At 39.1% G+C, this 60,948-nt stretch overlaps 13 protein-coding genes and 1 long non-coding RNA gene across 14 annotated transcripts; all 14 read right to left on the reverse strand.

The window, feature by feature from the left end:
• Positions 1 to 15,859: 15,859 nt before the first annotated feature.
• Positions 15,860 to 16,405, reverse strand: LOC130635379 (uncharacterized). The gene is made up of 2 exons (XR_008982155.1): positions 16,275 to 16,405; positions 15,860 to 16,201 (listed from the first exon to the last, which is right to left on the reverse strand). It is a non-coding gene; the product is annotated as an uncharacterized LOC130635379 (long non-coding RNA).
• A 5,314-nt stretch (positions 16,406 to 21,719) lies between these two features.
• LOC130635380 (putative gastrointestinal growth factor xP4) lies at positions 21,720 to 22,852 on the reverse strand. Its single transcript, XM_057444710.1, has 5 exons — positions 22,735 to 22,852; positions 22,316 to 22,658; positions 22,109 to 22,246; positions 21,881 to 22,012; positions 21,720 to 21,807 (listed from the first exon to the last, which is right to left on the reverse strand). Exons 2-4 carry the CDS (start codon positions 22,437 to 22,439, stop codon positions 21,882 to 21,884), a joined length of 393 nt encoding a protein of 130 aa, XP_057300693.1. The 5' UTR covers positions 22,440 to 22,658; positions 22,735 to 22,852; the 3' UTR covers positions 21,720 to 21,807; position 21,881.
• Positions 22,853 to 24,833: 1,981 nt separating this feature from the next.
• LOC130635381 (putative gastrointestinal growth factor xP4) lies at positions 24,834 to 25,777 on the reverse strand. Its single transcript, XM_057444711.1, has 5 exons — positions 25,654 to 25,777; positions 25,446 to 25,580; positions 25,239 to 25,376; positions 25,011 to 25,142; positions 24,834 to 24,937 (listed from the first exon to the last, which is right to left on the reverse strand). Exons 1-4 carry the CDS (start codon positions 25,760 to 25,762, stop codon positions 25,012 to 25,014), a joined length of 513 nt encoding a protein of 170 aa, XP_057300694.1. The 5' UTR covers positions 25,763 to 25,777; the 3' UTR covers positions 24,834 to 24,937; position 25,011.
• Positions 25,778 to 28,312: 2,535 nt separating this feature from the next.
• On the reverse strand, positions 28,313 to 29,272 carry LOC130635382 (integumentary mucin C.1-like). Its single transcript, XM_057444712.1, has 5 exons — positions 29,189 to 29,272; positions 28,995 to 29,105; positions 28,784 to 28,918; positions 28,576 to 28,710; positions 28,313 to 28,506 (listed from the first exon to the last, which is right to left on the reverse strand). The coding sequence occupies exons 1-5, from the start codon at positions 29,247 to 29,249 to the stop codon at positions 28,328 to 28,330; spliced, it is 621 nt and encodes a 206-aa protein (XP_057300695.1). The 5' UTR covers positions 29,250 to 29,272; the 3' UTR covers positions 28,313 to 28,327.
• A 1,830-nt stretch (positions 29,273 to 31,102) lies between these two features.
• LOC130635383 (putative gastrointestinal growth factor xP4) lies at positions 31,103 to 32,402 on the reverse strand. The gene is made up of 7 exons (XM_057444713.1): positions 32,319 to 32,402; positions 32,125 to 32,235; positions 31,914 to 32,048; positions 31,706 to 31,840; positions 31,499 to 31,636; positions 31,271 to 31,402; positions 31,103 to 31,197 (listed from the first exon to the last, which is right to left on the reverse strand). The coding sequence occupies exons 1-6, from the start codon at positions 32,377 to 32,379 to the stop codon at positions 31,272 to 31,274; spliced, it is 711 nt and encodes a 236-aa protein (XP_057300696.1). The 5' UTR covers positions 32,380 to 32,402; the 3' UTR covers positions 31,103 to 31,197; position 31,271.
• A 1,830-nt stretch (positions 32,403 to 34,232) lies between these two features.
• Positions 34,233 to 35,540, reverse strand: LOC130635384 (putative gastrointestinal growth factor xP4). The gene is made up of 7 exons (XM_057444714.1): positions 35,449 to 35,540; positions 35,255 to 35,365; positions 35,044 to 35,178; positions 34,836 to 34,970; positions 34,629 to 34,766; positions 34,401 to 34,532; positions 34,233 to 34,327 (listed from the first exon to the last, which is right to left on the reverse strand). Exons 1-6 carry the CDS (start codon positions 35,507 to 35,509, stop codon positions 34,402 to 34,404), a joined length of 711 nt encoding a protein of 236 aa, XP_057300697.1. The 5' UTR covers positions 35,510 to 35,540; the 3' UTR covers positions 34,233 to 34,327; position 34,401.
• A 1,821-nt stretch (positions 35,541 to 37,361) lies between these two features.
• Positions 37,362 to 38,303, reverse strand: LOC130635385 (putative gastrointestinal growth factor xP4). The gene is made up of 5 exons (XM_057444715.1): positions 38,173 to 38,303; positions 37,965 to 38,099; positions 37,758 to 37,895; positions 37,530 to 37,661; positions 37,362 to 37,456 (listed from the first exon to the last, which is right to left on the reverse strand). Exons 1-4 carry the CDS (start codon positions 38,279 to 38,281, stop codon positions 37,531 to 37,533), a joined length of 513 nt encoding a protein of 170 aa, XP_057300698.1. The 5' UTR covers positions 38,282 to 38,303; the 3' UTR covers positions 37,362 to 37,456; position 37,530.
• Positions 38,304 to 40,491: 2,188 nt separating this feature from the next.
• On the reverse strand, positions 40,492 to 41,447 carry LOC130635386 (putative gastrointestinal growth factor xP4). The gene is made up of 5 exons (XM_057444716.1): positions 41,303 to 41,447; positions 41,095 to 41,229; positions 40,888 to 41,025; positions 40,660 to 40,791; positions 40,492 to 40,586 (listed from the first exon to the last, which is right to left on the reverse strand). The coding sequence occupies exons 1-4, from the start codon at positions 41,409 to 41,411 to the stop codon at positions 40,661 to 40,663; spliced, it is 513 nt and encodes a 170-aa protein (XP_057300699.1). The 5' UTR covers positions 41,412 to 41,447; the 3' UTR covers positions 40,492 to 40,586; position 40,660.
• A 2,173-nt stretch (positions 41,448 to 43,620) lies between these two features.
• LOC130635387 (putative gastrointestinal growth factor xP4) lies at positions 43,621 to 44,937 on the reverse strand. The gene is made up of 7 exons (XM_057444718.1): positions 44,837 to 44,937; positions 44,643 to 44,753; positions 44,432 to 44,566; positions 44,224 to 44,358; positions 44,017 to 44,154; positions 43,789 to 43,920; positions 43,621 to 43,715 (listed from the first exon to the last, which is right to left on the reverse strand). The coding sequence occupies exons 1-6, from the start codon at positions 44,895 to 44,897 to the stop codon at positions 43,790 to 43,792; spliced, it is 711 nt and encodes a 236-aa protein (XP_057300701.1). The 5' UTR covers positions 44,898 to 44,937; the 3' UTR covers positions 43,621 to 43,715; position 43,789.
• A 1,813-nt stretch (positions 44,938 to 46,750) lies between these two features.
• On the reverse strand, positions 46,751 to 48,050 carry LOC130635388 (putative gastrointestinal growth factor xP4). The gene is made up of 7 exons (XM_057444719.1): positions 47,967 to 48,050; positions 47,773 to 47,883; positions 47,562 to 47,696; positions 47,354 to 47,488; positions 47,147 to 47,284; positions 46,919 to 47,050; positions 46,751 to 46,845 (listed from the first exon to the last, which is right to left on the reverse strand). The coding sequence occupies exons 1-6, from the start codon at positions 48,025 to 48,027 to the stop codon at positions 46,920 to 46,922; spliced, it is 711 nt and encodes a 236-aa protein (XP_057300702.1). The 5' UTR covers positions 48,028 to 48,050; the 3' UTR covers positions 46,751 to 46,845; position 46,919.
• Positions 48,051 to 49,880: 1,830 nt separating this feature from the next.
• LOC130635389 (putative gastrointestinal growth factor xP4) lies at positions 49,881 to 51,185 on the reverse strand. Its single transcript, XM_057444720.1, has 7 exons — positions 51,097 to 51,185; positions 50,903 to 51,013; positions 50,692 to 50,826; positions 50,484 to 50,618; positions 50,277 to 50,414; positions 50,049 to 50,180; positions 49,881 to 49,975 (listed from the first exon to the last, which is right to left on the reverse strand). Exons 1-6 carry the CDS (start codon positions 51,155 to 51,157, stop codon positions 50,050 to 50,052), a joined length of 711 nt encoding a protein of 236 aa, XP_057300703.1. The 5' UTR covers positions 51,158 to 51,185; the 3' UTR covers positions 49,881 to 49,975; position 50,049.
• A 1,490-nt stretch (positions 51,186 to 52,675) lies between these two features.
• On the reverse strand, positions 52,676 to 54,331 carry LOC130635390 (putative gastrointestinal growth factor xP4). The gene is made up of 7 exons (XM_057444721.1): positions 54,227 to 54,331; positions 54,033 to 54,143; positions 53,822 to 53,956; positions 53,614 to 53,748; positions 53,407 to 53,544; positions 53,179 to 53,310; positions 52,676 to 53,105 (listed from the first exon to the last, which is right to left on the reverse strand). Exons 1-6 carry the CDS (start codon positions 54,285 to 54,287, stop codon positions 53,180 to 53,182), a joined length of 711 nt encoding a protein of 236 aa, XP_057300704.1. The 5' UTR covers positions 54,288 to 54,331; the 3' UTR covers positions 52,676 to 53,105; position 53,179.
• Positions 54,332 to 56,130: 1,799 nt separating this feature from the next.
• LOC130635391 (putative gastrointestinal growth factor xP4) lies at positions 56,131 to 57,461 on the reverse strand. Its single transcript, XM_057444722.1, has 7 exons — positions 57,357 to 57,461; positions 57,163 to 57,273; positions 56,952 to 57,086; positions 56,744 to 56,878; positions 56,537 to 56,674; positions 56,309 to 56,440; positions 56,131 to 56,235 (listed from the first exon to the last, which is right to left on the reverse strand). The coding sequence occupies exons 1-6, from the start codon at positions 57,415 to 57,417 to the stop codon at positions 56,310 to 56,312; spliced, it is 711 nt and encodes a 236-aa protein (XP_057300705.1). The 5' UTR covers positions 57,418 to 57,461; the 3' UTR covers positions 56,131 to 56,235; position 56,309.
• Positions 57,462 to 59,260: 1,799 nt separating this feature from the next.
• LOC130635392 (putative gastrointestinal growth factor xP4) lies at positions 59,261 to 60,591 on the reverse strand. The gene is made up of 7 exons (XM_057444723.1): positions 60,487 to 60,591; positions 60,293 to 60,403; positions 60,082 to 60,216; positions 59,874 to 60,008; positions 59,667 to 59,804; positions 59,439 to 59,570; positions 59,261 to 59,365 (listed from the first exon to the last, which is right to left on the reverse strand). Exons 1-6 carry the CDS (start codon positions 60,545 to 60,547, stop codon positions 59,440 to 59,442), a joined length of 711 nt encoding a protein of 236 aa, XP_057300706.1. The 5' UTR covers positions 60,548 to 60,591; the 3' UTR covers positions 59,261 to 59,365; position 59,439.
• Positions 60,592 to 60,948: the final 357 nt, after the last annotated feature.

Genomic DNA, 60,948 nt, shown 5'->3' on the forward strand with positions numbered 1-60,948 from the left:
GGCCCACGACCGGGCAATGAATTATAGCAGCAACCTCTTTTCATGCATTCGAATTCTGTTATACCAGGATAGCCGCAGTCGTCACGTTCTGTTGCTTTGCGCAGACATTTTTCTAACGAAAATTCAACACAAACCAGCAGTAAAAACTTTAAGGATCGCGCATTATGTTATTTTGCGACGAATGTGGAGAGCGTACTTCTATGCTTACCTAGGCGGTGGTAGCACCACGGTCCACTTTGGTTTAGCAATTCACTATAACAACAGCCTTTCTTCTCGCATGCCCGCTTCGTTATGCCTGGATAACCACAATCATGACGTCTTGTTGCTGCTATTTTCCGGCATTTTTCTAAAATTACGGATGGAAGAGTACACAATGCTTTCAAAATACCTAATCAGTAAGAGCGGAACAACTTACCTTACCTGTAATAACACCACGGTCCCTTTTCCTTGATCGCGTTGTAACAGCATCCTTTTTTGACGCAATCTGATTTGCTTATCCCAGGGTAACCACAATCTTCACGTTTGTTTGCTTCAATCATGGGACAGTTTGCTAGAGTATTTTGAGAAATAATTAGTGGCCCAAATTGTCAGTGTTAATGCCGAAAACATAGTCGAAAATTTACCTTTTCGATGATAACACCACGGGCCAGCCACCTTTAATTCGCCATAACAACATCCCTTTCTCAAGCAATCCAACGGACTAATTCCATGGTAGCCACAATCAACGCGCATTGACGCCTTTATGTTTCGACATTTTGCTATTACGAAACAAATTAGGTAGATTCACAACTAAAATGCAATGACAACCCCCTCAAGTGTAAGAAGCCGTATTACCTCCACATGTGTTGCAAAGCCTTGGGCAATGACTGGAAACGATTTTCTTTGAACAACTAGTTGATCTAACCACAGAGCACAAGATATTTCTGTTGCTGCAAACTCTTGTAGCTGAAAAATTAAGAACAAATGCAATTTTTTTATTATTGCGACGAAACATTGACGGCAATTGCAATGAAGAAGCATTAAAATACCTGTGGCAGCGGCAAAAGCCAAAACAACAAAACAAATCACGTAAATCTGATATTTCCTCATGATTCCGGCTCTTATTTCGTCGGTGCGCGAATCGTATTAGTCCAATTCATGTCAAAGCCTTCTTTATACGCTCTTTTCTCTCTAATTACTGTAATTAATGAGTGCTTATAATCAAGATGGCCGTTTACAAATTACAACGTAAATTCGCCTCCGGGGAAGATATTGTGCATGTAGCATTCACCGTTTAAACTCTTGTGGGTTTCGCTTTGAAATATGTTGACACGGTCTATGAAGATCATTGTTGATTGTTGAATAAACGGAAGGTTTTTATCGGAGTGGTGTAGGACTAGGGTGCACACGAATCACACACGAGTTATTCTTGTCTTCGGTGACCAAACCAACAATTCCCAATCATACATGCGTGTTATACTTTCAAGAGATCGTTCTTTCGCGGTGAAGGTGATATTCCCTTCAATTTCAATGAATATGAAACAAAAGAGCTAAATTCCATCAGAAGGATGCGTTGCCAATCCTAGATCATTGGATTGTTCATTATACGACGTTCTGACAATGTCTTGTTGTTTTAGATAACTCACATGTCGAAACTATTTTTGTTGCGTACTACATCACATCTAGAAGGTGTCCATTCACACAAGACACGGTCGATTTTGCGGATTTAAGTACCAATACGCGCTGCATCGTGCGCCTTTTTTGTCAGGGATGAAGAGATAAAAAAAAAAGAATTTTCTAATATGCTTCAAAATTTACGTCAACGTAACCCTGTTTTGACAACTAGGGATACGTTTCCCTGTTTAACATACTATTAACATTTCTTATTAAGAACAATGCTGGAGATGAGTAGTCGAAATGAAATACGTGCGTTTAACGTCACTGCTTCAATTGGACGTTAAGTATTTTTATCCCATGACTTTTCATTAATGCCCCTGCGCTGTCATTTATATACCCTCGATAACGGCTTGGTTATAAACGGCACTAGCGGGCCTTATACAGTATTATTTACTGATAGCTATTTTAAATCAGTATATACGGGAAATCCACAGCACTGATTGGGTAAAAGCCTCAACGACGAGCTTCATACAGCCCGGTGCAACTTTTGACCTTGTAACATACATATTAATAACTATAAATGCATACAAATAACATTGGAAAAAATAGCCAAACACATCCACACTGAAAAATGAAGTTGCAGTAAATCCTAAATCACGATTCACTCCGTCAGAATCAGAAAAACATGTTCCACGTTCGGTGTCGCAGATAAAAGAAAATGCTTTTAAAAACATTAACAGCACAATGAAAAACAAGCAAAACAACGTCGAATTTATGTGATAAACATGTATTTGAAAAATTGAAACAATAAAACTCAAATGGAAAGTTCTCTATTTTTTTTACAACCTTGTCATCTTACGAGAAATATTACTCTCGGTCAGCGTAGCGACCTCGCATGTTCGGTCTATGCTTTTGACCTCGCATAAACTTTCTCGGTACAGATAGACAAGTTATTTTATGTTGTATTAATAACGCCCGCAAAAGTAGCCTTTTTGTATTTAGATTTATGCTTTCCGTATCCGCCCTGACATTTTTGACTATCAAAATTGTGGCTCCGAATGAGACAGAATTGCCAAGTTGACAAAGTAGCAAAAAACGGCTTTATCCGGTTAAAAACGCCTTGGATAGAAATGCTCACGCCACGCTTGCACGGTTGCATTGCGATTCTGGGTATGGCGGCGCCAGAAGATTTCAGGCTTTACTAAATAACGCTTACTACTCCTTTCATCAAATACGGACACTCAAGGCACCCTATGCAATAATTCAAATGTGTTTGGCTGCAACGACATGACAAAAAGAAAATTGGCAGTCAAATCATTCATCTCCTACTGGATCTTATTGGGAAGGAAAAGTTCATATATTAGAGGTATTTATTTGACAACATATTTTTACAACAATGAGTACACTAAAGTTCGCATATAATCTTCCGAAGGTCCTCGTATCTAAACGAAAGGAAGTACATATTAAGCTCGTGGCCCGAAATGACTTGCTTACAAAAGTGTTCGCGACTTTTACCTCATCGGTAATAACACCATGGCCCACGACCGGGCAATGAATTATAGCAGCAACCTCTTTTCATGCATTCGAATTCTGTTATACCAGGATAGCCGCAGTCGTCACGTTCTGTTGCTTTGCGCAGACATTTTTCTAACGAAAATTCAACACAAACCAGCAGTAAAAACTTTAAGGATCGCGCATTATGTTATTTTGCGACGAATGTGGAGAGCGTACTTCTATGCTTACCTAGGCGGTGGTAGCACCACGGTCCACTTTGGTTTAGCAATTCACTATAACAACAGCCTTTCTTCTCGCATGCCCGCTTCGTTATGCCTGGATAACCACAATCATGACGTCTTGTTGCTGCTATTTTCCGGCATTTTTCTAAAATTACGGATGGAAGAGTACACAATGCTTTCAAAATACCTAATCAGTAAGAGCGGAACAACTTACCTTGCCTGTAATAACACCACGGTCCCTTTTCCTTGATCGCGTTGTAACAGCATCCTTTTTTGACGCAATCTGATTTGCTTATCCCAGGGTAACCACAATCTTCACGTTTGTTTGCTTCAATCATGGGACAGTTTGCTAGAGTATTTTGAGAAATAATTAGTGGCCCAAATTGTCAGTGTTAATGCCGAAAACATAGTCGAAAATTTACCTTTTCGATGATAACACCACGGGCCAGCCACCTTTAATTCGCCATAACAACATCCCTTTCTCAAGCAATCCAACGGACTAATTCCATGGTAGCCACAATCAACGCGCATTGACGCCTTTATGTTTCGACATTTTGCTATTACGAAACAAATTAGGTAGATTCACAACTAAAATGCAATGACAACCCCCTCAAGTGTAAGAAGCCGTATTACCTCCACATGTGTTGCAAAGCCTTGGGCAATGACTGGAAACGATTTTCTTTGAACAACTAGTTGATCTAACCACAGAGCACAAGATATTTCTGTTGCTGCAAACTCTTGTAGCTGAAAAATTAAGAACAAATGCAATTTTTTTATTATTGCGACGAAACATTGACGGCAATTGCAATGAAGAAGCATTAAAATACCTGTGGCAGCGGCAAAAGCCAAAACAACAAAACAAATCACGTAAATCTGATATTTCCTCATGATTCCGGCTCTTATTTCGTCGGTGCGCGAATCGTATTAGTCCAATTCATGTCAAAGCCTTCTTTATACGCTCTTTTCTCTCTAATTACTGTAATTAATGAGTGCTTATAATCAAGATGGCCGTTTACAAATTACAACGTAAATTCGCCTCCGGGGAAGATATTGTGCATGTAGCATTCACCGTTTAAACTCTTGTGGGTTTCGCTTTGAAATATGTTGACACGGTCTATGAAGATCATTGTTGATTGTTGAATAAACGGAAGGTTTTTATCGGAGTGGTGTAGGACTAGGGTGCACACGAATCACACACGAGTTATTCTTGTCTTCGGTGACCAAACCAACAATTCCCAATCATACATGCGTGTTATACTTTCAAGAGATCGTTCTTTCGCGGTGAAGGTGATATTCCCTTCAATTTCAATGAATATGAAACAAAAGAGCTAAATTCCATCAGAAGGATGCGTTGCCAATCCTAGATCATTGGATTGTTCATTATACGACGTTCTGACAATGTCTTGTTGTTTTAGATAACTCACATGTCGAAACTATTTTTGTTGCGTACTACATCACATCTAGAAGGTGTCCATTCACACAAGACACGGTCGATTTTGCGGATTTAAGTACCAATACGCGCTGCATCGTGCGCCTTTTTTGTCAGGGATGAAGAGATAAAAAAAAAGAATTTTCTAATATGCTTCAAAATTTACGTCAACGTAACCCTGTTTTGACAACTAGGGATACGTTTCCCTGTTTAACATGCTATTAACATTTCTTATTAAGAACAATGCTGGAGATGAGTAGTCGAAATGAAATACGTGCGTTTAACGTCACTGCTTCAATTGGACGTTAAGTATTTTTATCCCATGACTTTTCATTAATGCCCCTGCGCTGTCATTTATATACCCTCGATAACGGCTTGGTTATAAACGGCACTAGCGGGCCTTATACAGTATTATTTACTGATAGCTATTTTAAATCAGTATATACGGGAAATCCACAGCACTGATTGGGTAAATGCCTCAACGACGAGCTTCATACAGCCCGGTGCAACTTTTGACCTTGTAACATACATATTAATAACTATAAATGCATACAAATAACATTGGAAAAAATAGCCAAACACATCCACACTGAAAAATGAAGTTGCAGTAAATCCTAAATCACGATTCACTCCGTCAGAATCAGAAAAACATGTTCCACGTTCGGTGTCGCAGATAAAAGAAAATGCTTTTAAAAACATTAACAGCACAATGAAAAACAAGCAAAACAACGTCGAATTTATGTGATAAACATGTATTTGAAAAATTGAAACAATAAAACTCAAATGGAAAGTTCTCTATTTTTTTTACAACCTTGTCATCTTACGAGAAATATTACTCTCGGTCAGCGTAGCGACCTCGCATGTTCGGTCTATGCTTTTGACCTCGCATAAACTTTCTCGGTACAGATAGACAAGTTATTTTATGTTGTATTAATAACGCCCGCAAAAGTAGCCTTTTTGTATTTAGATTTATGCTTTCCGTATCCGCCCTGACATTTTTGACTATCAAAATTGTGGCTCCGAATGAGACAGAATTGCCAAGTTGACAAAGTAGCAAAAAACGGCTTTATCCGGTTAAAAACGCCTTGGATAGAAATGCTCACGCCACGCTTGCACGGTTGCATTGCGATTCTGGGTATGGCGGCGCCAGAAGATTTCAGGCTTTACTAAATAACGCTTACTACTCCTTTCATCAAATACGGACACTCAAGGCACCCTATGCAATAATTCAAATGTGTTTGGCTGCAGCGACATGACAAAAAGAAAATTGGCAGTCAAATCATTCATCTCCTACTGGATCTTATTGGGAAGGAAAAGTTCATATATTAGAGGTATTTATTTGACAACATATTTTTACAACAATGAGTACACTAAAGTTCGCATATAATCTTCCGAAGGTCCTCGTATCTAAACGAAAGGAAGTACATATTAAGCTCGTGGCCCGAAATGACTTGCTTACAAAAGTGTTCGCGACTTTTACCTCATCGGTAATAACACCATGGCCCACGACCGGGCAATGAATTATAGCAGCAACCTCTTTTCATGCATTCGAATTCTGTTATACCAGGATAGCCGCAGTCGTCACGTTCTGTTGCTTTGCGCAGACATTTTTCTAACGAAAATTCAACACAAACCAGCAGTAAAAACTTTAAGGATCGCGCATTATGTTATTTTGCGACGAATGTGGAGAGCGTACTTCTATGCTTACCTAGGCGGTGGTAGCACCACGGTCCACTTTGGTTTAGCAATTCACTATAACAACAGCCTTTCTTCTCGCATGCCCGCTTCGTTATGCTTGGATAACCACAATCATGACGTCTTGTTGCTGCTATTTTCCGGCATTTTTCTAAAATTACGGATGGAAGAGTACACAATGCTTTCAAAATACCTAATCAGTAAGAGCGGAACAACTTACCTTGCCTGTAATAACACCACGGTCCCTTTTCCTTGATCGCGTTGTAACAGCATCCTTTTTTGACGCAATCTGATTTGCTTATCCCAGGGTAACCACAATCTTCACGTTTGTTTGCTTCAATCATGGGACAGTTTGCTAGAGTATTTTGAGAAATAATTAGTGGCCCAAATTGTCAGTGTTAATGCCGAAAACATAGTCGAAAATTTACCTTTTCGATGATAACACCACGGGCCAGCCACCTTTAATTCGCCATAACAACATCCCTTTCTCAAGCAATCCAACGGACTAATTCCATGGTAGCCACAATCAACGCGCATTGACGCCTTTATGTTTCGACATTTTGCTATTACGAAACAAATTAGGTAGATTCACAACTAAAATGCAATGACAACCCCCTCAAGTGTAAGAAGCCGTATTACCTCCACATGTGTTGCAAAGCCTTGGGCAATGACTGGAAACGATTTTCTTTGAACAACTAGTTGATCTAACCACAGAGCACAAGATATTTCTGTTGCTGCAAACTCTTGTAGCTGAAAAATTAAGAACAAATGCAATTTTTTTATTATTGCGACGAAACATTGACGGCAATTGCAATGAAGAAGCATTAAAATACCTGTGGCAGCGGCAAAAGCCAAAACAACAAAACAAATCACGTAAATCTGATATTTCCTCATGATTCCGGCTCTTATTTCGTCGGTGCGCGAATCGTATTAGTCCAATTCATGTCAAAGCCTTCTTTATACGCTCTTTTCTCTCTAATTACTGTAATTAATGAGTGCTTATAATCAAGATGGCCGTTTACAAATTACAACGTAAATTCGCCTCCGGGGAAGATATTGTGCATGTAGCATTCACCGTTTAAACTCTTGTGGGTTTCGCTTTGAAATATGTTGACACGGTCTATGAAGATCATTGTTGATTGTTGAATAAACGGAAGGTTTTTATCGGAGTGGTGTAGGACTAGGGTGCACACGAATCACACACGAGTTATTCTTGTCTTCGGTGACCAAACCAACAATTCCCAATCATACATGCGTGTTATACTTTCAAGAGATCGTTCTTTCGCGGTGAAGGTGATATTCCCTTCAATTTCAATGAATATGAAACAAAAGAGCTAAATTCCATCAGAAGGATGCGTTGCCAATCCTAGATCATTGGATTGTTCATTATACGACGTTCTGACAATGTCTTGTTGTTTTAGATAACTCACATGTCGAAACTATTTTTGTTGCGTACTACATCACATCTAGAAGGTGTCCATTCACACAAGACACGGTCGATTTTGCGGATTTAAGTACCAATACGCGCTGCATCGTGCGCCTTTTTTGTCAGGGATGAAGAGATAAAAAAAAAGAATTTTCTAATATGCTTCAAAATTTACGTCAACGTAACCCTGTTTTGACAACTAGGGATACGTTTCCCTGTTTAACATGCTATTAACATTTCTTATTAAGAACAATGCTGGAGATGAGTAGTCGAAATGAAATACGTGCGTTTAACGTCACTGCTTCAATTGGACGTTAAGTATTTTTATCCCATGACTTTTCATTAATGCCCCTGCGCTGTCATTTATATACCCTCGATAACGGCTTGGTTATAAACGGCACTAGCGGGCCTTATACAGTATTATTTACTGATAGCTATTTTAAATCAGTATATACGGGAAATCCACAGCACTGATTGGGTAAAAGCCTCAACGACGAGCTTCATACAGCCCGGTGCAACTTTTGACCTTGTAACATACATATTAATAACTATAAATGCATACAAATAACATTGGAAAAAATAGCCAAACACATCCACACTGAAAAATGAAGTTGCAGTAAATCCTAAATCACGATTCACTCCGTCAGAATCAGAAAAACATGTTCCACGTTCGGTGTCGCAGATAAAAGAAAATGCTTTTAAAAACATTAACAGCACAATGAAAAACAAGCAAAACAACGTCGAATTTATGTGATAAACATGTATTTGAAAAATTGAAACAATAAAACTCAAATGGAAAGTTCTCTATTTTTTTTACAACCTTGTCATCTTACGAGAAATATTACTCTCGGTCAGCGTAGCGACCTCGCATGTTCGGTCTATGCTTTTGACCTCGCATAAACTTTCTCGGTACAGATAGACAAGTTATTTTATGTTGTATTAATAACGCCTGCAAAAGTAGCCTTTTTGTATTTAGATTTATGCTTTCCGTATCCGCCCTGACATTTTTGACTATCAAAATTGTGGCTCCGAATGAGACAGAATTGCCAAGTTGACAAAGTAGCAAAAAACGGCATTATCCGGTTAATAACGCCTTGGATAGAAATGCTCACGCCACGCTTGCACGGTTGCATTGCGATTCTGGGTATGGCGGCGCCAGAAGATTTCAGGCTTTACTAAATAACGCTTACTACTCCTTTCATCAAATACGGACACTCAAGGCACCCTATGCAATAATTCAAATGTGTTTGGCTGCAGCGACATGACAAAAAGAAAATTGGCAGTCAAATCATTCATCTCCTACTGGATCTTATTGGGAAGGAAAAGTTCATATATTAGAGGTATTTATTTGACAACATATTTTTACAACAATGAGTACACTAAAGTTCGCATATAATCTTCCGAAGGTCCTCGTATCTAAACGAAAGGAAGTACATATTAAGCTCGTGGCCCGAAATGACTTGCTTACAAAAGTGTTCGCGACTTTTACCTCATCGGTAATAACACCATGGCCCACGACCGGGCAATGAATTATAGCAGCAACCTCTTTTCATGCATTCGAATTCTGTTATACCAGGATAGCCGCAGTCGTCACGTTCTGTTGCTTTGCGCAGACATTTTTCTAACGAAAATTCAACACAAACCAGCAGTAAAAACTTTAAGGATCGCGCATTATGTTATTTTGCGACGAATGTGGAGAGCGTACTTCTATGCTTACCTAGGCGGTGGTAGCACCACGGTCCACTTTGGTTTAGCAATTCACTATAACAACAGCCTTTCTTCTCGCATGCCCGCTTCGTTATGCCTGGATAACCACAATCATGACGTCTTGTTGCTGCTATTTTCCGGCATTTTTCTAAAATTACGGATGGAAGAGTACACAATGCTTTCAAAATACCTAATCAGTAAGAGCGGAACAACTTACCTTGCCTGTAATAACACCACGGTCCCTTTTCCTTGATCGCGTTGTAACAGCATCCTTTTTTGACGCAATCTGATTTGCTTATCCCAGGGTAACCACAATCTTAACGTTTGTTTGCTTCAATCATGGGACAGTTTGCTAGAGTATTTTGAGAAATAATTAGTGGCCCAAATTGTCAGTGTTAATGCCGAAAACATAGTCGAAAATTTACCTTTTCGATGATAACACCACGGGCCAGCCACCTTTAATTCGCCATAACAACATCCCTTTCTCAAGCAATCCAACGGACTAATTCCATGGTAGCCACAATCAACGCGCATTGACGCCTTTATGTTTCGACATTTTGCTATTACGAAACAAATTAGGTAGATTCACAACTAAAATGCAATGACAACCCCCTCAAGTGTAAGAAGCCGTATTACCTCCACATGTGTTGCAAAGCCTTGGGCAATGACTGGAAACGATTTTCTTTGAACAACTAGTTGATCTAACCACAGAGCACAAGATATTTCTGTTGCTGCAAACTCTTGTAGCTGAAAAGTTAAGAACAAATGCAATTTTTTTATTATTGCGACGAAACATTGACGGCAATTGCAATGAAGAAGCATTAAAATACCTGTGGCAGCGGCAAAAGCCAAAACAACAAAACAAATCACGTAAATCTGATATTTCCTCATGATTCCGGCTCTTATTTCGTCGGTGCGCGAATCGTATTAGTCCAATTCATGTCAAAGCCTTCTTTATACGCTCTTTTCTCTCTAATTACTGTAATTAATGAGTGCTTATAATCAAGATGGCCGTTTACAAATTACAACGTAAATTCGCCTCCGGGGAAGATATTGTGCATGTAGCATTCACCGTTTAAACTCTTGTGGGTTTCGCTTTGAAATATGTTGACACGGTCTATGAAGATCATTGTTGATTGTTGAATAAACGGAAGGTTTTTATCGGAGTGGTGTAGGACTAGGGTGCACACGAATCACACACGAGTTATTCTTGTCTTCGGTGACCAAACCAACAATTCCCAATCATACATGCGTGTTATACTTTCAAGAGATCGTTCTTTCGCGGTGAAGGTGATATTCCCTTCAATTTCAATGAATATGAAACAAAAGAGCTAAATTCCATCAGAAGGATGCGTTGCCAATCCTAGATCATTGGATTGTTCATTATACGACGTTCTGACAATGTCTTGTTGTTTTAGATAACTCACATGTCGAAACTATTTTTGTTGCGTACTACATCACATCTAGAAGGTGTCCATTCACACAAGACACGGTCGATTTTGCGGATTTAAGTACCAATACGCGCTGCATCGTGCGCCTTTTTTGTCAGAGATGAAGAGATAAAAAAAAAGAATTTTCTAATATGCTTCAAAATTTACGTCAACGTAACCCTGTTTTGACAACTAGGGATACGTTTCCCTGTTTAACATGCTATTAACATTTCTTATTAAGAACAATGCTGGAGATGAGTAGTCGAAATGAAATACGTGCGTTTAACGTCACTGCTTCAATTGGACGTTAAGTATTTTTATCCCATGACTTTTCATTAATGCCCCTGCGCTGTCATTTATATACCCTCGATAACGGCTTGGTTATAAACGGCACTAGCGGGCCTTATACAGTATTATTTACTGATAGCTATTTTAAATCAGTATATACGGGAAATCCACAGCACTGATTGGGTAAAAGCCTCAACGACGAGCTTCATACAGCCCGGTGCAACTTTTGACCTTGTAACATACATATTAATAACTATAAATGCATACAAATAACATTGGAAAAAATAGCCAAACACATCCACACTGAAAAATGAAGTTGCAGTAAATCCTAAATCACGATTCACTCCGTCAGAATCAGAAAAACATGTTCCACGTTCGGTGTCGCAGATAAAAGAAAATGCTTTTAAAAACATTAACAGCACAATGAAAAACAAGCAAAACAACGTCGAATTTATGTGATAAACATGTATTTGAAAAATTGAAACAATAAAACTCAAATGGAAAGTTCTCTATTTTTTTTACAACCTTGTCATCTTACGAGAAATATTACTCTCGGTCAGCGTAGCGACCTCGCATGTTCGGTCTATGCTTTTGACCTCGCATAAACTTTCTCGGTACAGATAGACAAGTTATTTTATGTTGTATTAATAACGCCCGCAAAAGTAGCCTTTTTGTATTTAGATTTATGCTTTCCGTATCCGCCCTGACATTTTTGACTATCAAAATTGTGGCTCCGAATGAGACAGAATTGCCAAGTTGACAAAGTAGCAAAAAACGGCATTATCCGGTTAATAACGCCTTGGATAGAAATGCTCACGCCACGCTTGCACGGTTGCATTGCGATTCTGGGTATGGCGGCGCCAGAAGATTTCAGGCTTTACTAAATAACGCTTACTACTCCTTTCATCAAATACGGACACTCAAGGCACCCTATGCAATAATTCAAATGTGTTTGGCTGCAGCGACATGACAAAAAGAAAATTGGCAGTCAAATCATTCATCTCCTACTGGATCTTATTGGGAAGGAAAAGTTCATATATTAGAGGTATTTATTTGACAACATATTTTTACAACAATGAGTACACTAAAGTTCGCATATAATCTTCCGAAGGTCCTCGTATCTAAACGAAAGGAAGTACATATTAAGCTCGTGGCCCGAAATGACTTGCTTACAAAAGTGTTCGCGACTTTTACCTCATCGGTAATAACACCATGGCCCACGACCGGGCAATGAATTATAGCAGCAACCTCTTTTCATGCATTCGAATTCTGTTATACCAGGATAGCCGCAGTCGTCACGTTCTGTTGCTTTGCGCAGACATTTTTCTAACGAAAATTCAACACAAACCAGCAGTAAAAACTTTAAGGATCGCGCATTATGTTATTTTGCGACGAATGTGGAGAGCGTACTTCTATGCTTACCTAGGCGGTGGTAGCACCACGGTCCACTTTGGTTTAGCAATTCACTATAACAACAGCCTTTCTTCTCGCATGCCCGCTTCGTTATGCCTGGATAACCACAATCATGACGTCTTGTTGCTGCTATTTTCCGGCATTTTTCTAAAATTACGGATGAAAGAGTACACAATGCTTTCAAAATACCTAATCAGTAAGAGCGGAACAACTTACCTTGCCTGTAATAACACCACGGTCCCTTTTCCTTGATCGCGTTGTAACAGCATCCTTTTTTGACGCAATCTGATTTGCTTATCCCAGGGTAACCACAATCTTCACGTTTGTTTGCTTCAATCATGGGACAGTTTGCTAGAGTATTTTGAGAAATAATTAGTGGCCCAAATTGTCAGTGTTAATGCCGAAAACATAGTCGAAAATTTACCTTTTCGATGATAACACCACGGGCCAGCCACCTTTAATTCGCCATAACAACATCCCTTTCTCAAGCAATCCAACGGACTAATTCCATGGTAGCCACAATCAACGCGCATTGACGCCTTTATGTTTCGACATTTTGCTATTACGAAACAAATTAGGTAGATTCACAACTAAAATGCAATGACAACCCCCTCAAGTGTAAGAAGCCGTATTACCTCCACATGTGTTGCAAAGCCTTGGGCAATGACTGGAAACGATTTTCTTTGAACAACTAGTTGATCTAACCACAGAGCACAAGATATTTCTGTTGCTGCAAACTCTTGTAGCTGAAAAATTAAGAACAAATGCAATTTTTTTATTATTGCGACGAAACATTGACGGCAATTGCAATGAAGAAGCATTAAAATACCTGTGGCAGCGGCAAAAGCCAAAACAACAAAACAAATCACGTAAATCTGATATTTCCTCATGATTCCGGCTCTTATTTCGTCGGTGCGCGAATCGTATTAGTCCAATTCATGTCAAAGCCTTCTTTATACGCTCTTTTCTCTCTAATTACTGTAATTAATGAGTGCTTATAATCAAGATGGCCGTTTACAAATTACAACGTAAATTCGCCTCCGGGGAAGATATTGTGCATGTAGCATTCACCGTTTAAACTCTTGTGGGTTTCGCTTTGAAATATGTTGACACGGTCTATGAAGATCATTGTTGATTGTTGAATAAACGGAAGGTTTTTATCGGAGTGGTGTAGGACTAGGGTGCACACGAATCACACACGAGTTATTCTTGTCTTCGGTGACCAAACCAACAATTCCCAATCATACATGCGTGTTATACTTTCAAGAGATCGTTCTTTCGCGGTGAAGGTGATATTCCCTTCAATTTCAATGAATATGAAACAAAAGAGCTAAATTCCATCAGAAGGATGCGTTGCCAATCCTAGATCATTGGATTGTTCATTATACGACGTTCTGACAATGTCTTGTTGTTTTAGATAACTCACATGTCGAAACTATTTTTGTTGCGTACTACATCACATCTAGAAGGTGTCCATTCACACAAGACACGGTCGATTTTGCGGATTTAAGTACCAATACGCGCTGCATCGTGCGCCTTTTTTGTCAGGGATGAAGAGATAAAAAAAAAGAATTTTCTAATATGCTTCAAAATTTACGTCAACGTAACCCTGTTTTGACAACTAGGGATACGTTTCCCTGTTTAACATGCTATTAACATTTCTTATTAAGAACAATGCTGGAGATGAGTAGTCGAAATGAAATACGTGCGTTTAACGTCACTGCTTCAATTGGACGTTAAGTATTTTTATCCCATGACTTTTCATTAATGCCCCTGCGCTGTCATTTATATACCCTCGATAACGGCTTGGTTATAAACGGCACTAGCGGGCCTTATACAGTATTATTTACTGATAGCTATTTTAAATCAGTATATACGGGAAATCCACAGCACTGATTGGGTAAAAGCCTCAACGACGAGCTTCATACAGCCCGGTGCAACTTTTGACCTTGTACCATACATATTAATAACTATAAATGCATACAAATAACATTGGAAAAAATAGCCAAACACATCCACACTGAAAAATGAAGTTGCAGTAAATCCTAAATCACGATTCACTCCGTCAGAATCAGAAAAACATGTTCCACGTTCGGTGTCGCAGATAAAAGAAAATGCTTTTAAAAACATTAACAGCACAATGAAAAACAAGCAAAACAACGTCGAATTTATGTGATAAACATGTATTTGAAAAATTGAAACAATAAAACTCAAATGGAAAGTTCTCTATTTTTTTTACAACCTTGTCATCTTACGAGAAATATTACTCTCGGTCAGCGTAGCGACCTCGCATGTTCGGTCTATGCTTTTGACCTCGCATAAACTTTCTCGGTACAGATAGACAAGTTATTTTATGTTGTATTAATAACGCCCGCAAAAGTAGCCTTTTTGTATTTAGATTTATGCTTTCCGTATCCGCCCTGACATTTTTGACTATCAAAATTGTGGCTCCGAATGAGACAGAATTGCCAAGTTGACGAAGTAGCAAAAAACGGCATTATCCGGTTAATAACGCCTTGGATAGAAATGCTCACGCCACGCTTGCACGGTTGCATTGCGATTCTGGGTATGGCGGCGCCAGAAGATTTCAGGCTTTACTAAATAACGCTTACTACTCCTTTCATCAAATACGGACACTCAAGGCACCCTATGCAATAATTCAAATGTGTTTGGCTGCAGCGACATGACAAAAAGAAAATTGGCAGTCAAATCATTCATCTCCTACTGGATCTTATTGGGAAGGAAAAGTTCATATATTAGAGGTATTTATTTGACAACATATTTTTACAACAATGAGTACACTAAAGTTCGCATATAATCTTCCGAAGGTCCTCGTATCTAAACGAAAGGAAGTACATATTAAGCTCGTGGCCCGAAATGACTTGCTTACAAAAGTGTTCGCGACTTTTACCTCATCGGTAATAACACCATGGCCCACGACCGGGCAATGAATTATAGCAGCAACCTCTTTTCATGCATTCGAATTCTGTTATACCAGGATAGCCGCAGTCGTCACGTTCTGTTGCTTTGCGCAGACATTTTTCTAACGAAAATTCAACACAAACCAGCAGTAAAAACTTTAAGGATCGCGCATTATGTTATTTTGCGACGAATGTGGAGAGCGTACTTCTATGCTTACCTAGGCGGTGGTAGCACCACGGTCCACTTTGGTTTAGCAATTCACTATAACAACAGCCTTTCTTCTCGCATGCCCGCTTCGTTATGCCTGGATAACCACAATCATGACGTCTTGTTGCTGCTATTTTCCGGCATTTTTCTAAAATTACGGATGGAAGAGTACACAATGCTTTCAAAATACCTAATCAGTAAGAGCGGAACAACTTACCTTGCCTGTAATAACACCACGGTCCCTTTTCCTTGATTGCGTTGTAACAGCATCCTTTTTTGACGCAATCTGATTTGCTTATCCCAGGGTAACCACAATCTTCACGTTTGTTTGCTTCAATCATGGGACAGTTTGCTAGAGTATTTTGAGAAATAATTAGTGGCCCAAATTGTCAGTGTTAATGCCGAAAACATAGTCGAAAATTTACCTTTTTGATGATAACACCACGGGCCAGCCACCTTTAATTCGCCATAACAACATCCCTTTCTCAAGCAATCCAACGGACTAATTCCATGGTAGCCACAATCAACGCGCATTGACGCCTTTATGTTTCGACATTTTGCTATTACGAAACAAATTAGGTAGATTCACAACTAAAATGCAATGACAACCCCCTCAAGTGTAAGAAGCCGTATTACCTCCACATGTGTTGCAAAGCCTTGGGCAATGACTGGAAACGATTTTCTTTGAACAACTAGTTGATCTAACCACAGAGCACAAGATATTTCTGTTGCTGCAAACTCTTGTAGCTGAAAAATTAAGAACAAATGCAATTTTTTTATTATTGCGACGAAACATTGACGGCAATTGCAATGAAGAAGCATTAAAATACCTGTGGCAGCGGCAAAAGCCAAAACAACAAAACAAATCACGTAAATCTGATATTTCCTCATGATTCCGGCTCTTATTTCGTCGGTGCGCGAATCGTATTAGTCCAATTCATGTCAAAGCCTTCTTTATACGCTCTTTTCTCTCTAATTACTGTAATTAATGAGTGCTTATAATCAAGATGGCCGTTTACAAATTACAACGTAAATTCGCCTCCGGGGAAGATATTGTGCATGTAGCATTCACCGTTTAAACTCTTGTGGGTTTCGCTTTGAAATATGTTGACACGGTCTATGAAGATCATTGTTGATTGTTGAATAAACGGAAGGTTTTTATCGGAGTGGTGTAGGACTAGGGTGCACACGAATCACACACGAGTTATTCTTGTCTTCGGTGACCAAACCAACAATTCCCAATCATACATGCGTGTTATACTTTCAAGAGATCGTTCTTTCGCGGTGAAGGTGATATTCCCTTCAATTTCAATGAATATGAAACAAAAGAGCTAAATTCCATCAGAAGGATGCGTTGCCAATCCTAGATCATTGGATTGTTCATTATACGACGTTCTGACAATGTCTTGTTGTTTTAGATAACTCACATGTCGAAACTATTTTTGTTGCGTACTACATCACATCTAGAAGGTGTCCATTCACACAAGACACGGTATTTAAGTACCAATACGCGCTGCATCGTGCGCCTTTTTTGTCAGGGATGAAGAGATAAAAAAAAAGAATTTTCTAATATGCTTCAAAATTTACGTCAACGTAACCCTGTTTTGACAACTAGGGATACGTTTCCCTGTTTAACATGCTATTAACATTTCTTATTAAGAACAATGCTGGAGATGAGTAGTCGAAATGAAATACGTGCGTTTAACGTCACTGCTTCAATTGGACGTTAAGTATTTTTATCCCATGACTTTTCATTAATGCCCCTGCGCTGTCATTTATATACCCTCGATAACGGCTTGGTTATAAACGGCACTAGCGGGCCTTATACAGTATTATTTACTGATAGCTATTTTAAATCAGTATATACGGGAAATCCACAGCACTGATTGGGTAAAAGCCTCAACGACGAGCTTCATACAGCCCGGTGCAACTTTTGACCTTGTAACATACATATTAATAACTATAAATGCATACAAATAACATTGGAAAAAATAGCCAAACACATCCACACTGAAAAATGAAGTTGCAGTAAATCCTAAATCACGATTCACTCCGTCAGAATCAGAAAAACATGTTCCACGTTCGGTGTCGCAGATAAAAGAAAATGCTTTTAAAAACATTAACAGCACAATGAAAAACAAGCAAAACAACGTCGAATTTATGTGATAAACATGTATTTGAAAAATTGAAACAATAAAACTCAAATGGAAAGTTCTCTATTTTTTTTACAACCTTGTCATCTTACGAGAAATATTACTCTCGGTCAGCGTAGCGACCTCGCATGTTCGGTCTATGCTTTTGACCTCGCATAAACTTTCTCGGTACAGATAGACAAGTTATTTTATGTTGTATTAATAACGCCCGCAAAAGTAGCCTTTTTGTATTTAGATTTATGCTTTCCGTATCCGCCCTGACATTTTTGACTATCAAAATTGTGGCTCCGAATGAGACAGAATTGCCAAGTTGACAAAGTAGCAAAAAACGGCATTATCCGGTTAATAACGCCTTGGATAGAAATGCTCACGCCACGCTTGCACGGTTGCATTGCGATTCTGGGTATGGCGGCGCCAGAAGATTTCAGGCTTTACTAAATAACGCTTACTACTCCTTTCATCAAATACGGACACTCAAGGCACCCTATGCAATAATTCAAATGTGTTTGGCTGCAGCGACATGACAAAAAGAAAATTGGCAGTCAAATCATTCATCTCCTACTGGATCTTATTGGGAAGGAAAAGTTCATATATTAGAGGTATTTATTTGACAACATATTTTTACAACAATGAGTACACTAAAGTTCGCATATAATCTTCCGAAGGTCCTCGTATCTAAACGAAAGGAAGTACATATTAAGCTCGTGGCCCGAAATGACTTGCTTACAAAAGTGTTCGCGACTTTTACCTCATCGGTAATAACACCATGGCCCACGACCGGGCAATGAATTATAGCAGCAACCTCTTTTCATGCATTCGAATTCTGTTATACCAGGATAGCCGCAGTCGTCACGTTCTGTTGCTTTGCGCAGACATTTTTCTAACGAAAATTCAACACAAACCAGCAGTAAAAACTTTAAGGATCGCGCATTATGTTATTTTGCGACGAATGTGGAGAGCGTACTTCTATGCTTACCTAGGCGGTGGTAGCACCACGGTCCACTTTGGTTTAGCAATTCACTATAACAACAGCCTTTCTTCTCGCATGCCCGCTTCGTTATGCCTGGATAACCACAATCATGACGTCTTGTTGCTGCTATTTTCCGGCATTTTTCTAAAATTACGGATGGAAGAGTACACAATGCTTTCAAAATACCTAATCAGTAAGAGCGGAACAACTTACCTTGCCTGTAATAACACCACGGTCCCTTTTCCTTGATCGCGTTGTAACAGCATCCTTTTTTGACGCAATCTGATTTGCTTATCCCAGGGTAACCACAATCTTCACGTTTGTTTGCTTCAATCATGGGACAGTTTGCTAGAGTATTTTGAGAAATAATTAGTGGCCCAAATTGTCAGTGTTAATGCCGAAAACATAGTCGAAAATTTACCTTTTCGATGATAACACCACGGGCCAGCCACCTTTAATTCGCCATAACAACATCCCTTTCTCAAGCAATCCAACGGACTAATTCCATGGTAGCCACAATCAACGCGCATTGACGCCTTTATGTTTCGACATTTTGCTATTACGAAACAAATTAGGTAGATTCACAACTAAAATGCAATGACAACCCCCTCAAGTGTAAGAAGCCGTATTACCTCCACATGTTTTGCAAAGCCTTGGGCAATGACTGAAAACGATTTTCTTTGAACAACTAGTTGATCTAACCACAGAGCACAAGATATTTCTGTTGCTGCAAACTCTTGTAGCTGAAAAATTAAGAACAAATGCAATTTTTTTATTATTGCGACGAAACATTGACGGCAATTGCAATGAAGAAGCATTAAAATACCTGTGGCAGCGGCAAAAGCCAAAACAACAAAACAAATCACGTAAATCTGATATTTCCTCATGATTCCGGCTCTTATTTCGTCGGTGCGCGAATCGTATTAGTCCAATTCATGTCAAAGCCTTCTTTATACGCTCTTTTCTCTCTAATTACTGTAATTAATGAGTGCTTATAATCAAGATGGCCGTTTACAAATTACAACGTAAATTCGCCTCCGGGGAAGATATTGTGCATGTAGCATTCACCGTTTAAACTCTTGTGGGTTTCGCTTTGAAATATGTTGACACGGTCTATGAAGATCATTGTTGATTGTTGAATAAACGGAAGGTTTTTATCAGAGTGGTGTAGGACTAGGGTGCACACGAATCACACACGAGTTATTCTTGTCTTCGGTGACCAAACCAACAATTCCCAATCATTCATGCGTGTTATACTTTCAAGAGATCGTTCTTTCGCGGTGAAGGTGATATTCCCTTCAATTTCAATGAATATGAAACAAAAGAGCTAAATTCCATCAGAAGGATGCGTTGCCAATCCTAGATCATTGGATTGTTCATTATACGACGTTCTGACAATGTCTTGTTGTTTTAGATAACTCACATGTCGAAACTATTTTTGTTGCGTACTACATCACATCTAGAAGGTGTCCATTCACACAAGACACGGTCGATTTTGCGGATTTAAGTACCAATACGCGCTGCATCGTGCGCCTTTTTTGTCAGGGATGAAGAGATAAAAAAAAAGAATTTTCTAATATGCTTCAAAATTTACGTCAACGTAACCCTGTTTTGACAACTAGGGATACGTTTCCCTGTTTAACATGCTATTAACATTTCTTATTAAGAACAATGCTGGAGATGAGTAGTCGAAATGAAATACGTGCGTTTAACGTCACTGCTTCAATTGGACGTTAAGTATTTTTATCCCATGACTTTTCATTAATGCCCCTGCGCTGTCATTTATATACCCTCGATAACGGCTTGGTTATAAACGGCACTAGCGGGCCTTATACAGTATTATTTACTGATAGCTATTTTAAATCAGTATATACGGGAAATCCACAGCACTGATTGGGTAAAAGCCTCAACGACGAGCTTCATACAGCCCGGTGCAACTTTTGACCTTGTAACATACATATTAATAACTATAAATGCATACAAATAACATTGGAAAAAATAGCCAAACACATCCACACTGAAAAATGAAGTTGCAGTAAATCCTAAATCACGATTCACTCCGTCAGAATCAGAAAAACATGTTCCACGTTCGGTGTCGCAGATAAAAGAAAATGCTTTTAAAAACATTAACAGCACAATGAAAAACAAGCAAAACAACGTCGAATTTATGTGATAAACATGTATTTGAAAAATTGAAACAATAAAACTCAAATGGAAAGTTCTCTATTTTTTTTACAACCTTGTCATCTTACGAGAAATATTACTCTCGGTCAGCGTAGCGACCTCGCATGTTCGGTCTATGCTTTTGACCTCGCATAAACTTTCTCGGTACAGATAGACAAGTTATTTTATGTTGTATTAATAACGCCCGCAAAAGTAGCCTTTTTGTATTTAGATTTATGCTTTCCGTATCCGCCCTGACATTTTTGACTATCAAAATTGTGGCTCCGAATGAGACAGAATTGCCAAGTTGACAAAGTAGCAAAAAACGGCATTATCCGGTTAATAACGCCTTGGATAGAAATGCTCACGCCACGCTTGCACGGTTGCATTGCGATTCTGGGTATGGCGGCGCCAGAAGATTTCAGGCTTTACTAAATAACGCTTACTACTCCTTTCATCAAATACGGACACTCAAGGCACCCTATGCAATAATTCAAATGTGTTTGGCTGCAGCGACATGACAAAAAGAAAATTGGCAGTCAAATCATTCATCTCCTACTGGATCTTATTGGGAAGGAAAAGTTCATATATTAGAGGTATTTATTTGACAACATATTTTTACAACAATGAGTACACTAAAGTTCGCATATAATCTTCCGAAGGTCCTCGTATCTAAACGAAAGGAAGTACATATTAAGCTCGTGGCCCGAAATGACTTGCTTACAAAAGTGTTCGCGACTTTTACCTCATCGGTAATAACACCATGGCCCACGACCGGGCAATGAATTATAGCAGCAACCTCTTTTCATGCATTCGAATTCTGTTATACCAGGATAGCCGCAGTCGTCACGTTCTGTTGCTTTGCGCAGACATTTTTCTAACGAAAATTCAACACAAACCAGCAGTAAAAACTTTAAGGATCGCGCATTATGTTATTTTGCGACGAATGTGGAGAGCGTACTTCTATGCTTACCTAGGCGGTGGTAGCACCACGGTCCACTTTGGTTTAGCAATTCACTATAACAACAGCCTTTCTTCTCGCATGCCCGCTTCGTTATGCCTGGATAACCACAATCATGACGTCTTGTTGCTGCTATTTTCCGGCATTTTTCTAAAATTACGGATGGAAGAGTACACAATGCTTTCAAAATACCTAATCAGTAAGAGCGGAACAACTTACCTTGCCTGTAATAACACCACGGTCCCTTTTCCTTGATCGCGTTGTAACAGCATCCTTTTTTGACGCAATCTGATTTGCTTATCCCAGGGTAACCACAATCTTCACGTTTGTTTGCTTCAATCATGGGACAGTTTGCTAGAGTATTTTGAGAAATAATTAGTGGCCCAAATTGTCAGTGTTAATGCCGAAAACATAGTCGAAAATTTACCTTTTTGATGATAACACCACGGGCCAGCCACCTTTAATTCGCCATAACAACATCCCTTTCTCAAGCAATCCAACGGACTAATTCCATGGTAGCCACAATCAACGCGCATTGACGCCTTTATGTTTCGACATTTTGCTATTACGAAACAAATTAGGTAGATTCACAACTAAAATGCAATGACAACCCCCTCAAGTGTAAGAAGCCGTATTACCTCCACATGTGTTGCAAAGCCTTGGGCAATGACTGGAAACGATTTTCTTTGAACAACTAGTTGATCTAACCACAGAGCACAAGATATTTCTGTTGCTGCAAACTCTTGTAGCTGAAAAATTAAGAACAAATGCAATTTTTTTATTATTGCGACGAAACATTGACGGCAATTGCAATGAAGAAGCATTAAAATACCTGTGGCAGCGGCAAAAGCCAAAACAATAAAACAAATCACGTAAATCTGATATTTCCTCATGATTCCGGCTCTTATTTCGTCGGTGCGCGAATCGTATTAGTCCAATTCATGTCAAAGCCTTCTTTATACGCTCTTTTCTCTCTAATTACTGTAATTAATGAGTGCTTATAATCAAGATGGCCGTTTACAAATTACAACGTAAATTCGCCTCCGGGGAAGATATTGTGCATGTAGCATTCACCGTTTAAACTCTTGTGGGTTTCGCTTTGAAATATGTTGACACGGTCTATGAAGATCATTGTTGATTGTTGAATAAACGGAAGGTTTTTATCGGAGTGGTGTAGGACTAGGGTGCACACGAATCACACACGAGTTATTCTTGTCTTCGGTGACCAAACCAACAATTCCCAATCATACATGCGTGTTATACTTTCAAGAGATCGTTCTTTCGCGGTGAAGGTGATATTCCCTTCAATTTCAATGAATATGAAACAAAAGAGCTAAATTCCATCAGAAGGATGCGTTGCCAATCCTAGATCATTGGATTGTTCATTATACGACGTTCTGACAATGTCTTGTTGTTTTAGATAACTCACATGTCGAAACTATTTTTGTTGCGTACTACATCACATCTAGAAGGTGTCCATTCACACAAGACACGGTCGATTTTGCGGATTTAAATACCAATACGCGCTGCATCGTGCGCCTTTTTTGTCAGGGATGAAGAGATAAAAAAAAAGAATTTTCTAATATGCTTCAAAATTTACGTCAACGTAACCCTGTTTTGACAACTAGGGATACGTTTCCCTGTTTAACATGCTATTAACATTTCTTATTAAGAACAATGCTGGAGATGAGTAGTCGAAATGAAATACGTGCGTTTAACGTCACTGCTTCAATTGGACGTTAAGTATTTTTATCCCATGACTTTTCATTAATGCCCCTGCGCTGTCATTTATATACCCTCGATAACGGCTTGGTTATAAACGGCACTAGCGGGCCTTATACAGTATTATTTACTGATAGCTATTTTAAATCAGTATATACGGGAAATCCACAGCACTGATTGGGTAAAAGCCTCAACGACGAGCTTCATACAGCCCGGTGCAACTTTTGACCTTGTAACATACATATTAATAACTATAAATGCATACAAATAACATTGGAAAAAATAGCCAAACACATCCACACTGAAAAATGAAGTTGCAGTAAATCCTAAATCACGATTCACTCCGTCAGAATCAGAAAAACATGTTCCACGTTCGGTGTCGCAGATAAAAGAAAATGCTTTTAAAAACATTAACAGCACAATGAAAAACAAGCAAAACAACGTCGAATTTATGTGATAAACATGTATTTGAAAAATTGAAACAATAAAACTCAAATGGAAAGTTCTCTATTTTTTTTACAACCTTGTCATCTTACGAGAAATATTACTCTCGGTCAGCGTAGCGACCTCGCATGTTCGGTCTATGCTTTTGACCTCGCATAAACTTTCTCGGTACAGATAGACAAGTTATTTTATGTTGTATTAATAACGCCCGCAAAAGTAGCCTTTTTGTATTTAGATTTATGCTTTCCGTATCCGCCCTGACATTTTTGACTATCAAAATTGTGGCTCCGAATGAGACAGAATTGCCAAGTTGACAAAGTAGCAAAAAACGGCATTATCTGGTTAATAACGCCTTGGATAGAAATGCTCACGCCACGCTTGCACGGTTGCATTGCGATTCTGGGTATGGCGGCGCCAGAAGATTTCAGGCTTTACTAAATAACGCTTACTACTCCTTTCATCAAATAGGGACACTCAAGGCACCCTATGCAATAATTCAAATGTGTTTGGCTGCAGCGACATGACAAAAAGAAAATTGGCAGTCAAATCATTCATCTCCTACTGGATCTTATTGGGAAGGAAAAGTTCATATATTAGAGGTATTTATTTGACAACATATTTTTACAACAATGAGTACACTAAAGTTCGCATATAATCTTCCGAAGGTCCTCGTATCTAAACGAAAGGAAGTACATATTAAGCTCGTGGCCCGAAATGACTTGCTTACAAAAGTGTTCGCGTCTTTTACCTCATCGGTAATAACACCATGGCCCACGACCGGGCAATGAATTATAGCAGCAACCTCTTTTCATGCATTCGAATTCTGTTATACCAGGATAGCCGCAGTCGTCACGTTCTGTTGCTTTGCGCAGACATTTTTCTAACGAAAATTCAACACAAACCAGCAGTAAAAACTTTAAGGATCGCGCATTATGTTATTTTGCGACGAATGTGGAGAGCGTACTTCTATGCTTACCTAGGCGGTGGTAGCACCACGGTCCACTTTGGTTTAGCAATTCACTATAACAACAGCCTTTCTTCTCGCATGCCCGCTTCGTTATGCCTGGATAACCACAATCATGACGTCTTGTTGCTGCTATTTTCCGGCATTTTTCTAAAATTACGGATGGAAGAGTACACAATGCTTTCAAAATACCTAATCAGTAAGAGCGGAACAACTTACCTTGCCTGTAATAACACCACGGTCCCTTTTCCTTGATCGCGTTGTAACAGCATCCTTTTTTGACGCAATCTGATTTGCTTATCCCAGGGTAACCACAATCTTCACGTTTGTTTGCTTCAATCATGGGACAGTTTGCTAGAGTATTTTGAGAAATAATTAGTGGCCCAAATTGTCAGTGTTAATGCCGAAAACATAGTCGAAAATTTACCTTTTCGATGATAACACCACGGGCCAGCCACCTTTAATTCGCCATAACAACATCCCTTTCTCAAGCAATCCAACGGACTAATTCCATGGTAGCCACAATCAACGCGCATTGACGCCTTTTTGTTTCGACATTTTGCTATTACGAAACAAATTAGGTAGATTCACAACTAAAATGCAATGACAACCCCCTCAAGTGTAAGAAGCCGTATTACCTCCACATGTGTTGCAAAGCCTTGGGCAATGACTGGAAACGATTTTCTTTGAACAACTAGTTGATCTAACCACAGAGCACAAGATATTTCTGTTGCTGCAAACTCTTGTAGCTGAAAAATTAAGAACAAATGCAATTTTTTTATTATTGCGACGAAACATTGACGGCAATTGCAATGAAGAAGCATTAAAATACCTGTGGCAGCGGCAAAAGCCAAAACAACAAAACAAATCACGTAAATCTGATATTTCCTCATGATTCCGGCTCTTATTTCGTCGGTGCGCGAATCGTATTAGTCCAATTCATGTCAAAGCCTTCTTTATACGCTCCTTTCTCTCTAATTACTGTAATTAATGAGTGCTTATAATCAAGATGGCCGTTTACAAATTACAACGTAAATTCGCCTCCGGGGAAGATATTGTGCATGTAGCATTCACCGTTTAAACTCTTGTGGGTTTCGCTTTGAAATATGTTGACACGGTCTATGAAGATCATTGTTGATTGTTGAATAAACGGAAGGTTTTTATCGGAGTGGTGTAGGACTAGGGTGCACACGAATCACACACGAGTTATTCTTGTCTTCGGTGACCAAACCAACAATTCCCAATCATACATGCGTGTTATACTTTCAAGAGATCGTTCTTTCGCGGTGAAGGTGATATTCCCTTCAATTTCAATGAATATGAAACAAAAGAGCTAAATTCCATCAGAAGGATGCGTTGCCAATCCTAGATCATTGGATTGTTCATTATACGACGTTCTGACAATGTCTTGTTGTTTTAGATAACTCACATGTCGAAACTATTTTTGTTGCGTACTACATCACATCTAGAAGGTGTCCATTCACACAAGACACGGTCGATTTTGCGGATTTAAGTACCAATACGCGCTGCATCGTGCGCCTTTTTTGTCAGGGATGAAGAGATAAAAAAAAAGAATTTTCTAATATGCTTCAAAATTTACGTCAACGTAACCCTGTTTTGACAACTAGGGATACGTTTCTCTGTTTAACATGCTATTAACATTTCTTATTAAGAACAATGCTGGAGATGAGTAGTCGAAATGAAATACGTGCGTTTAACGTCACTGCTTCAATTGGACGTTAAGTATTTTTATCCCATGACTTTTCATTAATGCCCCTGCGCTGTCATTTATATACCCTCGATAACGGCTTGGTTATAAACGGCACTAGCGGGCCTTATACAGTATTATTTACTGATAGCTATTTTAAATCAGTATATACGGGAAATCCACAGCACTGATTAGGTAAAAGCCTCAACGACGAGCTTCATACAGCCCGGTGCAACTTTTGACCTTGTAACATACATATTAATAACTATAAATGCATACAAATAACATTGGAAAAAATAGCCAAACACATCCACACTGAAAAATGAAGTTGCAGTAAATCCTAAATCACGATTCACTCCGTCAGAATCAGAAAAACATGTTCCACGTTCGGTGTCGCAGATAAAAGAAAATGCTTTTAAAAACATTAACAGCACAATGAAAAACAAGCAAAACAACGTCGAATTTATGTGATAAACATGTATTTGAAAAATTGAAACAATAAAACTCAAATGGAAAGTTCTCTATTTTTTTTACAACCTTGTCATCTTACGAGAAATATTACTCTCGGTCAGCGTAGCGACCTCGCATGTTCGGTCTATGCTTTTGACCTCGCATAAACTTTCTCGGTACAGATAGACAAGTTATTTTATGTTGTATTAATAACGCCCGCAAAAGTAGCCTTTTTGTATTTAGATTTATGCTTTCCGTATCCGCCCTGACATTTTTGACTATCAAAATTGTGGCTCCGAATGAGACAGAATTGCCAAGTTGACAAAGTAGCAAAAAACGGCATTATCCGGTTAATAACGACTTGGATAGAAATGCTCACGCCACGCTTGCACGGTTGCATTGCGATTCTGGGTATGGCGGCGCCAGAAGATTTCAGGCTTTACTAAATAACGCTTACTACTCCTTTCATCAAATACGGACACTCAAGGCACCCTATGCAATAATTCAAATGTGTTTGGCTGCAGCGACATGACAAAAAGAAAATTGGCAGTCAAATCATTCATCTCCTACTGGATCTTATTGGGAAGGAAAAGTTCATATATTAGAGGTATTTATTTGACAACATATTTTTACAACAATGAGTACACTAAAGTTCGCATATAATCTTCCGAAGGTCCTCGTATCTAAACGAAAGGAAGTACATATTAAGCTCGTGGCCCGAAATGACTTGCTTACAAAAGTGTTCGCGACTTTTACCTCATCGGTAATAACACCATGGCCCACGACCGGGCAATGAATTATAGCAGCAACCTCTTTTCATGCATTCGAATTCTGTTATACCAGGATAGCCGCAGTCGTCACGTTCTGTTGCTTTGCGCAGACTTTTTTCTAACGAAAATTCAACACAAACCAGCAGTAAAAACTTTAAGGATCGCGCATTATGTTATTTTGCGACGAATGTGGAGAGCGTACTTCTATGCTTACCTAGGCGGTGGTAGCACCACGGTCCACTTTGGTTTAGCAATTCACTATAACAACAGCCTTTCTTCTCGCATGCCCGCTTCGTTATGCCTGGATAACCACAATCATGACGTCTTGTTGCTGCTATTTTCCGGCATTTTTCTAAAATTACGGATGGAAGAGTACACAATGCTTTCAAAATACCTAATCAGTAAGAGCGGAACAACTTACCTTGCCTGTAATAACACCACGGTCCCTTTTCCTTGATCGCGTTGTAACAGCATCCTTTTTTGACGCAATCTGATTTGCTTATCCCAGGGTAACCACAATCTTCACGTTTGTTTGCTTCAATCATGGGACAGTTTGCTAGAGTATTTTGAGAAATAATTAGTGGCCCAAATTGTCAGTGTTAATGCCGAAAACATAGTCGAAAATTTACCTTTTCGATGATAACACCACGGGCCAGCCACCTTTAATTCGCCATAACAACATCCCTTTCTCAAGCAATCCAACGGACTAATTCCATGGTAGCCACAATCAACGCGCATTGACGCCTTTATGTTTCGACATTTTGCTATTACGAAACAAATTAGGTAGATTCACAACTAAAATGCAATGACAACCCCCTCAAGTGTAAGAAGCCGTATTACCTCCACATGTGTTGCAAAGCCTTGGGCAATGACTGGAAACGATTTTCTTTGAACAACTAGTTGATCTAACCACAGAGCACAAGATATTTCTGTTGCTGCAAACTCTTGTAGCTGAAAAATTAAGAACAAATGCAATTTTTTTATTATTGCGACGAAACATTGACGGCAATTGCAATGAAGAAGCATTAAAATACCTGTGGCAGCGGCAAAAGCCAAAACAACAAAACAAATCACGTAAATCTGATATTTCCTCATGATTCCGGCTCTTATTTCGTCGGTGCGCGAATCGTATTAGTCCAATTCATGTCAAAGCCTTCTTTATACGCTCTTTTCTCTCTAATTACTGTAATTAATGAGTGCTTATAATCAAGATGGCCGTTTACAAATTACAACGTAAATTCGCCTCCGGGGAAGATATTGTGCATGTAGCATTCACCGTTTAAACTCTTGTGGGTTTCGCTTTGAAATATGTTGACACGGTCTATGAAGATCATTGTTGATTGTTGAATAAACGGAAGGTTTTTATCGGAGTGGTGTAGGACTAGGGTGCACACGAATCACACACGAGTTATTCTTGTCTTCGGTGACCAAACCAACAATTCCCAATCATACATGCGTGTTATACTTTCAAGAGATCGTTCTTTCGCGGTGAAGGTGATATTCCCTTCAATTTCAATGAATATGAAACAAAAGAGCTAAATTCCATCAGAAGGATGCGTTGCCAATCCTAGATCATTGGATTGTTCATTATACGACGTTCTGACAATGTCTTGTTGTTTTAGATAACTCACATGTCGAAACTATTTTTGTTGCGTACTACATCACATCTAGAAGGTGTCCATTCACACAAGACACGGTCGATTTTGCGGATTTAAGTACCAATACGCGCTGCATCGTGCGCCTTTTTTGTCAGGGATGAAGAGATAAAAAAAAAGAATTTTCTAATATGCTTCAAAATTTACGTCAACGTAACCCTGTTTTGACAACTAGGGATACGTTTCCCTGTTTAACATGCTATTAACATTTCTTATTAAGAACAATGCTGGAGATGAGTAGTCGAAATGAAATACGTGCGTTTAACGTCACTGCTTCAATTGGACGTTAAGTATTTTTATCCCATGACTTTTCATTAATGCCCCTGCGCTGTCATTTATATACCCTCGATAACGGCTTGGTTATAAACGGCACTAGCGGGCCTTATACAGTATTATTTACTGATAGCTATTTTAAATCAGTATATACGGGAAATCCACAGCACTGATTGGGTAAAAGCCTCAACGACGAGCTTCATACAGCCCGGTGCAACTTTTGACCTTGTAACATACATATTAATAACTATAAATGCATACAAATAACATTGGAAAAAATAGCCAAACACATCCACACTGAAAAATGAAGTTGCAGTAAATCCTAAATCACGATTCACTCCGTCAGAATCAGAAAAACATGTTCCACGTTCGGTGTCGCAGATAAAAGAAAATGCTTTTAAAAACATTAACAGCACAATGAAAAACAAGCAAAACAACGTCGAATTTATGTGATAAACATGTATTTGAAAAATTGAAACAATAAAACTCAAATGGAAAGTTCTCTATTTTTTTTATAACCTTGTCATCTTACGAGAAATATTACTCTCGGTCAGCGTAGCGCCCTCGCATGTTCGGTCTATGCTTTTGACCTCGCATAAACTTTCTCGGTACAGATAGACAAGTTATTTTATGTTGTATTAATAACGCCCGCAAAAGTAGCCTTTTTGTATTTAGATTTATGCTTTCCGTATCCGCCCTGACATTTTTGACTATCAAAATTGTGGCTCCGAATGAGACAGAATTGCCAAGTTGACAAAGTAGCAAAAAACGGCATTATCCGGTTAATAACGCCTTGGATAGAAATGCTCACGCCACGCTTGCACGGTTGCATTGCGATTCTGGGTATGGCGGCGCCAGAAGATTTCAGGCTTTACTAAATAACGCTTACTACTCCTTTCATCAAATACGGACACTCAAGGCACCCTATGCAATAATTCAAATGTGTTTGGCTGCAGCGACATGACAAAAAGAAAATTGGCAGTCAAATCATTCATCTCCTACTGGATCTTATTGGGAAGGAAAAGTTCATATATTAGAGGTATTTATTTGACAACATATTTTTACAACAATGAGTACACTAAAGTTCGCATATAATCTTCCGAAGGTCCTCGTATCTAAACGAAAGGAAGTACATATTAAGCTCGTGGCCCGAAATGACTTGCTTACAAAAGTGTTCGCGACTTTTACCTCATCGGTAATAACACCATGGCCCACGACCGGGCAATGAATTATAGCAGCAACCTCTTTTCATGCATTCGAATTCTGTTATACCAGGATAGCCGCAGTCGTCACGTTCTGTTGCTTTGCGCAGACATTTTTCTAACGAAAATTCAACACAAACCAGCAGTAAAAACTTTAAGGATCGCGCATTATGTTATTTTGCGACGAATGTGGAGAGCGTACTTCTATGCTTACCTAGGCGGTGGTAGCACCACGGTCCACTTTGGTTTAGCAATTCACTATAACAACAGCCTTTCTTCTCGCATGCCCGCTTCGTTATGCCTGGATAACCACAATCATGACGTCTTGTTGCTGCTATTTTCCGGCATTTTTCTAAAATTACGGATGGAAGAGTACACAATGCTTTCAAAATACCTAATCAGTAAGAGCGGAACAACTTACCTTGCCTGTAATAACACCACGGTCCCTTTTCCTTGATCGCGTTGTAACAGCATCCTTTTTTGACGCAATCTGATTTGCTTATCCCAGGGTAACCACAATCTTCACGTTTGTTTGCTTCAATCATGGGACAGTTTGCTAGAGTATTTTGAGAAATAATTAGTGGCCCAAATTGTCAGTGTTAATGCCGAAAACATAGTCGAAAATTTACCTTTTCGATGATAACACCACGGGCCAGCCACCTTTAATTCGCCATAACAACATCCCTTTCTCAAGCAATCCAACGGACTAATTCCATGGTAGCCACAATCAACGCGCATTGACGCCTTTATGTTTCGACATTTTGCTATTACGAAACAAATTAGGTAGATTCACAACTAAAATGCAATGACAACCCCCTCAAGTGTAAGAAGCCGTATTACCTCCACATGTGTTGCAAAGCCTTGGGCAATGACTGGAAACGATTTTCTTTGAACAACTAGTTGATCTAACCACAGAGCACAAGATATTTCTGTTGCTGCAAACTCTTGTAGCTGAAAAATTAAGAACAAATGCAATTTTTTTATTATTGCGACGAAACATTGACGGCAATTGCAATGAAGAAGCATTAAAATACCTGTGGCAGCGGCAAAAGCCAAAACAACAAAACAAATCACGTAAATCTGATATTTCCTCATGATTCCGGCTCTTATTTCGTCGGTGCGCGAATCGTATTAGTCCAATTCATGTCAAAGCCTTCTTTATACGCTCTTTTCTCTCTAATTACTGTAATTAATGAGTGCTTATAATCAAGATGGCCGTTTACAAATTACAACGTAAATTCGCCTCCGGGGAAGATATTGTGCATGTAGCATTCACCGTTTAAACTCTTGTGGGTTTCGCTTTGAAATATGTTGACACGGTCTATGAAGATCATTGTTGATTGTTGAATAAACGGAAGGTTTTTATCGGAGTGGTGTAGGACTAGGGTGCACACGAATCACACACGAGTTATTCTTGTCTTCGGTGACCAAACCAACAATTCCCAATCATACATGCGTGTTATACTTTCAAGAGATCGTTCTTTCGCGGTGAAGGTGATATTCCCTTCAATTTCAATGAATATGAAACAAAAGAGCTAAATTCCATCAGAAGGATGCGTTGCCAATCCTAGATCATTGGATTGTTCATTATACGACGTTCTGACAATGTCTTGTTGTTTTAGATAACTCACATGTCGAAACTATTTTTGTTGCGTACTACATCACATCTAGAAGGTGTCCATTCACACAAGACACGGTCGATTTTGCGGATTTAAGTACCAATACGCGCTGCATCGTGCGCCTTTTTTGTCAGGGATGAAGAGATAAAAAAAAAGAATTTTCTAATATGCTTCAAAATTTACGTCAACGTAACCCTGTTTTGACAACTAGGGATACGTTTCCCTGTTTAACATGCTATTAACATTTCTTATTAAGAACAATGCTGGAGATGAGTAGTCGAAATGAAATACGTGCGTTTAACGTCACTGCTTCAATTGGACGTTAAGTATTTTTATCCCATGACTTTTCATTAATGCCCCTGCGCTGTCATTTATATACCCTCGATAACGGCTTGGTTATAAACGGCACTAGCGGGCCTTATACAGTATTATTTACTGATAGCTATTTTAAATCAGTATATACGGGAAATCCACAGCACTGATTGGGTAAAAGCCTCAACGACGAGCTTCATACAGCCCGGTGCAACTTTTGACCTTGTAACATACATATTAATAACTATAAATGCATACAAATAACATTGGAAAAAATAGCCAAACACATCCACACTGAAAAATGAAGTTGCAGTAAATCCTAAATCACGATTCACTCCGTCAGAATCAGAAAAACATGTTCCACGTTCGGTGTCGCAGATAAAAGAAAATGCTTTTAAAAACATTAACAGCACAATGAAAAACAAGCAAAACAACGTCGAATTTATGTGATAAACATGTATTTGAAAAATTGAAACAATAAAACTCAAATGGAAAGTTCTCTATTTTTTTTATAACCTTGTCATCTTACGAGAAATATTACTCTCGGTCAGCGTAGCGCCCTCGCATGTTCGGTCTATGCTTTTGACCTCGCATAAACTTTCTCGGTACAGATAGACAAGTTATTTTATGTTGTATTAATAACGCCCGCAAAAGTAGCCTTTTTGTATTTAGATTTATGCTTTCCGTATCCGCCCTGACATTTTTGACTATCAAAATTGTGGCTCCGAATGAGACAGAATTGCCAAGTTGACAAAGTAGCAAAAAACGGCATTATCCGGTTAATAACGCCTTGGATAGAAATGCTCACGCCACGCTTGCACGGTTGCATTGCGATTCTGGGTATGGCGGCGCCAGAAGATTTCAGGCTTTACTAAATAACGCTTACTACTCCTTTCATCAAATACGGACACTCAAGGCACCCTATGCAATAATTCAAATGTGTTTGGCTGCAGCGACATGACAAAAAGAAAATTGGCAGTCAAATCATTCATCTCCTACTGGATCTTATTGGGAAGGAAAAGTTCATATATTAGAGGTATTTATTTGACAACATATTTTTACAACAATGAGTACACTAAAGTTCGCATATAATCTTCCGAAGGTCCTCGTATCTAAACGAAAGGAAGTACATATTAAGCTCGTGGCCCGAAATGACTTGCTTACAAAAGTGTTCGCGACTTTTACCTCATCGGTAATAACACCATGGCCCACGACCGGGCAATGAATTATAGCAGCAACCTCTTTTCATGCATTCGAATTCTGTTATACCAGGATAGCCGCAGTCGTCACGTTCTGTTGCTTTGCGCAGACATTTTTCTAACGAAAATTCAACACAAACCAGCAGTAAAAACTTTAAGGATCGCGCATTATGTTATTTTGCGACGAATGTGGAGAGCGTACTTCTATGCTTACCTAGGCGGTGGTAGCACCACGGTCCACTTTGGTTTAGCAATTCACTATAACAACAGCCTTTCTTCTCGCATGCCCGCTTCGTTATGCCTGGATAACCACAATCATGACGTCTTGTTGCTGCTATTTTCCGGCATTTTTCTAAAATTACGGATGGAAGAGTACACAATGCTTTCAAAATACCTAATCAGTAAGAGCGGAACAACTTACCTTGCCTGTAATAACACCACGGTCCCTTTTCCTTGATCGCGTTGTAACAGCATCCTTTTTTGACGCAATCTGATTTGCTTATCCCAGGGTAACCACAATCTTCACGTTTGTTTGCTTCAATCATGGGACAGTTTGCTAGAGTATTTTGAGAAATAATTAGTGGCCCAAATTGTCAGTGTTAATGCCGAAAACATAGTCGAAAATTTACCTTTTCGATGATAACACCACGGGCCAGCCACCTTTAATTCGCCATAACAACATCCCTTTCTCAAGCAATCCAACGGACTAATTCCATGGTAGCCACAATCAACGCGCATTGACGCCTTTATGTTTCGACATTTTGCTATTACGAAACAAATTAGGTAGATTCACAACTAAAATGCAATGACAACCCCCTCAAGTGTAAGAAGCCGTATTACCTCCACATGTGTTGCAAAGCCTTGGGCAATGACTGGAAACGATTTTCTTTGAACAACTAGTTGATCTAACCACAGAGCACAAGATATTTCTGTTGCTGCAAACTCTTGTAGCTGAAAAATTAAGAACAAATGCAATTTTTTTATTATTGCGACGAAACATTGACGGCAATTGCAATGAAGAAGCATTAAAATACCTGTGGCAGCGGCAAAAGCCAAAACAACAAAACAAATCACGTAAATCTGATATTTCCTCATGATTCCGGCTCTTACTTCGTCGGTGCGCGAATCGTATTAGTCCAATTCATGTCAAAGCCTTCTTTATACGCTCTTTTCTCTCTAATTACTGTAATTAATGAGTGCTTATAATCAAGATGGCCGTTTACAAATTACAACGTAAATTCGCCTCCGGGGAAGATATTGTGCATGTAGCATTCACCGTTTAAACTCTTGTGGGTTTCGCTTTGAAATATGTTGACCCGGTCTATGAAGATCATTGTTGATTGTTGAATAAACGGAAGGTTTTTATCGGAGTGGTGTAGGACTAGGGTGCACACGAATCACACACGAGTTATTCTTGTCTTCGGTGACCAAACCAACAATTCCCAATCATACATGCGTGTTATACTTTCAAGAGATCGTTCTTTCGCGGTGAAGGTGATATTCCCTTCAATTTCAATGAATATGAAACAAAAGAGCTAAATTCCATCAGAAGGATGCGTTGCCAATCCTAGATCATTGGATTGTTCATTATACGACGTTCTGACAATGTCTTGTTGTTTTAGATAACTCACATGTCGAAACTATTTTTGTTGCGTACTACATCACATCTAGAAGGTGTCCATTCACACAAGACACGGTCGATTTTGCGGATTTAAGTACCAATACGCGCTGCATCGTGCGCCTTTTTTGTCAGGGATGAAGAGATAAAAAAAAGAATTTTCTAATATGCTTCAAAATTTACGTCAACGTAACCCTGTTTTGACAACTAGGGATACGTTTCCCTGTTTAACATGCTATTAACATTTCTTATTAAGAACAATGCTGGAGATGAGTAGTCGAAATGAAATACGTGCGTTTAACGTCACTGCTTCAATTGGACGTTAAGTATTTTTATCCCATGACTTTTCATTAATGCCCCTGCGCTGTCATTTATATACCCTCGATAACGGCTTGGTTATAAACGGCACTAGCGGGCCTTATACAGTATTATTTACTGATAGCTATTTTAAATCAGTATATACGGGAAATCCACAGCACTGATTGGGTAAAAGCCTCAACGACGAGCTTCATACAGCCCGGTGCAACTTTTGACCTTGTAACATACATATTAATAACTATAAATGCATACAAATAACATTGGAAAAAATAGCCAAACACATCCACACTGAAAAATGAAGTTGCAGTAAATCCTAAATCACGATTCACTCCGTCAGAATCAGAAAAACATGTTCCACGTTCGGTGTCGCAGATAAAAGAAAATGCTTTTAAAAACATTAACAGCACAATGAAAAACAAGCAAAACAACGTCGAATTTATGTGATAAACATGTATTTGAAAAATTGAAACAATAAAACTCAAATGGAAAGTTCTCTATTTTTTTTACAACCTTGTCATCTTACGAGAAATATTACTCTCGGTCAGCGTAGCGACCTCGCATGTTCGGTCTATGCTTTTGACCTCGCATAAACTTTCTCGGTACAGATAGACAAGTTATTTTATGTTGTATTAATAACGCCCGCAAAAGTAGCCTTTTTGTATTTAGATTTATGCTTTCCGTATCCGCCCTGACATTTTTGACTATCAAAATTGTGGCTCCGAATGAGACAGAATTGCCAAGTTGACAAAGTAGCAAAAAACGGCATTATCCGGTTAATAACGCCTTGGATAGAAATGCTCACGCCACGCTTGCACGGTTGCATTGCGATTCTGGGTATGGCGGCGCCAGAAGATTTCAGGCTTTACTAAATAACGCTTACTACTCCTTTCATCAAATACGGACACTCAAGGCACCCTATGCAATAATTCAAATGTGTTTGGCTGCAGCGACATGACAAAAAGAAAATTGGCAGTCAAATCATTCATCTCCTACTGGATCTTATTGGGAAGGAAAAGTTCATATATTAGAGGTATTTATTTGACAACATATTTTTACAACAATGAGTACACTAAAGTTCGCATATAATCTTCCGAAGGTCCTCGTATCTAAACGAAAGGAAGTACATATTAAGCTCGTGGCCCGAAATGACTTGCTTACAAAAGTGTTCGCGACTTTTACCTCATCGGTAATAACACCATGGCCCACGACCGGGCAATGAATTATAGCAGCAACCTCTTTTCATGCATTCGAATTCTGTTATACCAGGATAGCCGCAGTCGTCACGTTCTGTTGCTTTGCGCAGACATTTTTCTAACGAAAATTCAACACAAACCAGCAGTAAAAACTTTAAGGATCGCGCATTATGTTATTTTGCGACGAATGTGGAGAGCGTACTTCTATGCTTACCTAGGCGGTGGTAGCACCACGGTCCACTTTGGTTTAGCAATTCACTATAACAACAGCCTTTCTTCTCGCATGCCCGCTTCGTTATGCCTGGATAACCACAATCATGACGTCTTGTTGCTGCTATTTTCCGGCATTTTTCTAAAATTACGGATGGAAGAGTACACAATGCTTTCAAAATACCTAATCAGTAAGAGCGGAACAACTTACCTTGCCTGTAATAACACCACGGTCCCTTTTCCTTGATCGCGTTGTAACAGCATCCTTTTTTGACGCAATCTGATTTGCTTATCCCAGGGTAACCACAATCTTCACGTTTGTTTGCTTCAATCATGGGACAGTTTGCTAGAGTATTTTGAGAAATAATTAGTGGCCCAAATTGTCAGTGTTAATGCCGAAAACATAGTCGAAAATTTACCTTTTCGATGATAACACCACGGGCCAGCCACCTTTAATTCGCCATAACAACATCCCTTTCTCAAGCAATCCAACGGACTAATTCCATGGTAGCCACAATCAACGCGCATTGACGCCTTTATGTTTCGACATTTTGCTATTACGAAACAAATTAGGTAGATTCACAACTAAAATGCAATGACAACCCCCTCAAGTGTAAGAAGCCGTATTACCTCCACATGTGTTGCAAAGCCTTGGGCAATGACTGAAAACGATTTTCTTTGAACAACTAGTTGATCTAACCACAGAGCACAAGATATTTCTGTTGCTGCAAACTCTTGTAGCTGAAAAATTAAGAACAAATGCAATTTTTTTATTATTGCGACGAAACATTGACGGCAATTGCAATGAAGAAGCATTAAAATACCTGTGGCAGCGGCAAAAGCCAAAACAACAAAACAAATCACGTAAATCTGATATTTCCTCATGATTCCGGCTCTTATTTCGTCGGTGCGCGAATCGTATTAGTCCAATTCATGTCAAAGCCTTCTTTATACGCTCTTTTCTCTCTAATTACTGTAATTAATGAGTGCTTATAATCAAGATGGCCGTTTACAAATTACAACGTAAATTCGCCTCCGGGGAAGATATTGTGCATGTAGCATTCACCGTTTAAACTCTTGTGGGTTTCGCTTTGAAATATGTTGACACGGTCTATGAAGATCATTGTTGATTGTTGAATAAACGGAAGGTTTTTATCGGAGTGGTGTAGGACTAGGGTGCACACGAATCACACACGAGTTATTCTTGTCTTCGGTGACCAAACCAACAATTCCCAATCATACATGCGTGTTATACTTTCAAGAGATCGTTCTTTCGCGGTGAAGGTGATATTCCCTTCAATTTCAATGAATATGAAACAAAAGAGCTAAATTCCATCAGAAGGATGCGTTGCCAATCCTAGATCATTGGATTGTTCATTATACGACGTTCTGACAATGTCTTGTTGTTTTAGATAACTCACATGTCGAAACTATTTTTGTTGCGTACTACATCACATCTAGAAGGTGTCCATTCACACAAGACACGGTCGATTTTGCGGATTTAAGTACCAATACGCGCTGCATCGTGCGCCTTTTTTGTCAGGGATGAAGAGATAAAAAAAAAGAATTTTCTAATATGCTTCAAAATTTACGTCAACGTAACCCTGTTTTGACAACTAGGGATACGTTTCCCTGTTTAACATGCTATTAACATTTCTTATTAAGAACAATGCTGGAGATGAGTAGTCGAAATGAAATACGTGCGTTTAACGTCACTGCTTCAATTGGACGTTAAGTATTTTTATCCCATGACTTTTCATTAATGCCCCTGCGCTGTCATTTATATACCCTCGATAACGGCTTGGTTATAAACGGCACTAGCGGGCCTTATACAGTATTATTTACTGATAGCTATTTTAAATCAGTATATACGGGAAATCCACAGCACTGATTGGGTAAAAGCCTCAACGACGAGCTTCATACAGCCCGGTGCAACTTTTGACCTTGTAACATACATATTAATAACTATAAATGCATACAAATAACATTGGAAAAAATAGCCAAACACATCCACACTGAAAAATGAAGTTGCAGTAAATCCTAAATCACGATTCACTCCGTCAGAATCAGAAAAACATGTTCCACGTTCGGTGTCGCAGATAAAAGAAAATGCTTTTAAAAACATTAACAGCACAATGAAAAACAAGCAAAACAACGTCGAATTTATGTGATAAACATGTATTTGAAAAATTGAAACAATAAAACTCAAATGGAAAGTTCTCTATTTTTTTTACAACCTTGTCATCTTACGAGAAATATTACTCTCGGTCAGCGTAGCGACCTCGCATGTTCGGTCTATGCTTTTGACCTCGCATAAACTTTCTCGGTACAGATAGACAAGTTATTTTATGTTGTATTAATAACGCCCGCAAAAGTAGCCTTTTTGTATTTAGATTTATGCTTTCCGTATCCGCCCTGACATTTTTGACTATCAAAATTGTGGCTCCGAATGAGACAGAATTGCCAAGTTGACAAAGTAGCAAAAAACGGCATTATCCGGTTAATAACGCCTTGGATAGAAATGCTCACGCCACGCTTGCACGGTTGCATTGCGATTCTGGGTATGGCGGCGCCAGAAGATTTCAGGCTTTACTAAATAACGCTTACTACTCCTTTCATCAAATACGGACACTCAAGGCACCCTATGCAATAATTCAAATGTGTTTGGCTGCAGCGACATGACAAAAAGAAAATTGGCAGTCAAATCATTCATCTCCTACTGGATCTTATTGGGAAGGAAAAGTTCATATATTAGAGGTATTTATTTGACAACATATTTTTACAACAATGAGTACACTAAAGTTCGCATATAATCTTCCGAAGGTCCTCGTATCTAAACGAAAGGAAGTACATATTAAGCTCGTGGCCCGAAATGACTTGCTTACAAAAGTGTTCGCGACTTTTACCTCATCGGTAATAACACCATGGCCCACGACCGGGCAATGAATTATAGCAGCAACCTCTTTTCATGCATTCGAATTCTGTTATACCAGGATAGCCGCAGTCGTCACGTTCTGTTGCTTTGCGCAGACATTTTTCTAACGAAAATTCAACACAAACCAGCAGTAAAAACTTTAAGGATCGCGCATTATGTTATTTTGCGACGAATGTGGAGAGCGTACTTCTATGCTTACCTAGGCGGTGGTAGCACCACGGTCCACTTTGGTTTAGCAATTCACTATAACAACAGCCTTTCTTCTCGCATGCCCGCTTCGTTATGCCTGGATAACCACAATCATGACGTCTTGTTGCTGCTATTTTCCGGCATTTTTCTAAAATTACGGATGGAAGAGTACACAATGCTTTCAAAATACCTAATCAGTAAGAGCGGAACAACTTACCTTGCCTGTAATAACACCACGGTCCCTTTTCCTTGATCGCGTTGTAACAGCATCCTTTTTTGACGCAATCTGATTTGCTTATCCCAGGGTAACCACAATCTTCACGTTTGTTTGCTTCAATCATGGGACAGTTTGCTAGAGTATTTTGAGAAATAATTAGTGGCCCAAATTGTCAGTGTTAATGCCGAAAACATAGTCGAAAATTTACCTTTTCGATGATAACACCACGGGCCAGCCACCTTTAATTCGCCATAACAACATCCCTTTCTCAAGCAATCCAACGGACTAATTCCATGGTAGCCACAATCAACGCGCATTGACGCCTTTATGTTTCGACATTTTGCTATTACGAAACAAATTAGGTAGATTCACAACTAAAATGCAATGACAACCCCCTCAAGTGTAAGAAGCCGTATTACCTCCACATGTGTTGCAAAGCCTTGGGCAATGACTGGAAACGATTTTCTTTAAACAACTAGTTGATCTAACCACAGAGCACAAGATATTTCTGTTGCTGCAAACTCTTGTAGCTGAAAAATTAAGAACAAATGCAATTTTTTTATTATTGCGACGAAACATTGACGGCAATTGCAATGAAGAAGCATTAAAATACCTGTGGCAGCGGCAAAAGCCAAAACAACAAAACAAATCACGTAAATCTGATATTTCCTCATGATTCCGGCTCTTATTTCGTCGGTGCGCGAATCGTATTAGTCCAATTCATGTCAAAGCCTTCTTTATACGCTCTTTTCTCTCTAATTACTGTAATTAATGAGTGCTTATAATCAAGATGGCCGTTTACAAATTACAACGTAAATTCGCCTCCGGGGAAGATATTGTGCATGTAGCATTCACCGTTTAAACTCTTGTGGGTTTCGCTTTGAAATATGTTGACACGGTCTATGAAGATCATTGTTGATTGTTGAATAAACGGAAGGTTTTTATCGGAGTGGTGTAGGACTAGGGTGCACACGAATCACACACGAGTTATTCTTGTCTTCGGTGACCAAACCAACAATTCCCAATCATACATGCGTGTTATACTTTCAAGAGATCGTTCTTTCGCGGTGAAGGTGATATTCCCTTCAATTTCAATGAATATGAAACAAAAGAGCTAAATTCCATCAGAAGGATGCGTTGCCAATCCTAGATCATTGGATTGTTCATTATACGACGTTCTGACAATGTCTTGTTGTTTTAGATAACTCACATGTCGAAACTATTTTTGTTGCGTACTACATCACATCTAGAAGGTGTCCATTCACACAAGACACGGTCGATTTTGCGGATTTAAGTACCAATACGCGCTGCATCGTGCGCCTTTTTTGTCAGGGATGAAGAGATAAAAAAAAGAATTTTCTAATATGCTTCAAAATTTACGTCAACGTAACCCTGTTTTGACAACTAGGGATACGTTTCCCTGTTTAACATGCTATTAACATTTCTTATTAAGAACAATGCTGGAGATGAGTAGTCGAAATGAAATACGTGCGTTTAACGTCACTGCTTCAATTGGACGTTAAGTATTTTTATCCCATGACTTTTCATTAATGCCCCTGCGCTGTCATTTATATACCCTCGATAACGGCTTGGTTATAAACGGCACTAGCGGGCCTTATACAGTATTATTTACTGATAGCTATTTTAAATCAGTATATACGGGAAATCCACAGCACTGATTGGGTAAAAGCCTCAACGACGAGCTTCATACAGCCCGGTGCAACTTTTGACCTTGTAACATACATATTAATAACTATAAATGCATACAAATAACATTGGAAAAAATAGCCAAACACATCCACACTGAAAAATGAAGTTGCAGTAAATCCTAAATCACGATTCACTCCGTCAGAATCAGAAAAACATGTTCCACGTTCGGTGTCGCAGATAAAAGAAAATGCTTTTAAAAACATTAACAGCACAATGAAAAACAAGCAAAACAACGTCGAATTTATGTGATAAACATGTATTTGAAAAATTGAAACAATAAAACTCAAATGGAAAGTTCTCTATTTTTTTTACAACCTTGTCATCTTACGAGAAATATTACTCTCGGTCAGCGTAGCGACCTCGCATGTTCGGTCTATGCTTTTGACCTCGCATAAACTTTCTCGGTACAGATAGACAAGTTATTTTATGTTGTATTAATAACGCCCGCAAAAGTAGCCTTTTTGTATTTAGATTTATGCTTTCCGTATCCGCCCTGACATTTTTGACTATCAAAATTGTGGCTCCGAATGAGACAGAATTGCCAAGTTGACAAAGTAGCAAAAAACGGCATTATCCGGTTAATAACGCCTTGGATAGAAATGCTCACGCCACGCTTGCACGGTTGCATTGCGATTCTGGGTATGGCGGCGCCAGAAGATTTCAGGCTTTACTAAATAACGCTTACTACTCCTTTCATCAAATACGGACACTCAAGGCACCCTATGCAATAATTCAAATGTGTTTGGCTGCAGCGACATGACAAAAAGAAAATTGGCAGTCAAATCATTCATCTCCTACTGGATCTTATTGGGAAGGAAAAGTTCATATATTAGAGGTATTTATTTGACAACATATTTTTACAACAATGAGTACACTAAAGTTCGCATATAATCTTCCGAAGGTCCTCGTATCTAAACGAAAGGAAGTACATATTAAGCTCGTGGCCCGAAATGACTTGCTTACAAAAGTGTTCGCGACTTTTACCTCATCGGTAATAACACCATGGCCCACGACCGGGCAATGAATTATAGCAGCAACCTCTTTTCATGCATTCGAATTCTGTTATACCAGGATAGCCGCAGTCGTCACGTTCTGTTGCTTTGCGCAGACATTTTTCTAACGAAAATTCAACACAAACCAGCAGTAAAAACTTTAAGGATCGCGCATTATGTTATTTTGCGACGAATGTGGAGAGCGTACTTCTATGCTTACCTAGGCGGTGGTAGCACCACGGTCCACTTTGGTTTAGCAATTCACTATAACAACAGCCTTTCTTCTCGCATGCTCGCTTCGTTATGCCTGGATAACCACAATCATGACGTCTTGTTGCTGCTATTTTCCGGCATTTTTCTAAAATTACGGATGGAAGAGTACACAATGCTTTCAAAATACCTAATCAGTAAGAGCGGAACAACTTACCTTGCCTGTAATAACACCACGGTCCCTTTTCCTTGATCGCGTTGTAACAGCATCCTTTTTTGACGCAATCTGATTTGCTTATCCCAGGGTAACCACAATCTTCACGTTTGTTTGCTTCAATCATGGGACAGTTTGCTAGAGTATTTTGAGAAATAATTAGTGGCCCAAATTGTCAGTGTTAATGCCGAAAACATAGTCGAAAATTTACCTTTTCGATGATAACACCACGGGCCAGCCACCTTTAATTCGCCATAACAACATCCCTTTCTCAAGCAATCCAACGGACTAATTCCATGGTAGCCACAATCAACGCGCATTGACGCCTTTATGTTTCGACATTTTGCTATTACGAAACAAATTAGGTAGATTCACAACTAAAATGCAATGACAACCCCCTCAAGTGTAAGAAGCCGTATTACCTCCACATGTGTTGCAAAGCCTTGGGCAATGACTGGAAACGATTTTCTTTGAACAACTAGTTGATCTAACCACAGAGCACAAGATATTTCTGTTGCTGCAAACTCTTGTAGCTGAAAAATTAAGAACAAATGCAATTTTTTTATTATTGCGACGAAACATTGACGGCAATTGCAATGAAGAAGCATTAAAATACCTGTGGCAGCGGCAAAAGCCAAAACAACAAAACAAATCACGTAAATCTGATATTTCCTCATGATTCCGGCTCTTATTTCGTCGGTGCGCGAATCGTATTAGTCCAATTCATGTCAAAGCCTTCTTTATACGCTCTTTTCTCTCTAATTACTGTAATTAATGAGTGCTTATAATCAAGATGGCCGTTTACAAATTACAACGTAAATTCGCCTCCGGGGAAGATATTGTGCATGTAGCATTCACCGTTTAAACTCTTGTGGGTTTCGCTTTGAAATATGTTGACACGGTCTATGAAGATCATTGTTGATTGTTGAATAAACGGAAGGTTTTTATCGGAGTGGTGTAGGACTAGGGTGCACACGAATCACACACGAGTTATTCTTGTCTTCGGTGACCAAACCAACAATTCCCAATCATACATGCGTGTTATACTTTCAAGAGATCGTTCTTTCGCGGTGAAGGTGATATTCCCTTCAATTTCAATGAATATGAAACAAAAGAGCTAAATTCCATCAGAAGGATGCGTTGCCAATCCTAGATCATTGGATTGTTCATTATACGACGTTCTGACAATGTCTTGTTGTTTTAGATAACTCACATGTCGAAACTATTTTTGTTGCGTACTACATCACATCTAGAAGGTGTCCATTCACACAAGACACGGTCGATTTTGCGGATTTAAGTACCAATACGCGCTGCATCGTGCGCCTTTTTTGTCAGGGATGAAGAGATAAAAAAAAAGAATTTTCTAATATGCTTCAAAATTTACGTCAACGTAACCCTGTTTTGACAACTAGGGATACGTTTCCCTGTTTAACATGCTATTAACATTTCTTATTAAGAACAATGCTGGAGATGAGTAGTCGAAATGAAATACGTGCGTTTAACGTCACTGCTTCAATTGGACGTTAAGTATTTTTATCCCATGACTTTTCATTAATGCCCCTGCGCTGTCATTTATATACCCTCGATAACAGCTTGGTTATAAACGGCACTAGCGGGCCTTATACAGTATTATTTACTGATAGCTATTTTAAATCAGTATATACGGGAAATCCACAGCACTGATTGGGTAAAAGCCTCAACGACGAGCTTCATACAGCCCGGTGCAACTTTTGACCTTGTAACATACATATTAATAACTATAAATGCATACAAATAACATTGGAAAAAATAGCCAAACACATCCACACTGAAAAATGAAGTTGCAGTAAATCCTAAATCACGATTCACTCCGTCAGAATCAGAAAAACATGTTCCACGTTCGGTGTCGCAGATAAAAGAAAATGCTTTTAAAAACATTAACAGCACAATGAAAAACAAGCAAAACAACGTCGAATTTATGTGATAAACATGTATTTGAAAAATTGAAACAATAAAACTCAAATGGAAAGTTCTCTATTTTTTTTACAACCTTGTCATCTTACGAGAAATATTACTCTCGGTCAGCGTAGCGACCTCGCATGTTCGGTCTATGCTTTTGACCTCGCATAAACTTTCTCGGTACAGATAGACAAGTTATTTTATGTTGTATTAATAACGCCCGCAAAAGTAGCCTTTTTGTATTTAGATTTATGCTTTCCGTATCCGCCCTGACATTTTTGACTATCAAAATTGTGGCTCCGAATGAGACAGAATTGCCAAGTTGACAAAGTAGCAAAAAACGGCATTATCCGGTTAATAACGACTTGGATAGAAATGCTCACGCCACGCTTGCACGGTTGCATTGCGATTCTGGGTATGGCGGCGCCAGAAGATTTCAGGCTTTACTAAATAACGCTTACTACTCCTTTCATCAAATACGGACACTCAAGGCACCCTATGCAATAATTCAAATGTGTTTGGCTGCAGCGACATGACAAAAAGAAAATTGGCAGTCAAATCATTCATCTCCTACTGGATCTTATTGGGAAGGAAAAGTTCATATATTAGAGGTATTTATTTGACAACATATTTTTACAACAATGAGTACACTAAAGTTCGCATATAATCTTCCGAAGGTCCTCGTATCTAAACGAAAGGAAGTACATATTAAGCTCGTGGCCCGAAATGACTTGCTTACAAAAGTGTTCGCGACTTTTACCTCATCGGTAATAACACCATGGCCCACGACCGGGCAATGAATTATAGCAGCAACCTCTTTTCATGCATTCGAATTCTGTTATACCAGGATAGCCGCAGTCGTCACGTTCTGTTGCTTTGCGCAGACATTTTTCTAACGAAAATTCAACACAAACCAGCAGTAAAAACTTTAAGGATCGCGCATTATGTTATTTTGCGACGAATGTGGAGAGCGTACTTCTATGCTTACCTAGGCGGTGGTAGCACCACGGTCCACTTTGGTTTAGCAATTCACTATAACAACAGCCTTTCTTCTCGCATGCCCGCTTCGTTATGCCTGGATAACCACAATCATGACGTCTTGTTGCTGCTATTTTCCGGCATTTTTCTAAAATTACGGATGGAAGAGTACACAATGCTTTCAAAATACCTAATCAGTAAGAGCGGAACAACTTACCTTGCCTGTAATAACACCACGGTCCCTTTTCCTTGATCGCGTTGTAACAGCATCCTTTTTTGACGCAATCTGATTTGCTTATCCCAGGGTAACCACAATCTTCACGTTTGTTTGCTTCAATCATGGGACAGTTTGCTAGAGTATTTTGAGAAATAATTAGTGGCCCAAATTGTCAGTGTTAATGCCGAAAACATAGTCGAAAATTTACCTTTTCGATGATAACACCACGGGCCAGCCACCTTTAATTCGCCATAACAACATCCCTTTCTCAAGCAATCCAACGGACTAATTCCATGGTAGCCACAATCAACGCGCATTGACGCCTTTATGTTTCGACATTTTGCTATTACGAAACAAATTAGGTAGATTCACAACTAAAATGCAATGACAACCCCCTCAAGTGTAAGAAGCCGTATTACCTCCACATGTGTTGCAAAGCCTTGGGCAATGACTGGAAACGATTTTCTTTGAACAACTAGTTGATCTAACCACAGAGCACAAGATATTTCTGTTGCTGCAAACTCTTGTAGCTGAAAAATTAAGAACAAATGCAATTTTTTTATTATTGCGACGAAACATTGACGGCAATTGCAATGAAGAAGCATTAAAATACCTGTGGCAGCGGCAAAAGCCAAAACAACAAAACAAATCACGTAAATCTGATATTTCCTCATGATTCCGGCTCTTATTTCGTCGGTGCGCGAATCGTATTAGTCCAATTCATGTCAAAGCCTTCTTTATACGCTCTTTTCTCTCTAATTACTGTAATTAATGAGTGCTTATAATCAAGATGGCCGTTTACAAATTACAACGTAAATTCGCCTCCGGGGAAGATATTGTGCATGTAGCATTCACCGTTTAAACTCTTGTGGGTTTCGCTTTGAAATATGTTGACACGGTCTATGAAGATCATTGTTGATTGTTGAATAAACGGAAGGTTTTTATCGGAGTGGTGTAGGACTAGGGTGCACACGAATCACACACGAGTTATTCTTGTCTTCGGTGACCAAACCAACAATTCCCAATCATACATGCGTGTTATACTTTCAAGAGATCGTTCTTTCGCGGTGAAGGTGATATTCCCTTCAATTTCAATGAATATGAAACAAAAGAGCTAAATTCCATCAGAAGGATGCGTTGCCAATCCTAGATCATTGGATTGTTCATTATACGACGTTCTGACAATGTCTTGTTGTTTTAGATAACTCACATGTCGAAACTATTTTTGTTGCGTACTACATCACATCTAGAAGGTGTCCATTCACACAAGACACGGTCGATTTTGCGGATTTAAGTACCAATACGCGCTGCATCGTGCGCCTTTTTTGTCAGGGATGAAGAGATAAAAAAAAAGAATTTTCTAATATGCTTCAAAATTTACGTCAACGTAACCCTGTTTTGACAACTAGGGATACGTTTCCCTGTTTAACATGCTATTAACATTTCTTATTAAGAACAATGCTGGAGATGAGTAGTCGAAATGAAATACGTGCGTTTAACGTCACTGCTTCAATTGGACGTTAAGTATTTTTATCCCATGACTTTTCATTAATGCCCCTGCGCTGTCATTTATATACCCTCGATAACGGCTTGGTTATAAACGGCACTAGCGGGCCTTATACAGTATTATTTACTGATAGCTATTTTAAATCAGTATATACGGGAAATCCACAGCACTGATTGGGTAAAAGCCTCAACGACGAGCTTCATACAGCCCGGTGCAACTTTTGACCTTGTAACATACATATTAATAACTATAAATGCATACAAATAACATTGGAAAAAATAGCCAAACACATCCACACTGAAAAATGAAGTTGCAGTAAATCCTAAATCACGATTCACTCCGTCAGAATCAGAAAAACATGTTCCACGTTCGGTGTCGCAGTTAAAAGAAAATGCTTTTAAAAACATTAACAGCACAATGAAAAACAAGCAAAACAACGTCGAATTTATGTGATAAACATGTATTTGAAAAATTGAAACAATAAAACTCAAATGGAAAGTTCTCTATTTTTTTTACAACCTTGTCATCTTACGAGAAATATTACTCTCGGTCAGCGTAGCGACCTCGCATGTTCGGTCTATGCTTTTGACCTCGCATAAACTTTCTCGGTACAGATAGACAAGTTATTTTATGTTGTATTAATAACGCCCGCAAAAGTAGCCTTTTTGTATTTAGATTTATGCTTTCCGTATCCGCCCTGACATTTTTGACTATCAAAATTGTGGCTCCGAATGAGACAGAATTGCCAAGTTGACAAAGTAGCAAAAAACGGCATTATCCGGTTAATAACGCCTTGGATAGAAATGCTCACGCCACGCTTGCACGGTTGCATTGCGATTCTGGGTATGGCGGCGCCAGAAGATTTCAGGCTTTACTAAATAACGCTTACTACTCCTTTCATCAAATACGGACACTCAAGGCACCCTATGCAATAATTCAAATGTGTTTGGCTGCAGCGACATGACAAAAAGAAAATTGGCAGTCAAATCATTCATCTCCTACTGGATCTTATTGGGAAGGAAAAGTTCATATATTAGAGGTATTTATTTGACAACATATTTTTACAACAATGAGTACACTAAAGTTCGCATATAATCTTCCGAAGGTCCTCGTATCTAAACGAAAGGAAGTACATATTAAGCTCGTGGCCCGAAATGACTTGCTTACAAAAGTGTTCGCGACTTTTACCTCATCGGTAATAACACCATGGCCCACGACCGGGCAATGAATTATAGCAGCAACCTCTTTTCATGCATTCGAATTCTGTTATACCAGGATAGCCGCAGTCGTCACGTTCTGTTGCTTTGCGCAGACATTTTTCTAACGAAAATTCAACACAAACCAGCAGTAAAAACTTTAAGGATCGCGCATTATGTTATTTTGCGACGAATGTGGAGAGCGTACTTCTATGCTTACCTAGGCGGTGGTAGCACCACGGTCCACTTTGGTTTAGCAATTCACTATAACAACAGCCTTTCTTCTCGCATGCCCGCTTCGTTATGCCTGGATAACCACAATCATGACGTCTTGTTGCTGCTATTTTCCGGCATTTTTCTAAAATTACGGATGGAAGAGTACACAATGCTTTCAAAATACCTAATCAGTAAGAGCGGAACAACTTACCTTGCCTGTAATAACACCACGGTCCCTTTTCCTTGATCGCGTTGTAACAGCATCCTTTTTTGACGCAATCTGATTTGCTTATCCCAGGGTAACCACAATCGTCACGTTTGTTTGCTTCAATCATGGGACAGTTTGCTAGAGTATTTTGAGAAATAATTAGTGGCCCAAATTGTCAGTGTTAATGCCGAAAACATAGTCGAAAATTTACCTTTTCGATGATAACACCACGGGCCAGCCACCTTTAATTCGCCATAACAACATCCCTTTCTCAAGCAATCCAACGGACTAATTCCATGGTAGCCACAATCAACGCGCATTGACGCCTTTATGTTTCGACATTTTGCTATTACGAAACAAATTAGGTAGATTCACAACTAAAATGCAATGACAACCCCCTCAAGTGTAAGAAGCCGTATTACCTCCACATGTGTTGCAAAGCCTTGGGCAATGACTGGAAACGATTTTCTTTGAACAACTAGTTGATCTAACCACAGAGCACAAGATATTTCTGTTGCTGCAAACTCTTGTAGCTGAAAAATTAAGAACAAATGCAATTTTTTTATTATTGCGACGAAACATAGACGGCAATTGCAATGAAGAAGCATTAAAATACCTGTGGCAGCGGCAAAAGCCAAAACAACAAAACAAATCACGTAAATCTGATATTTCCTCATGATTCCGGCTCTTATTTCGTCGGTGCGCGAATCGTATTAGTCCAATTCATGTCAAAGCCTTCTTTATACGCTCTTTTCTCTCTAATTACTGTAATTAATGAGTGCTTATAATCAAGATGGCCGTTTACAAATTACAACGTAAATTCGCCTCCGGGGAAGATATTGTGCATGTAGCATTCACCGTTTAAACTCTTGTGGGTTTCGCTTTGAAATATGTTGACACGGTCTATGAAGATCATTGTTGATTGTTGAATAAACGGAAGGTTTTTATCGGAGTGGTGTAGGACTAGGGTGCACACGAATCACACACGAGTTATTCTTGTCTTCGGTGACCAAACCAACAATTCCCAATCATACATGCGTGTTATACTTTCAAGAGATCGTTCTTTCGCGGTGAAGGTGATATTCCCTTCAATTTCAATGAATATGAAACAAAAGAGCTAAATTCCATCAGAAGGATGCGTTGCCAATCCTAGATCATTGGATTGTTCATTATACGACGTTCTGACAATGTCTTGTTGTTTTAGATAACTCACATGTCGAAACTATTTTTGTTGCGTACTACATCACATCTAGAAGGTGTCCATTCACACAAGACACGGTCGATTTTGCGGATTTAAGTACCAATACGCGCTGCATCGTGCGCCTTTTTTGTCAGGGATGAAGAGATAAAAAAAAAGAATTTTCTAATATGCTTCAAAATTTACGTCAACGTAACCCTGTTTTGACAACTAGGGATACGTTTCCCTGTTTAACATGCTATTAACATTTCTTATTAAGAACAATGCTGGAGATGAGTAGTCGAAATGAAATACGTGCGTTTAACGTCACTGCTTCAATTGGACGTTAAGTATTTTTATCCCATGACTTTTCATTAATGCCCCTGCGCTGTCATTTATATACCCTCGATAACGGCTTGGTTATAAACGGCACTAGCGGGCCTTATACAGTATTATTTACTGATAGCTATTTTAAATCAGTATATACGGGAAATCCACAGCACTGATTGGGTAAAAGCCTCAACGACGAGCTTCATACAGCCCGGTGCAACTTTTGACCTTGTAACATACATATTAATAACTATAAATGCATACAAATAACATTGGAAAAAATAGCCAAACACATCCACACTGAAAAATGAAGTTGCAGTAAATCCTAAATCACGATTCACTCCGTCAGAATCAGAAAAACATGTTCCACGTTCGGTGTCGCAGATAAAAGAAAATGCTTTTAAAAACATTAACAGCACAATGAAAAACAAGCAAAACAACGTCGAATTTATGTGATAAACATGTATTTGAAAAATTGAAACAATAAAACTCAAATGGAAAGTTCTCTATTTTTTTTACAACCTTGTCATCTTACGAGAAATATTACTCTCGGTCAGCGTAGCGACCTCGCATGTTCGGTCTATGCTTTTGACCTCGCATAAACTTTCTCGGTACAGATAGACAAGTTATTTTATGTTGTATTAATAACGCCCGCAAAAGTAGCCTTTTTGTATTTAGATTTATGCTTTCCGTATCCGCCCTGACATTTTTGACTATCAAAATTGTGGCTCCGAATGAGACAGAATTGCCAAGTTGACAAAGTAGCAAAAAACGGCTTTATCCGGTTAAAAACGCCTTGGATAGAAATGCTCACGCCACGCTTGCACGGTTGCATTGCGATTCTGGGTATGGCGGCGCCAGAAGATTTCAGGCTTTACTAAATAACGCTTACTACTCCTTTCATCAAATACGGACACTCAAGGCACCCTATGCAATAATTCAAATGTGTTTGGCTGCAACGACATGACAAAAAGAAAATTGGCAGTCAAATCATTCATCTCCTACTGGATCTTATTGGGAAGGAAAAGTTCATATATTAGAGGTATTTATTTGACAACATATTTTTACAACAATGAGTACACTAAAGTTCGCATATAATCTTCCGAAGGTCCTCGTATCTAAACGAAAGGAAGTACATATTAAGCTCGTGGCCCGAAATGACTTGCTTACAAAAGTGTTCGCGACTTTTACCTCATCGGTAATAACACCATGGCCCACGACCGGGCAATGAATTATAGCAGCAACCTCTTTTCATGCATTCGAATTCTGTTATACCAGGATAGCCGCAGTCGTCACGTTCTGTTGCTTTGCGCAGACATTTTTCTAACGAAAATTCAACACAAACCAGCAGTAAAAACTTTAAGGATCGCGCATTATGTTATTTTGCGACGAATGTGGAGAGCGTACTTCTATGCTTACCTAGGCGGTGGTAGCACCACGGTCCACTTTGGTTTAGCAATTCACTATAACAACAGCCTTTCTTCTCGCATGCCCGCTTCGTTATGCCTGGATAACCACAATCATGACGTCTTGTTGCTGCTATTTTCCGGCATTTTTCTAAAATTACGGATGGAAGAGTACACAATGCTTTCAAAATACCTAATCAGTAAGAGCGGAACAACTTACCTTGCCTGTAATAACACCACGGTCCCTTTTCCTTGATCGCGTTGTAACAGCATCCTTTTTTGACGCAATCTGATTTGCTTATCCCAGGGTAACCACAATCTTCACGTTTGTTTGCTTCAATCATGGGACAGTTTGCTAGAGTATTTTGAGAAATAATTAGTGGCCCAAATTGTCAGTGTTAATGCCGAAAACATAGTCGAAAATTTACCTTTTCGATGATAACACCACGGGCCAGCCACCTTTAATTCGCCATAACAACATCCCTTTCTCAAGCAATCCAACGGACTAATTCCATGGTAGCCACAATCAACGCGCATTGACGCCTTTATGTTTCGACATTTTGCTATTACGAAACAAATTAGGTAGATTCACAACTAAAATGCAATGACAACCCCCTCAAGTGTAAGAAGCCGTATTACCTCCACATGTGTTGCAAAGCCTTGGGCAATGACTGGAAACGATTTTCTTTGAACAACTAGTTGATCTAACCACAGAGCACAAGATATTTCTGTTGCTGCAAACTCTTGTAGCTGAAAAATTAAGAAAAAATGCAATTTTTTTATTATTGCGACGAAACATTGACGGCAATTGCAATGAAGAAGCATTAAAATACCTGTGGCAGCGGCAAAAGCCAAAACAACAAAACAAATCACGTAAATCTGATATTTCCTCATGATTCCGGCTCTTATTTCGTCGGTGCGCGAATCGTATTAGTCCAATTCATGTCAAAGCCTTCTTTATACGCTCTTTTCTCTCTAATTACTGTAATTAATGAGTGCTTATAATCAAGATGGCCGTTTACAAATTACAACGTAAATTCGCCTCCGGGGAAGATATTGTGCATGTAGCATTCACCGTTTAAACTCTTGTGGGTTTCGCTTTGAAATATGTTGACACGGTCTATGAAGATCATTGTTGATTGTTGAATAAACGGAAGGTTTTTATCGGAGTGGTGTAGGACTAGGGTGCACACGAATCACACACGAGTTATTCTTGTCTTCGGTGACCAAACCAACAATTCCCAATCATACATGCGTGTTATACTTTCAAGAGATCGTTCTTTCGCGGTGAAGGTGATATTCCCTTCAATTTCAATGAATATGAAACAAAAGAGCTAAATTCCATCAGAAGGATGCGTTGCCAATCCTAGATCATTGGATTGTTCATTATACGACGTTCTGACAATGTCTTGTTGTTTTAGATAACTCACATGTCGAAACTATTTTTGTTGCGTACTACATCACATCTAGAAGGTGTCCATTCACACAAGACACGGTCGATTTTGCGGATTTAAGTACCAATACGCGCTGCATCGTGCGCCTTTTTTGTCAGGGATGAAGAGATAAAAAAAAAGAATTTTCTAATATGCTTCAAAATTTACGTCAACGTAACCCTGTTTTGACAACTAGGGATACGTTTCCCTGTTTAACATGCTATTAACATTTCTTATTAAGAACAATGCTGGAGATGAGTAGTCGAAATGAAATACGTGCGTTTAACGTCACTGCTTCAATTGGACGTTAAGTATTTTTATCCCATGACTTTTCATTAATGCCCCTGCGCTGTCATTTATATACCCTCGATAACGGCTTGGTTATAAACGGCACTAGCGGGCCTTATACAGTATTATTTACTGATAGCTATTTTAAATCAGTATATACGGGAAATCCACAGCACTGATTGGGTAAAAGCCTCAACGACGAGCTTCATACAGCCCGGTGCAACTTTTGACCTTGTAACATACATATTAATAACTATAAATGCATACAAATAACATTGGAAAAAATAGCCAAACACATCCACACTGAAAAATGAAGTTGCAGTAAATCCTAAATCACGATTCACTCCGTCAGAATCAGAAAAAAATGTTCCACGTTCGGTGTCGCAGATAAAAGAAAATGCTTTTAAAAACATTAACAGCACAATGAAAAACAAGCAAAACAACGTCGAATTTATGTGATAAACATGTATTTGAAAAATTGAAACAATAAAACTCAAATGGAAAGTTCTCTATTTTTTTTACAACCTTGTCATCTTACGAGAAATATTACTCTCGGTCAGCGTAGCGACCTCGCATGTTCGGTCTATGCTTTTGACCTCGCATAAACTTTCTCGGTACAGATAGACAAGTTATTTTATGTTGTATTAATAACGCCCGCAAAAGTAGCCTTTTTGTATTTAGATTTATGCTTTCCGTATCCGCCCTGACATTTTTGACTATCAAAATTGTGGCTCCGAATGAGACAGAATTGGCAAGTTGACAAAGTAGCAAAAAACGGCATTATCCGGTTAATAACGCCTTGGATAGAAATGCTCACGCCACGCTTGCACGGTTGCATTGCGATTCTGGGTATGGCGGCGCCAGAAGATTTCAGGCTTTACTAAATAACGCTTACTACTCCTTTCATCAAATACGGACACTCAAGGCACCCTATGCAATAATTCAAATGTGTTTGGCTGCAGCGACATGACAAAAAGAAAATTGGCAGTCAAATCATTCATCTCCTACTGGATCTTATTGGGAAGGAAAAGTTCATATATTAGAGGTATTTATTTGACAACATATTTTTACAACAATGAGTACACTAAAGTTCGCATATAATCTTCCGAAGGTCCTCGTATCTAAACGAAAGGAAGTACATATTAAGCTCGTGGCCCGAAATGACTTGCTTACAAAAGTGTTCGCGACTTTTACCTCATCGGTAATAACACCATGGCCCACGACCGGGCAATGAATTATAGCAGCAACCTCTTTTCATGCATTCGAATTCTGTTATACCAGGATAGCCGCAGTCGTCACGTTCTGTTGCTTTGCGCAGACATTTTTCTAACGAAAATTCAACACAAACCAGCAGTAAAAACTTTAAGGATCGCGCATTATGTTATTTTGCGACGAATGTGGAGAGCGTACTTCTATGCTTACCTAGGCGGTGGTAGCACCACGGTCCACTTTGGTTTAGCAATTCACTATAACAACAGCCTTTCTTCTCGCATGCCCGCTTCGTTATGCCTGGATAACCACAATCATGACGTCTTGTTGCTGCTATTTTCCGGCATTTTTCTAAAATTACGGATGGAAGAGTACACAATGCTTTCAAAATACCTAATCAGTAAGAGCGGAACAACTTACCTTGCCTGTAATAACACCACGGTCCCTTTTCCTTGATCGCGTTGTAACAGCATCCTTTTTTGACGCAATCTGATTTGCTTATCCCAGGGTAACCACAATCTTCACGTTTGTTTGCTTCAATCATGGGACAGTTTGCTAGAGTATTTTGAGAAATAATTAGTGGCCCAAATTGTCAGTGTTAATGCCGAAAACATAGTCGAAAATTTACCTTTTCGATGATAACACCACGGGCCAGCCACCTTTAATTCGCCATAACAACATCCCTTTCTCAAGCAATCCAACGGACTAATTCCATGGTAGCCACAATCAACGCGCATTGACGCCTTTATGTTTCGACATTTTGCTATTACGAAACAAATTAGGTAGATTCACAACTAAAATGCAATGACAACCCCCTCAAGTGTAAGAAGCCGTATTACCTCCACATGTGTTGCAAAGCCTTGGGCAATGACTGGAAACGATTTTCTTTGAACAACTAGTTGATCTAACCACAGAGCACAAGATATTTCTGTTGCTGCAAACTCTTGTAGCTGAAAAATTAAGAACAAATGCAATTTTTTTATTATTGCGACGAAACATTGACGGCAATTGCAATGAAGAAGCATTAAAATACCTGTGGCAGCGGCAAAAGCCAAAACAACAAAACAAATCACGTAAATCTGATATTTCCTCATGATTCCGGCTCTTATTTCGTCGGTGCGCGAATCGTATTAGTCCAATTCATGTCAAAGCCTTCTTTATACGCTCTTTTCTCTCTAATTACTGTAATTAATGAGTGCTTATAATCAAGATGGCCGTTTACAAATTACAACGTAAATTCGCCTCCGGGGAAGATATTGTGCATGTAGCATTCACCGTTTAAACTCTTGTGGGTTTCGCTTTGAAATATGTTGACACGGTCTATGAAGATCATTGTTGATTGTTGAATAAACGGAAGGTTTTTATCGGAGTGGTGTAGGACTAGGGTGCACACGAATCACACACGAGTTATTCTTGTCTTCGGTGACCAAACCAACAATTCCCAATCATACATGCGTGTTATACTTTCAAGAGATCGTTCTTTCGCGGTGAAGGTGATATTCCCTTCAATTTCAATGAATATGAAACAAAAGAGCTAAATTCCATCAGAAGGATGCGTTGCCAATCCTAGATCATTGGATTGTTCATTATACGACGTTCTGACAATGTCTTGTTGTTTTAGATAACTCACATGTCGAAACTATTTTTGTTGCGTACTACATCACATCTAGAAGGTGTCCATTCACACAAGACACGGTCGATTTTGCGGATTTAAGTACCAATACGCGCTGCATCGTGCGCCTTTTTTGTCGGGGATGAAGAGATAAAAAAAAAGAATTTTCTAATATGCTTCAAAATTTACGTCAACGTAACCCTGTTTTGACAACTAGGGATACGTTTCCCTGTTTAACATGCTATTAACATTTCTTATTAAGAACAATGCTGGAGATGAGTAGTCGAAATGAAATACGTGCGTTTAACGTCACTGCTTCAATTGGACGTTAAGTATTTTTATCCCATGACTTTTCATTAATGCCCCTGCGCTGTCATTTATATACCCTCGATAACAGCTTGGTTATAAACGGCACTAGCGGGCCTTATACAGTATTATTTACTGATAGCTATTTTAAATCAGTATATACGGGAAATCCACAGCACTGATTGGGTAAAAGCCTCAACGACGAGCTTCATACAGCCCGGTGCAACTTTTGACCTTGTAACATACATATTAATAACTATAAATGCATACAAATAACATTGGAAAAAATAGCCAAACACATCCACACTGAAAAATGAAGTTGCAGTAAATCCTAAATCACGATTCACTCCGTCAGAATCAGAAAAAAATGTTCCACGTTCGGTGTCGCAGATAAAAGAAAATGCTTTTAAAAACATTAACAGCACAATGAAAAACAAGCAAAACAACGTCGAATTTATGTGATAAACATGTATTTGAAAAATTGAAACAATAAAACTCAAATGGAAAGTTCTCTATTTTTTTTACAACCTTGTCATCTTACGAGAAATATTACTCTCGGTCAGCGTAGCGACCTCGCATGTTCGGTCTATGCTTTTGACCTCGCATAAACTTTCTCGGTACAGATAGACAAGTTATTTTATGTTGTATTAATAACGCCCGCAAAAGTAGCCTTTTTGTATTTAGATTTATGCTTTCCGTATCCGCCCTGACATTTTTGACTATCAAAATTGTGGCTCCGAATGAGACAGAATTGCCAAGTTGACAAAGTAGCAAAAAACGGCATTATCCGGTTAATAACGCCTTGGATAGAAATGCTCACGCCACGCTTGCACGGTTGCATTGCGATTCTGGGTATGGCGGCGCCAGAAGATTTCAGGCTTTACTAAATAACGCTTACTACTCCTTTCATCAAATACGGACACTCAAGGCACCCTATGCAATAATTCAAATGTGTTTGGCTGCAGCGACATGACAAAAAGAAAATTGGCAGTCAAATCATTCATCTCCTACTGGATCTTATTGGGAAGGAAAAGTTCATATATTAGAGGTATTTATTTGACAACATATTTTTACAACAATGAGTACACTAAAGTTCGCATATAATCTTCCGAAGGTCCTCGTATCTAAACGAAAGGAAGTACATATTAAGCTCGTGGCCCGAAATGACTTGCTTACAAAAGTGTTCGCGACTTTTACCTCATCGGTAATAACACCATGGCCCACGACCGGGCAATGAATTATAGCAGCAACCTCTTTTCATGCATTCGAATTCTGTTATACCAGGATAGCCGCAGTCGTCACGTTCTGTTGCTTTGCGCAGACATTTTTCTAACGAAAATTCAACACAAACCAGCAGTAAAAACTTTAAGGATCGCGCATTATGTTATTTTGCGACGAATGTGGAGAGCGTACTTCTATGCTTACCTAGGCGGTGGTAGCACCACGGTCCACTTTGGTTTAGCAATTCACTATAACAACAGCCTTTCTTCTCGCATGCCCGCTTCGTTATGCCTGGATAACCACAATCATGACGTCTTGTTGCTGCTATTTTCCGGCATTTTTCTAAAATTACGGATGGAAGAGTACACAATGCTTTCAAAATACCTAATCAGTAAGAGCGGAACAACTTACCTTGCCTGTAATAACACCACGGTCCCTTTTCCTTGATCGCGTTGTAACAGCATCCTTTTTTGACGCAATCTGATTTGCTTATCCCAGGGTAACCACAATCTTCACGTTTGTTTGCTTCAATCATGGGACAGTTTGCTAGAGTATTTTGAGAAATAATTAGTGGCCCAAATTGTCAGTGTTAATGCCGAAAACATAGTCGAAAATTTACCTTTTCGATGATAACACCACGGGCCAGCCACCTTTAATTCGCCATAACAACATCCCTTTCTCAAGCAATCCAACGGACTAATTCCATGGTAGCCACAATCAACGCGCATTGACGCCTTTATGTTTCGACATTTTGCTATTACGAAACAAATTAGGTAGATTCACAACTAAAATGCAATGACAACCCCCTCAAGTGTAAGAAGCCGTATTACCTCCACATGTGTTGCAAAGCCTTGGGCAATGACTGGAAACGATTTTCTTTGAACAACTAGTTGATCTAACCACAGAGCACAAGATATTTCTGTTGCTGCAAACTCTTGTAGCTGAAAAATTAAGAACAAATGCAATTTTTTTATTATTGCGACGAAACATTGACGGCAATTGCAATGAAGAAGCATTAAAATACCTGTGGCAGCGGCAAAAGCCAAAACAACAAAACAAATCACGTAAATCTGATATTTCCTCATGATTCCGGCTCTTATTTCGTCGGTGCGCGAATCGTATTAGTCCAATTCATGTCAAAGCCTTCTTTATACGCTCTTTTCTCTCTAATTACTGTAATTAATGAGTGCTTATAATCAAGATGGCCGTTTACAAATTACAACGTAAATTCGCCTCCGGGGAAGATATTGTGCATGTAGCATTCACCGTTTAAACTCTTGTGGGTTTCGCTTTGAAATATGTTGACACGGTCTATGAAGATCATTGTTGATTGTTGAATAAACGGAAGGTTTTTATCGGAGTGGTGTAGGACTAGGGTGCACACGAATCACACACGAGTTATTCTTGTCTTCGGTGACCAAACCAACAATTCCCAATCATACATGCGTGTTATACTTTCAAGAGATCGTTCTTTCGCGGTGAAGGT

The sequence above is a fragment of the Hydractinia symbiolongicarpus genome, chromosome 3 (assembly GCF_029227915.1).
Source record: "Hydractinia symbiolongicarpus strain clone_291-10 chromosome 3, HSymV2.1, whole genome shotgun sequence".
Classification (NCBI taxonomy): domain Eukaryota; kingdom Metazoa; phylum Cnidaria; class Hydrozoa; order Anthoathecata; family Hydractiniidae; genus Hydractinia; species Hydractinia symbiolongicarpus.

Excerpts from the sequence above, each read along its gene's own strand:
- LOC130635380 (XM_057444710.1), bottom strand. The coding sequence starts at position 22,439 with ATGATTGAAGCAAACAAACGTGAAGATTGTGGTTACCCTGGGATAAGC. Across the intron at positions 22,247-22,315 it reads GTGGTGTTATTACAGGCAAG|AAAAATGCCGGAAAATAGCA; the intron begins GTAAGTTGTTCC and ends CCGTAATTTTAG. Across the intron at positions 22,013-22,108 it reads GTGGTGCTACCACCGCCTAG|AAAAATGTCTGCGCAAAGCA; the intron begins GTAAGCATAGAA and ends AATTTTCGTTAG.
- LOC130635381 (XM_057444711.1), bottom strand. The coding sequence starts at position 25,762 with ATGCGCGTTGATTGTGGCTACCATGGAATTAGTCCGTTGGATTGCTTG. Across the intron at positions 25,377-25,445 it reads GTGGTGTTATTACAGGCAAG|AAAAATGCCGGAAAATAGCA; the intron begins GTAAGTTGTTCC and ends CCGTAATTTTAG. Across the intron at positions 25,143-25,238 it reads GTGGTGCTACCACCGCCTAG|AAAAATGTCTGCGCAAAGCA; the intron begins GTAAGCATAGAA and ends AATTTTCGTTAG.
- LOC130635382 (XM_057444712.1), bottom strand. The coding sequence starts at position 29,249 with ATGAGGAAATATCAGATTTACGTGATTTGTTTTGTTGTTTTGGCTTTT. Across the intron at positions 29,106-29,188 it reads GGCTTTTGCCGCTGCCACAG|CTACAAGAGTTTGCAGCAAC; the intron begins GTATTTTAATGC and ends TTAATTTTTCAG. Across the intron at positions 28,507-28,575 it reads GTGGTGTTATTACAGGCAAG|AAAAATGCCGGAAAATAGCA; the intron begins GTAAGTTGTTCC and ends CCGTAATTTTAG.
- LOC130635383 (XM_057444713.1), bottom strand. The coding sequence starts at position 32,379 with ATGAGGAAATATCAGATTTACGTGATTTGTTTTGTTGTTTTGGCTTTT. Across the intron at positions 32,049-32,124 it reads GCTTTGCAACACATGTGGAG|CAAAATGTCGAAACATAAAG; the intron begins GTAATACGGCTT and ends GTTTCGTAATAG. Across the intron at positions 31,637-31,705 it reads GTGGTGTTATTACAGGCAAG|AAAAATGCCGGAAAATAGCA; the intron begins GTAAGTTGTTCC and ends CCGTAATTTTAG.
- LOC130635384 (XM_057444714.1), bottom strand. The coding sequence starts at position 35,509 with ATGAGGAAATATCAGATTTACGTGATTTGTTTTGTTGTTTTGGCTTTT. Across the intron at positions 35,179-35,254 it reads GCTTTGCAACACATGTGGAG|CAAAATGTCGAAACATAAAG; the intron begins GTAATACGGCTT and ends GTTTCGTAATAG. Across the intron at positions 34,767-34,835 it reads GTGGTGTTATTACAGGCAAG|AAAAATGCCGGAAAATAGCA; the intron begins GTAAGTTGTTCC and ends CCGTAATTTTAG.
- LOC130635385 (XM_057444715.1), bottom strand. The coding sequence starts at position 38,281 with ATGCGCGTTGATTGTGGCTACCATGGAATTAGTCCGTTGGATTGCTTG. Across the intron at positions 38,100-38,172 it reads GTGGTGTTATCATCGAAAAG|CAAACTGTCCCATGATTGAA; the intron begins GTAAATTTTCGA and ends AAAATACTCTAG. Across the intron at positions 37,896-37,964 it reads GTGGTGTTATTACAGGCAAG|AAAAATGCCGGAAAATAGCA; the intron begins GTAAGTTGTTCC and ends CCGTAATTTTAG.
- LOC130635386 (XM_057444716.1), bottom strand. The coding sequence starts at position 41,411 with ATGCGCGTTGATTGTGGCTACCATGGAATTAGTCCGTTGGATTGCTTG. Across the intron at positions 41,230-41,302 it reads GTGGTGTTATCATCGAAAAG|CAAACTGTCCCATGATTGAA; the intron begins GTAAATTTTCGA and ends AAAATACTCTAG. Across the intron at positions 41,026-41,094 it reads GTGGTGTTATTACAGGCAAG|AAAAATGCCGGAAAATAGCA; the intron begins GTAAGTTGTTCC and ends CCGTAATTTTAG.
- LOC130635387 (XM_057444718.1), bottom strand. The coding sequence starts at position 44,897 with ATGAGGAAATATCAGATTTACGTGATTTGTTTTGTTGTTTTGGCTTTT. Across the intron at positions 44,567-44,642 it reads GCTTTGCAACACATGTGGAG|CAAAATGTCGAAACATAAAG; the intron begins GTAATACGGCTT and ends GTTTCGTAATAG. Across the intron at positions 44,359-44,431 it reads GTGGTGTTATCATCGAAAAG|CAAACTGTCCCATGATTGAA; the intron begins GTAAATTTTCGA and ends AAAATACTCTAG.
- LOC130635388 (XM_057444719.1), bottom strand. The coding sequence starts at position 48,027 with ATGAGGAAATATCAGATTTACGTGATTTGTTTTGTTGTTTTGGCTTTT. Across the intron at positions 47,697-47,772 it reads GCTTTGCAACACATGTGGAG|CAAAATGTCGAAACATAAAG; the intron begins GTAATACGGCTT and ends GTTTCGTAATAG. Across the intron at positions 47,285-47,353 it reads GTGGTGTTATTACAGGCAAG|AAAAATGCCGGAAAATAGCA; the intron begins GTAAGTTGTTCC and ends CCGTAATTTTAG.
- LOC130635389 (XM_057444720.1), bottom strand. The coding sequence starts at position 51,157 with ATGAGGAAATATCAGATTTACGTGATTTGTTTTGTTGTTTTGGCTTTT. Across the intron at positions 51,014-51,096 it reads GGCTTTTGCCGCTGCCACAG|CTACAAGAGTTTGCAGCAAC; the intron begins GTATTTTAATGC and ends TTAATTTTTCAG. Across the intron at positions 50,181-50,276 it reads GTGGTGCTACCACCGCCTAG|AAAAATGTCTGCGCAAAGCA; the intron begins GTAAGCATAGAA and ends AATTTTCGTTAG.
- LOC130635390 (XM_057444721.1), bottom strand. The coding sequence starts at position 54,287 with ATGAGGAAATATCAGATTTACGTGATTTGTTTTGTTGTTTTGGCTTTT. Across the intron at positions 54,144-54,226 it reads GGCTTTTGCCGCTGCCACAG|CTACAAGAGTTTGCAGCAAC; the intron begins GTATTTTAATGC and ends TTAATTTTTCAG. Across the intron at positions 53,311-53,406 it reads GTGGTGCTACCACCGCCTAG|AAAAATGTCTGCGCAAAGCA; the intron begins GTAAGCATAGAA and ends AATTTTCGTTAG.
- LOC130635391 (XM_057444722.1), bottom strand. The coding sequence starts at position 57,417 with ATGAGGAAATATCAGATTTACGTGATTTGTTTTGTTGTTTTGGCTTTT. Across the intron at positions 56,879-56,951 it reads GTGGTGTTATCATCGAAAAG|CAAACTGTCCCATGATTGAA; the intron begins GTAAATTTTCGA and ends AAAATACTCTAG. Across the intron at positions 56,675-56,743 it reads GTGGTGTTATTACAGGCAAG|AAAAATGCCGGAAAATAGCA; the intron begins GTAAGTTGTTCC and ends CCGTAATTTTAG.
- LOC130635392 (XM_057444723.1), bottom strand. The coding sequence starts at position 60,547 with ATGAGGAAATATCAGATTTACGTGATTTGTTTTGTTGTTTTGGCTTTT. Across the intron at positions 60,009-60,081 it reads GTGGTGTTATCATCGAAAAG|CAAACTGTCCCATGATTGAA; the intron begins GTAAATTTTCGA and ends AAAATACTCTAG. Across the intron at positions 59,805-59,873 it reads GTGGTGTTATTACAGGCAAG|AAAAATGCCGGAAAATAGCA; the intron begins GTAAGTTGTTCC and ends CCGTAATTTTAG.